Source organism: Elephantulus edwardii, unplaced genomic scaffold (genome assembly GCF_000299155.1).
Source record: "Elephantulus edwardii isolate Elephantulus edwardi_28Jun2011 unplaced genomic scaffold, EleEdw1.0 scaffold00176, whole genome shotgun sequence".
Lineage (NCBI taxonomy): Eukaryota > Metazoa > Chordata > Mammalia > Macroscelidea > Macroscelididae > Elephantulus > Elephantulus edwardii.
Window position 1 is genome coordinate 1,056,876 of NW_006399926.1, and position 60,569 is coordinate 1,117,444.

Genomic DNA, 60,569 nt, shown 5'->3' on the forward strand with positions numbered 1-60,569 from the left:
GTGGAGAAAGCACACGTTCCGAGAGGCTGACTTCCTTGAAGTTTTCGCCTCAATCGGGTGATTTTGTCACGTAGACTCCCTTGGAGTTGGTGTGGCAGGGAAGCCACCTTACAGCGAAGGGAGTCTGGCAATGGGCACATGACTGCAGGATCAATTATACCACATTATGATATAATACATGGTATCACTTAGGAACTTCCAATCTGACCCTTTATTAGTATAGGTCTTTCTTCTTTTTAACTTTTTGTTTATTTGTTTTTTATTGTCACACAGCTTCTTCTCCTCCCTCTCCCTCCAGCAGCCCACCCTGCAATGCACCTCTTTTTCCAGACTGTTGTCATACATACTCGATTTGGACAGTTCTTCCCCTCATCTGTTTTGTTGCAGGGTTCATTATCTATAAACTCTTTCCCCATTCTTTCTCCAACCTAGTATGGTTCATTGTTGTTGTTATGTGCCGTCGAGACACTTGCCACTCATAGCAACCCTATGTACAAGAGACCTCAACGCTTCTCTATCCTGTGCCAACCTCATTGTCTCCAACACAGCTACTCCCATTACCCCAATCACTGAATTGATCCATCACATCAAGGGTCTTCCTCTCTTGCACCATCCCTCCATCCTCCCAAACATGATGTACCTCTCCAAGGACTGGTCCTTCCTTGCAACATGTCCAAAGTATGTCAGACGAAGCTTCAGAATCCTTGCCTCCAAGAAGGAGCCTGGTTTCACCCACTCCGAAACAAACTTGTTTGTTCTCCTAGCAGTCCATGGTATATTCAACTCTCTTCTCCAGCACCACAGCTCAAAGTCATCAATTACCTTTCTATCATCCCTACTCACTGTCCACCTCTCTGACACATAGCACACAATTGCAAAGACTATAGCCTGGATCAGGTGCACCTTAGTGTTCAGCCTGACGTCATTGCTCTTCAGTACTCTAGAGAGGTCCCTGACAGCTGACTTTCCCAATACAATTCCTCTCTTGATTTCCTGGCTGCTGGTACCAAGAGTGTTAACAGTGGAACCAAGTAAACTAAAACTGCTAGCAATCTCGATCTTCACCATCCATAATGATGCTGCCAATTGGCTCAATGGTGAGAATCTTTGTTTTCTTATGTTGAGCTTCAATCCATGTTGAAGACTGCAGTCCTTGATCATCTGCAGCAAGTGCTTCAGGTCCTCCTCAGTTTCAGCAAGCAAGGTTGTGTCATCTGCATAACACAGGTTGTTGATGAAACTTCCACCAATCCTGACGCCACATTCCTCCTCATACAGTCCAGCCTCCCAGGTGATCTGTTCTGCATACGGATTGTAAAGGTATGGAAACAGAATACAACCCGGGTGGACACTCTTCCGGATTTAGAACAACTAAAAACTAGCTTGAGGAAACATCCTCTGGAATAGTTGCATTATTCTTTAAAATACAATGTATGTTTAGGACAATTGTATGATACAGTATCTCAGATAACTAGAAATTACAGATACAGGAATCAAGGTGTGGGAGGAGCACTACCCTTCACATCATCATCAGGTAGCATCTCTGGGATTGCAATGCAGCTTCTTGCCACTAGGCCACCAGAGCTCCCAGTATTTTAAATTCTTAATAGAGTTTAATTCTCAAGGCAGAGCTTTTTCAGTACTTAAGCTAAGCTAAGCTACTGTTTGGTTTTAAGATAATGTCAGAAGCTGTTTTTTCCTTTAAGTGTCAAAATTTCTCAGGATAAGAGATTCAGGGGTTCATCCACACCCACCCCATGACTCCAGAAAGTCTGGCATCCATGAGAATGTAACTCTCTTCTACAGTTTTCTCCTTTTGATCTGAATTCTTCTATAGCATCTTTGATTAAGATATTTAGTAACTGTAGCCAAGAACCATCCAGTTCTTTGATTTCATAGCAAAGAAGGCAGTTATTCATGGAGGTAATTCGTCACACATTTCATGTCTTCCTCCTCCTTTTCCTGACTCCTTCCTGTCTTGCTGCAGGTGCATAGAGACCTTTTTTTTTTTTTTACTTAGATGATGACTTGAAAGATTTTAAAACTCCAGGCACTCCTTAATGAACTAGGAAGTAGAACAGAAACACTAAACTTGTTTTGTGCCAATTAGCTGTCATGTCCCATGAAACCATGACCCTAAAGCCTCCGCACCAAGGAGTCAAATCCCATGAAGTGTTGGGTTGTACGGAAACAGACTTAGAAGCTGCTCTTATTGTTATTATTATTATAGCTACTATACAATTTTTGCAAATTTAACTTTCACAGGTGTACAACTTATTGACAGCAATTACTATAATCAGCTATTGCAATCCAAGCTCTAATCAATGCCATCTTTTTCTCACCATTAACTCCTTTTTTCTTCCTCAGCCCTGTCCCTGCTAACCACTAATTAACTTTGGTTTCTACACATCTGCCTCTTCTTGTATTTTTGCATTAATGAGATCATAACAATATTTAGCTTTTTGTGATTGGTTTATTTCCTTCAGCACAGCATCTTCAAGCTCCATCCATAGAGTTGTTGTTGTTGTTCATTGTTAGCGAGTCAGAATTGACTCATAGTTGACCCTCTGGTGGGTTTTTAGAGGCAGTAAATTGCATGGAAGGAGATTGTGCATCTTTCTCCTGTGAAGCTGCTGGTGGATTTGAGCCACGTGCCTTGGAGTTGGCAGCCACAACTCTTTACCACAAAGCCGTCAGTGTATTGATGTATCAAGACTGAGTTTCTCCTTCTGTCTGAATGGTATTAAGAAGGTTTCTTTCTGTGACCATCTGTGACTCTGCCTGAGGGCTTTTTGTCTGGCTGAGGGAGCATGTTTGTGCTCAGGGCAAGCTAAGAATGCTAGAAAGTTAACACTCTCAGAAGTCACCCTCAACCCAAAACAAGAGTTGACAGAACTCTAGTTTCTTTGCACCTCAGGTAGGATTCTCTGAGACAGCCATAACAGAGATTGCCAGCAGGACTGAGGCCCAGTTTCATCAGCTGCCCTCCTGCTCTACTACCCACCCACCACCATCTACTTGATTCTGATTCATAGCAACACCCCCCTCCCCCAATCAGGTTTTCAAGGCTGTAAAAAGAGGAGACTGCTTCATGGTTTTTTGTTTGTTTGTTTTTTGCAGGACAGCTGATGGATTCAAACCACTGACCTTTTGATTAGCAGCCCAACACAGAACTCACTATGTCACCAGCTTTATTCCTCTGTCACTTTTATTTGGCCTCCTGCTCTTTCCCTTCCCTTTCTCATGTCTTCACACCCCTACCAGTGCTAGCCAGCATTACCTCACAAATAGACTATTACGCTCAGATTCTTGACTTAGGATCTGCTTTGGAGGAACTTACACTGGTCTGTCAGGTAATTATATTGCGGTAGCTTGCATGTTATGGAAGTGAGGCCACTTTAAATACCAACAGGATCAACCAGGTGGGCAGGCTTCAATGAAGTTGCCAGACTGAGACCAAATAGGAAGGAAGATCTGGAGATTCACTTTTGAAAAATCAGCCAGTAAAGATTGTCTGATTCACTTGTTTTGGACCCATCACTCTAGGAGGTGTCAACTGCTGAAGAAGGACATCGTGTTTGGTAGAGCAGAGGGCTAGCAAGGATGAGGAAGACCCTTGGTGAGAGGGTTTGGGCCCAACAGCTGTTAACAATAAACCCTAACGTACTTGCTATAGTGAGCACGATGCAATACAACATTTTTTCTGAGGGTTTTGTGTGTGTGTGTGTGTTTCTACATTTTCATAGGTAATGTTAATTGATACAACAGCATTTTGTTCTGTTACGTATAAGGTCAACATAAGGCAGACTCAACTCAACAACTAGTCACTATCTACTGAAAATGTTGGCAAAGAATATTGAATATACTCTTCCAGAAGGAACAAGGAAATTTTTCTTGAAGAAAGTGCAAACAGGGTGATTCTTAGAGGCAAGAATAAGAAACTTCATCTCCCATACTTTGGGCACATTGTCAGGAGGTGAAAGTCCTTGGAAAAAAGACACCCTGCTTAGAAATGTGAAGGATCTGACATCCAAGCAGATATATGCACACCCATGTTTATTGCAGCTTTGTTCACAATAGCAAAGAGTTGGAAACAACCTAAGTGCCCATCAACAAACGAATGGCTAGAGAAGCTGTGGTATATTCGCACAATGGAATACTATGCTGCATTAAAAAACAAGGAACTCATGCAATATTATTCAAAATGGTTGACTCTGGAGAACATTATGCTGAGTGAAATATCCCAGTCACAAAAGGACAAATATTACATGATGCCACTGTTGGGGAGAGACTGAGTAAGATGGGTTCAATAATGTATACTGCACTGAAACAGAGGAGGGAGAAAACTGTTTAAAAGAGATATATAACTAGGTATTTCTGTCATCACAGGAGACTAGAGCGAGGGCTACATGGTGGAGGGGACCTGGGGGAGGGTTTGTAAAACAATGAAAGAATCTTTTCTTTTACTTTTCCATAATTTTTGGACTCATGTACTTATAACTTGTTAGTCAAATTTGTGCCTTCTAGGTTGCAACACCCCCATGATATATCTTCAAGGATATGAACATGTACGGCCAAGCACAATCAATAAGAGTGCATCTAAATCCCAAAATCAATCTCCATAATAGTCTATGTGTTTCCTACTGCCAAAGGGGCCCTTTAGAGTAGTGAGAGAAGATCTTCACCCTGAAACCCACAGCGTCCCTTTTCAGCAGGAAGTAGCTAAGAGAATACGCCATCCCCTTTTCCTTATGACTCAGGGTGAAGTCTCTCTCAGGGAGGAGTGATAGGGAATGGCAAAGGACACACTGACAAAGAAGATTAATCAGAACTGGCTTTGACAAGCACTGTGGCATTTGGACAAGAACAAACTGGGAGGAGGGTAGAGAGAATAGTGCAACAAGGAATGAATGGAAACCCAAAATCTCTGTAAATGTTTATGAAAATTAATAAAATATAGAAAAAAAAAGAAATGTGAAGGATCAGGGGAAAAGATAAACCTTGAAGAGATGGCTTATGCACACACATGCTTATCGTGGCTTTGTTCCCAATAGCAAGGAGTTGGAAACAATCCAAATGCCCATCAACAAACAAATGGATACAGAAGTTGTGCTATATTCACACAATGGAATACTACGCTGCATTGAAAAACAAGGAACTCATGCAATATTATTAAAAATGGGTGACCCTGGAGGACATTATGCTGAGTGAAATATCTCAGTCACGCAGGGACAAATACTGCATAATGACACTGTTGTAGAATGGGACTGATATCAGGCTTGGGGTAAGACTGAGAAAAATTGGATAAATTATGTATACTGCATTGAAACAGATGAAGGAGAGAATAATTTAAAAGTGATATATGATAGGGTATTGTGGTCCTCACAAGAGTCCAGAAGTAAGGTTGCATAGTGGAGTGTACTCGGGGTTGTGGGAGGGGTGCAGGGGGATTGTATACCAAAGAAAGAATTTTTGTTATGCATGACAACAATTTGGAATGAGAGGTGAATTGCGGAGAGGGTTGAGAGGGAGAGAAGATGGGGAAGAAAATGGGCAACAATGGAAAAAAGAAAACATTTTTTTTTCTTTCTTGTTGTGTGCTACTGTCGAATCGTATCCAACTGTCACAGGAGGAGATTGCCCCTCCACCTCCAGCAGAGTATCTGGTGGATTCGAATCATGCACCTCTGGGATTGCAGTGCAGCTTCTTGCCACTAGGCCACCAAAGCTGACTAAAATAAAACATTTTTTATGTTAAAAAATTATGGTTTTGAGCTGTCAAAACGCAAATTCACTGTCATTAAATCTGTTCTGACTCATGGTGACTCTCATTAGGTTTCCAAGTCTGTAAATGTCAATGGGTGGACACTGATCATTTCCTCCCTCAGAGCTGCTGGTGGATTCAATCTACCAGAGATTCGGGTCTTCTGGGTTAGTGTGTGACTCAGTGTGGACTACAACACCAGAGCTCCCTTGCTCGGCTATAGAAATTCTTTATATATTCTAGGTATTAGACACTAATCTCAGGTGGTTTAGTGGAAAGGAGTTGCACTGTCAACCCAAAGGGACTTGATTCAAACCCACCAGCTGCTTCTCAAGAGAAAGATGAGCAATCTCTTTCCATGTGATTTACTGTCTCTGAAAACCCCCTGGAAGGTAAGCTAGGAGTCGGTTCCTACCTGAAGGCACATAATAACAACACCTGGTGCTGTTAGGTGCCACTGAGTTGAGTACAAGTCATAGTGACTGATGAACAACAGATCTGAACCCCATCCTGTGTCATCCTCATCATTTCTGACACACTTGAGCCCATTGCTGTGATCACTGTATCAACCCGTCTCATTGGGAGTCTTCCTCTCTTTCACCGACCATCCACCTTTCCAAAAATATCCTTCTCCAAGAAATAGCCTCACCTGGCAATATGCCCAAAGTATGAGAGATGAAGCTTTACCATCTTTACCTCCAAAGAGCATTCTGGCTGCACTTTTTCAAAAACTTGTCTGTTTGTTCTTTTGACAGTTCATGGGTCATTCAGTACTCTTCTCCAACACTACTACTCAAAGGCATCAGTTCTTCTGTCATCGTTATTCCTTGTCCAGATCTCAGATGCATAGCAGGTGAATGGAAAGAATGTAGCCTGAATTAGGCATATCTTAGTCTTTAAACCGACTCTTCAATATCTTGGAGAGATTCCTGCCAGCAGATTTGCCCAATATATTACATCTCCTGATCTCCTGAGCGCTGGTACCAAGGGCACTGATTTTTTTATCCAAGTAAGATGAAATAATTGACAACTTCAATCTTTTCTCCATCTATCACAATGTTGCCTATTGGTCCAGTGATGAAGATTTTTATTTTCTTGTTGTAATCCATAGTGAAGGTTACATAGTCCTTGATCTTGTGCAACAAGCATTTCAAGTCCTCCTTATTTTCAGCAAGCAGAATTCTGCATAACACAGGTTGTTGATGAGTCTTCCTCCGATCCTGATGCCACATTTCTCTACATAGAGTCCAGCTTTACAAATTATTTGTTCAGCATACAGATTGAGTAAGTAAGAAGGATACATCCCTGATACACATTTTTTTTCTGATTATACACCATGCACTGTTACCTTGGATAACACTTCTTAGTCTAGGTATAGATTTTGAAAGTGCACAATTAAGCGTTCTGGGGTTCACATTCTTCTCAATGTTAGCTGTCGTTTAATTATGATCCTCCCAGTCAAATGCCTTCGCGTAGTCAACAAAACGCAAATAAACTTTCTTCTGGTATTCTCCGTTTTCAGCCAGGATCCATCTGACATCAGCAATGCTATCCCTCATGCATGGCTACTTCAAGCCCTGCTTGAGCTTTTGGCAGTTCTCTGTCAATATACTGTTCTAAGCAGAGGTCTGAGGGCAACTAAGAAGACAGGTAAGTCCTGCCAGGGAGTACCTGAAGCCTGGAGCAGAATAGGTATATAGTTCCCAAATAATGTGTCCCCTTCTGTGGATTGTCTCTGTTGATAAAGTCCTTTGATGCACATAAATGTTAACATTTTTAGGAAGTCTAGTGTATAGATTTCCTATTTTTTGCTTTTGGTACCAAATTCTTTGTTGTAAATAAACTAGGTTCCATAGCATTACTTCTACATTTTGTTGCAAGAGATTATGGCTATAGTTCTTATAGTTAGATCTTTCATAAGCTTTGAATTAATCTTTTTTTTAATTTGGTGAGAAGTATGAGTCCAACTTCTTTCATTTGCATGTGCAGATCCAGTTGTCCTATTCACCAAAGGCTAGTCTTTGCCCATTCAATGGATTTCACATGTTTGTTGAAAATCAATTAGCCATAGCTCTTTCTCTCACAATTGCTTGCTATGCATCAGAGAGCTGGACAATGGCTAGGGAGGATAGAAGGAGAATTGATGCCTTTGAGTTGTGGTGCTGGAGAAGAGTATAGAATATACTATGGACTGCTAGGAAAACAAACAGGTTCGTCCTACAGAGGGTGAAGCCAGGCTGCTCCTTGGAGTCAAGGATTCTGAAGCTTCATCTGATATACTTTGGACATGTTGCAAGGCGGGATCAGTCCTTGGAGAGAGACATCATGCTTGGGAGGGTGGAGGGACAGAGAAAGTGAGGGAGACCATCAATGAGATGGATTGATATAGTGATTGAGGTAATGAGGGTAGGTGTGTCAGAGACAATAAGGTTGGCAGAGGATAGAGCAGGTTTCAGGCTGTTATACATAAGGTTGCTATGAGTTGCAAGTGACTAGACAGCACGTAACAACAATAAACAACATAGCTCTTTGGTCTGGGCCGCAGAAGCAAGCTGATGAAGCAAAAGTCATCGTTTGGAAAGTGTCACAGTAAGACGCACACACGTGGTGTGGCCTCTGTGGCTCCGAGGCCCACCACCTCCAGAAGGCCACCAGTGGAAATTGTGACGACCCTGCCAAGCACAAGAGAAAGTGCCAAGGCAAAATGCCCACAGTACTGGTCGTGTGAGGCACCTAAAGAGTATCTAGCGCAGACTCAGGCCTGGAGCACGTGAAGGAACAACACCCATACCCAAAAGGGCAGCTATTGCAGCATCCAGTTCATCTTAAGAATGTCAGTGTTTAGGAGCTCTGGTGGCCTAGTGGCAAGAAGCTGCACAGCAATCCCAGAGGTACACAGTTCGAATCCATCAGATGCTCTGCAAGAGAAGGAGGGACAATCTCTTCCTGTACCAGTCAGAGTCGATTTGACAGTACACACCCAACAAAATAATACAAGAAAAATTAGAATGTCAGTGTTTAGTTCTGCAACAAATGTTCTGCTATTGAAAAAAGAAAGTAAATCAATTAGCTATTGTTATATTGGGAGCTCTGGTGATATAGTCCATGGATATTTGCACTGCTAACCCCAAGACCAAGGCATCTCTCCAGCAGTTCGAATCCACCAGTGATTCTGAGAGAGAAAAATGGACAATCTCCTCCCATGAGATTTATAGCCTGAAAGAAACCAGCTGGAGTGTCAGCTATGAGTTGGTTCCAACTCAATGGTAATGATTGAGTGGTAAGAATATAGATTTGTTTCTGGCCTGTCAATTCTATTCCACTGTTCTATGTATCTAGTATGAAACCACTACCAGATTGTTTTGCGTAAGGAGCCCAGGTAGTGCTGGACCTGCAAACTGGAAGGTAAATAATTCAGACCCTTCAGCCACCTGCAAGAGAAAGAGGAGACAGGCAACCCCCATGAGGATTTACAGCCTCAGAATTGACTCAGCCACAATGAGTTTGCTTTGGAAGTTGGTTTTTTGCTTATTGTAACTTTATAGTATGTTTTGAAATGAGCAAATGTTGCCTTTTTTTCCAAGACTGTTTTGACTGTTAAGGTCCCTTTACAATCCCCTATCAATCTGAGGACTGACTTTTCTATTTCTGCAAAGAGAGCTGTTGGAATTATCCTGGGGATTACCATTTGGGTAATTTTGATGTGAGTTTTTAAAATTTTTTTTATTATTATTAAATTTTAATGAATATTTACAGAGATTTTGGGTTTTCATTCATTGTTGTACTATTTTCTCTACCCTCCTCCCCAGTTCGTTCTTCTTTTTTCCCCCCCTTGAAAGTCTGTTTTTTTAAAAGATTTTTTTAAATTATTTTAATTCTTTTTGTGTGAGTGTACCGTCAAGTCAGATCTGACTGGTACAGGAGGAGATTGTCCCTCCTTCCCCGGCAGAGCATCTGGTGGATTCGAACTGTGCACCTCTGGGATTGTAGTTGCAGCTCCTTGCCACTAGGCCACCAGAGTGAAAGTCTGTTTTAATTGTCCAATTGCCACAGTGCTTGTCAAAGCCAGTTCTGATTAATCTCCTTTGTCAGTGTGTCCTTTGCCATTCCCTATCATTCCTCCCTGAGAGAGACTTCACCCTGAGTCATAAGGAAAAGGGGATGGCGTATTCTCTTAGCTACTTCCTGCTGAAAAGGGACGCTGTGGGTTTCAGGGTGAAGATCTTCTCTCACTACTCTAAAGGGCCCCTTTGGCAACAGGAAAAAAGTAGACTATTATGGAGGTTGATTTTGGAATTTAGATGCACTGTTATCAGTTGTGCTTAGCTGTACATGTTCATATCCTTGAAGATGTATCATGGAAGTGTTGCAGCCTAGAAGACACAGATTTAACTAACAAGTTAAAAGTAACATGAGCCAAAAATTAAAAAGCAACAATATTCCAAGTAGAGGTTCGAATAGTGGCACAAATCAAGTTACAGAGGGAAAGTTCTTACAATAAAAGGCCTATTGACTAGCGCTTTGTCTATTATAGTATAAAAGTTAGGAACCACAAGATGTAGAGGCTCAACTATGTCATTTATTGTTCTTAAGTCCTGGAGCAAATTCCATCTGCCACTGGGTTGTTTTACAACTTGGAAGTCCGTATGCAAGGCAGAGGTGAAGTAAGGAACTGCTTATGAGGTTTTCCAACAATTCCAACAACTAAGAAATAGTGAGAAGAGTTGGGACCTAAGAAGGCTTTTAGGACCAAATAGTAGGCTCTTGTGTCCAGGAGAAAATGAATATACTTACCAGTAATGTTAATGCTCACCCACAGCTCTTCTGGGAGGATCTAAATTTTTGAAGCAATTTTGACGTTTTAACAAAGCTTTTAATATACAGCACTAGTCTTTCTCTTGTTGTTTTTTTAAAATTTTATTTTATTATTTTTGTGTGAGTGTACCATCAAATCAGATCTGACTGGTACAGGAGGAGATTGTCCCTCCTTCCCCGGCAGAGCGTCTGGTGGATTCGAACCGTGCGCCTCTGGGATTGTAGTTGCAGCTTCTTGCCACTAGGCCACCAGAGCTCCCCTAGTCTTTCTCTTGTTAAACTTGCTTCTAGATATTTTATTCTTTTGGTTTTTTTTTTTTAAATTATGTACTACTGAGTCAGAACTGACTCATAGCCAACTCTCCAGTAAGTTCTCATAGATAGTAAAGTGCATAGGAGGAAATTACCTTTTTCCCACAGAGCAGCTGGTAGATTTGAACCACCAGAAATCCCAACTGGGTTTAGAAGAGGTTGTGGTACTAGAAACATTATTGCTAATGTCAGATGGATCTTGGCAGAAAACAAAGAGTACCAGTTGAATGTCTGTGTTTCATTGACTATTCAAAGGCATTTGACCATGTGCATCATAACAAATTGTGGCTAACCTCTTCGAAAATGGGAATCCCAGAACACTTGATTGTGCTTATGCAAAACCTATACTTGGATCAGGAAGCAGTCCTTAGAACAGAGCAAGAAACAGTTCATGACTAAAAATCAAGAAAGGAGTGCATCAGGGATGCATCCTGTCTCTGTACCTTTTTCATTAATATGCAGAACAGATCATTTGGGAAGCAAGCAGGGCTTTATGAGGAGAAATGTGACATCAGGATTGGAGGAAGACTCATCAACAACCTATGCAGATGACACACCTTGCTTGCTGAAACTGAGGAGAACCTGAAGCGCTTGCTGCAGAAGGTTAGGGCTGTAGTCTTCAATATGGATTGAAGCTCACCATCAAGAAGACAAAGATTCTCACCACTGGGTCAGTTGTCAGCACCATGGTAGATGGTGAAGATATTGAGGTTGTTAACAATTACAGCTTGCTCGGCTCCACAGTCAGGAAATCAAAAGATGAATTGTATTGGGGAAATCTGCGCTCCCCTCTCCAGAATACTGAACAGCAACAATATCAGTCTAGATACTCAGGTGTGCCTAATCCAGGCCAAAGTTTTCGCAATTACTTGTTATGCATCAGCGAGCTGCACAATAACTAAGGATGACAGAAGAATTGATGCCTTCAAATTGGTGCTGAAGAAAAGTCTTAAACATACCATGGACCAACAAGAAAATAAATAGATATGTCTTGGAGAGGATGAAATCCAGTTTCTCCTTAGAGGCTAGGATTTTGAAGCTCCGTCTTGTATACTTTGGGCACATGGCCAAGAGAGACTGGTTCTTGGTGAAGGACATCATGCTTGGAAGGGTGGAGGGACAGCTCAGGAAAGGAAGATCCCGAGTGAGCTGGATTGTTACAGTGACTGGGGCGATGGGGGTAGGTGTGTCAGAGTCAGTGAGACTGGCTCAGGACAGGGCTTCAGAGCTGCTGCACATAGGGTTGTTGTGGGTCGCAGGTGACTCGATGGCACATAACAACAACCTATGTTTGGATTGACAACGCAGTTCCTTACCACTAAACTACCAGAGCTCCCTCATTCTTTTATAGATTTTATATGAAATTGTTTTCCTAATTTTATTTTCATATTGTCTATGCCTTATTGTTCTTTTTCAAAGTAATATGCTAGAAATACACCATAAATATTTATTATTGAAAGGACAGTATGTTTAGAGTATTCTGTAAAATGCTCCAGCAAAAACAAACACATGAAACAAGAAGGGTAGAATTTCAATAATGGTCATGTTGGGTGGAGGGGACCTTCTGGATATTTGAAAGTTTCCATAATAATTTTGAAAAATAATGTTAATATTGTGTCAGATACAGTAAGATTGGCACAGTTTAGAGCAGGATTTAGGGCTGTTGTACATAGGGTCACTATGAGTTGAAGGCAACACGACAGCATGTAACAACAACAATGCTAATAGCAATATGTAGAGTAGCCCACTGACCTTGAGTGAATTTCAACCCGCGATGAGCCTGAGTCACTAAGTGCAGCTGCTCCATAGAGTTTTCTTCCCGGTAGCCTTTACAGAAGCAGATTGGGAGGCGGAGGGAAGCAGCAGATTGCCAGACCTTTTTTCTGTGAAAGAAACCCACCAAGTGGGTTTGAACCCTTAACTTTAGTTTACTAGTTGAGTGCAAACTATTTGTGCCATCAATGGAGATAATATGCAAAGTATTTCTAAGAATTCATAGCCATATGCATTTATGAGTGAAGATATAGAGCTTAACAGCAAATGGAAAGTTGTGTGGCCATATCTTTCATGGTCCCTTGACAAAAGGCTTTACCCCAAAAAAGAAAAGATGAACTGGTGACTACCTCTCACAACACAGACTGCCCTCCCCAGAGCTTGTGGTAAACACTGATGAACTGCTTTAATAAAATGAACTGCTGTTTATAAAATATTTCTATTGCTTCTATTTCTGAGCCAAAGTGAAAGTGCACTTTCCTGCCCCCTTGTGGTTGTTTAAGGGCATGTGATTCGTACAAACTGATGTGTTGAGGACAAAAAAATTGTTGCTTCTGGACAGGAGCAATTAATTACCGATATAAGACCCTTCAGAACTCTTTTTTTTTTTCCTTTATGGCATGGTGGTCAACACTGAGAAAGTGGCTATTCTATCAGTCTTTGTTCCTGAGTGATTGAGATAGAAGAACCTGCTTGTTGATAATGATGCGAAGGTAGCTTGAATAAGAAAGAAACATTTGCTGTCCTAAGCCACTGAAATTTGTGTTATTTCTTAGCATAGCATAGTTTTGTTTATTATTATCAGTGCAGTGACATATAGAACCATTCATACAGACTCTCTGGTAAAAATCAGGATGATAATTAGAAGGAATATTACACTAATTTGTATTATGCTGTGATTAACTGTCATTGAGTTGACCCCAGAGGCATGTCAAACCAATATACCACGTAACCAAATACTGTCTAGTGTTGCACCATCCGCATGGCAGGTTGTTGATGGTGCTGTTGCAATCCATAGTGTTTTCATTGGCTTATTTTCTATAGATTGTTAGGTTGGTTGGTTTGTTTTTCTCCTAGTCCATCTTAATCTGGGCTTTCCTCTGAAACCTGTTTAGCATAATGGCAATATGCAAGTCACGTCTGATAGGTTCAAGAAGCTAGACTACACAAAGAAGAATGTGGAAGTGTGGTATCAGAACTGGAGGAAGACTTCTCAACAACCTACCTGATGCAAATAATGTAATCTTGCTCGAAGAAAGCGAAGACCTTAAGTACTTACTGAAAAAGATCAAAGACTAAGGCTTTCAAAATGGTTTACATCTCAATATGAAGAAGACAAAAATCCTCACCACTGGACTAGCAGGCCAGTGAGAGATGAGAGAAAGATTAAAGTTGTCAACAATTTCCTTTCATTTGGTTCCACAATCAACACTCATGATGGCAGCAGTCAAGAAATAAAAAGTTAAAAAAAAAGAAATAAAAAGTTATCCTGGAGAAATCTACTAAGGACCTCTTCAAACTGCTAAGAGCAAGGATGTCAGTTTGTAGACTAAGGTGTCATTATCTTTTCAATTGCTTTCTTTTTTTTTTAATTGTTATTTTAATGCGAATTTACAGAAAACATGGTTTTCCTCTCATTCATTGTTGCACATTTTCCTCCCTACCTTTCCCCACAGTTTGCTTTTCTCTTTACAAATACTCTTTCCTTATTCCACAATTTCCTCCCCTTCCCCCAGACCACTTTGCTATGCACCTCTTATTCTGGGCTGTTGCACTAATACCTAATCATACTTTTAGACAGTTATTTCCCTCATCTTTTTAAACGCAGTGTTTATAATTTATCCTCTTTTCTTAGTTCCCCCCAACCCTCATGTCAGTCTTGTTTTATAACAGTGCCATTATGCAGTCTTTGTCCTTTTGTGACTGAGAAATTTCACTCAGCATAATGTTCTCCAGGATCTCCCATTTTGTGAAATATTTTATGAGTTCCTTGTTTTTCAGTGTTGTGTAGTATCCCACTGTGTGAATATATCACAGCTTCTCTATCCATTAGTTTGTTGGGGGACACATGGGTTATTTCCATTTCAACTGCTTTCTATGCATTTTTAAGGTGGGCTGTGTATAAGGAAGACTGAAGAAGAATCAATGGCTTTGGATTGTGGTGTTGGAGAAGAATACTGAATATCTCATAGATTGCTAAAGGAACAAACAATTCTGTCTTGAAAAAAGTACAATCAGGGTGCTCCTTAGAGGCAAAGATGGTGAAACTTCATTGAATATACTTTGGGGATTCTGTCAGGAGGGTCCAGTCCTTGGAAAAAGACATCATGCTCAGAGAGGTAGACAATCATCAAGAGAGAAGCTCTTCAACAAGATTGATTGACATAATGACTACAACAATGGCCCAAGCATATGACAAATTATGAGGATAATACAGAATAGGGCAAGTTTCAGATCTGTTGTTTATAGGGCTGCTATGAGTCTAGATGACTCGATGGCACCACACCATAACAACAACTAACGGTGGTTGGACATCAGATGCATTGGCCAGGAATCAAACCCGGTTCTCTCACATAAATGGCAAGAATTCTACTACAAACTACCAATGTCTCCCAGGTATATTATTGGTAGCTTTACTGGGAATCTCCTATCTGTCAAGCACTGAATGTAGGTTGTCTCAATTAACCTTTACGACAAATGTGAGAGGCAAATATCCTATGGCCCGGATGAGAAAACCAAGCCTTAGGAAAACGCACAATTGTTTTACTTGTGGTATGTTGGTTATTGAAGACGTTGTTCATTCTATAATTTGCTGTCTCATATAAAATCCCACAAAATTAATTCTCCCTAGACATTTTAGCAAGAATTCTTTTAGAAAGCAATTTTACATGTATCAAGTACATTAAAACATTCATGCCCTTTTCCTTACTCATGACTCTAGTCTGGGCTTTTTATAGTTAGTTAGATTTCTTGAATAAAAACCAGATTGCTCAGTTCCACAATCAACACTCTTAGCACTAGCAGTCAGGAAGTCAAAAGATGAATTACATAAGGAAAATCTGATGTCAATTATGCAACAGTGAATGAATTTTTTTTTAAGTGAACTGGGGGGGGTAGGGAGGAAAATGTGCAACAATGAATGAATGGAAATCCAATTTTTCTGTAAACTTTCATTAAAATCACAATTTTTTAAAAAGAAAATATACTGTCAGGGACCTCTCCATGGGGCTAAAGAGCAATGGTGTCAGTCTAAAGACTAAGGTGCATCTGATCCAGGCCATGATCTTCACAATTACTTGCTATGCATCAGAGAGCTGGACAATGATCAAGGATGACAAAAAAAAGAATTGCTATCTTTGAGATGTGGTGCTGGAGAAGAGTATTGAACACAACATGGACTGCCAAGAGAAAAAATAGATCTGTCCTGGAGAGGGTGAAACCTATTCTTTGGAGGCAAGGATTTTGAGACTCTGTCTCACATACTCTGGGCATGTAGCCAGGAGGGACCAGTCTTTGGGGAAGGATAGCATGCTTGGGAGGATCAAGGGAGAGTGCAGAAAAGGAAGATATAAAATAAGATAGATTGACACAATAACCGGAGTAATGAGGGTAGGTTTGTCAGAGACAGTGAGGTAGAGCAGGATTCAGAGCTATTGTGTACAGGGTCGCTATGAATGATCTTAGTCGCCTTAAAGGCACATAACAACAAAAATTAATCAACATTAGAGTTTGTCTCTTGAATTAATTAGTATCGTTCCTTAAGCCAAATGTTAAGAGCGTTTCTAGTACAATTCTTCACTTTCACCTTGGAGACCAAGCATGTAAACTTTAATAATCCAAATCCAGGCACAAATATCAGCCTTGCGGTGAAAGTGTTTGTGTTTAATTTCCTGTCAAATTTATTAACTCTGTGACTTTCCTGCCTTTAATAGTAGTCCATATGAACTTTGCTGAAAGATAGCTCCGACAGGCAACAAACATATTTTGAAGTTTTTTTAGATCCATCATATATTCTGTAGAATCAGGGGATACACCTCAGGGTATGAAGCGCTCCGGGCTGAGACAAACCAGAGCTGTCAGTGTGCCTGCGGCGCCCTCTTGTGACTTTGGGCCGCAACAAGACACTAAATTCTGAATCCATCTCCTGAGAGGCAGTGCACCAAATCGCCAATCTAGTCAGTCCCTCCCGTAACAATCGCCTATCTCCTGCTGGTTCACCCAATACCTGAAGGGGCTTCTACTCTTATTCTGTCTTCTTAGACGGGAGTTTGTCACGGTTGGTAACTCCGAGTCACAGCCAATACAGAAACTCTCCAAGTTATTTTATTGCAGTACATACAGATCAGTTAATGCACCTGGGCGAGGAGCCCCGCTTACTAGTCTCCTTGAGGTGACTGCATCCTTGCTTGCAGTCCCTCGGTCCACAGGTCCTTTCCAGACCCTCCTGGAGGCGCCACCACTTCCCCTCCTCGATGCCCGGCCAGCCGGGATCCCTTAGCTCACAGCCTGGATCAGGAAAGGCGTCTGGAGGGGCTGCTTCTTATGTGGTGAGAGGGGAGGTTTTCAGGAAAAGGGTAGCGAAGTACTCTGGCACGACTCCCAGACTTCGTTGCAAGCGGCTGTGCAGTGGGTTCCTATTTCTCCGCGTAGCAGTAGGTCCCGTAGGCTGCCAGTTGAGGGCTGGGGAAGCCAAAGCTGCGCACCCCAGGATCTGGGAGGCCCCCACAACGCGGCCGCGGCACAGTGATAGGGAAGCGCACGCTGCCGTCCGCCAGCCAGCCCCCGTCGCACTGGTCCAGTCCTGAGAACTTCCAGGCCGCGTAGAGGTGCCCGACCTTGGCCACCGCAGCCCCGTGCTGCTTGCATGCCGCGTGGGCTTCAGACAGTGTCAGTCGCCCGGGAACGAAGAACACGTGGCCTGAGGACAGTAGCCAGTCACCAACCGGCACAGAACAGGGCAGAGAACAGAGGGATTCAGACTCCAGGGTAGTGGAGTTGAGGGACAGGCTGGGGACCAAGCTCAGAGTAGGAGGAGGAGATTTACAGTAGCTTGAAGTAGTTGGGGCAGTGGGAGCCTGAATGACTGGGCCACGTGGGGGGCGGGGCCTTGAGATAATAAGACCGCCCCCTCCCCATCTCTTTGAGCGCTCTACCAACACCTGCTTATTCCCCGCTCCTATTCCCTAGGCTCCGCCCGCCCAGCAGCCCGGCCCACTCGTCCCGCCCCTCCTGTAATGATAGCCCCGCCTACACCCGGTAGGTCACGCCCCGGCCTCGCTCCTCCTCCCCCTCCCCCCCGCCCCTCACCGGCCAGCGCCGAGGAGAAGCAGAAGGCGTCATAGCGGTCTCGCTTCCAGTTGCGAGGTCCGTAGCTGCGGATCCCAGGTCGACCCTGGCCGCCGCAGGGAGTGCGCGCTGTGAGCACAGGGTAGCGCACCGAGCCATCGAGCAGCCAGCCTGCGTTACACCAGTCCAGACCTTCGGTCCATGCTGGCCAGATGTGGCAGGGGACAGAGGAATTATAGGCACCAGTAAGCAAAGTAAAGGCAGGTTTACTGTAGTCAACAAGTTAACATTCCCCCCTCGCCCCACTATATCAAATAACCTGCTTCTGGGTATGTTATCTAACTGTCTGCCTCCCAACACCAAACCACCTTCCTACAGAATCTAAAATTTTACAAACCTTAAGTGCAGTAAAGGTGATTTTACTTGCTCTTTTTAATCTCTACAGAACTGTTTGACGTGTTTTAGATCACATCAAAGATGTGGTGAGATTCTCTTGATTATTGAGTAATCTGCCCCTGTTGGCAGGACCCAGAATGAGACCTTGGAACGAGAGTGAAAGCGGTGCTTGGGGTTCACCACTCACCCTGGTAGAGCTGCGCGTAGGTGGCCAGGCGGCCGTCTTGCTCTTCACAGGCCTGCTTGGCCTCATAGTAATTGAACTGGTACCGGCCCCGGCTGGGCTGGTAGGGAAACACCACACCTGGGAGGTGGCAGAGAGTCTGGGGAGGAGGCAGCCTGCGAGAGGGGCCCTGGAGCCGCGAAGGTGACCGGGAAGTGCTGGGGGAGAAGGCTGGGGAGAACCAAGGCAAGGCACCGGGACTGTCGACGCAAGGGAGGAGCCCGAGGGAGTGGAAGAGCCTCACCCTCCAAGCGCAGGGTCAGCGCCACGCTCTCATCCTCGATGCCATTGATGAGCTCGCAGCGATAGCGGCCCTCGTCCTCCAGGCGCACGCCCGCGATGATGAGGGAGGCGTCCAGCCGATGCCCCCTCCGCATCCTCGCACGCCCCCCCAGGGGCCCATAGCCCCGGGCGTGGAGACCGTTGGTGATGAGGATCAGCGTTTCCCGGAGCTCCCCCGGCTCCACCTTGCTCCAGCGCACCTTGTAGCTGGGAGGCGGGGCGCCCAGGACGCAGGGTAGCGTGGCCGTGGCCCCACGGCGGGAGTGAATGACCTCGTGGATGGGGGGCAGGAGGTAGTGGGGGCCGGGGTGGGGCTCTGAGCAGAGGGGGCCACAGTGGCAGGAACCCCCTGACCCCCACTGCCCCTAGTGCCCATTCCAGCCCCTTCCTCCAGATGCGTTCCATGGGCTCCCCCAGTTCTCTCCTCCATTGCCTGCTCTGCTATTGCTCTCACTGCCTCGGTACTCACAAGGGCTGTCCTTTCCTCTCTCCTGAGTCCCTGGAGCCTCCCCCACAATGATTTCCCAGATTCTGGACTGGACTGGGGGCTTACCTGGGTCCCCCAGGGCTTTATGGAAGATGATGACGGTCCAAGGGAGAAGGAAGCTGCAGAACGCGGGGAGGATGAACCAGCCTGCCATGCTGGGAACTCTGTAAGAGGGATACAAACGGCAGGACTGAGGGGAAGGAAGCGGGATTCTTCAGAGGGGACCCTCCAGGTAGAAGCCATAGGGGCAGAAAAGGGCTGGCTGTCTTGACCTCTTCCATTACTTCCTTCCCTGGGAAGGATGGTCTGTCTCTTTAGGACATGTCTTTACTAGTAAATTGGTCTTTGCTTTTTACCTTAAAAAAAGGGGGAGCTGTCTTTGGTTGAAGGACAGTAACAAAATCCTTTAGGCCTCCTGGGGCCTCTCTTCTCTGAGAAGCAGTCAGTAAGTTCTGATTTAGCACCTCATCTATGGATTCCTTTCACATCACAACTGCTACTTTGCAAGTCTGTCCATCAGGACTTCCAGACTTTCTCCCAACTTCCAGCTCCTGACACTTCAGTTCTCCATCTGATGTGATCATGTCATCCACCTGCTGGTGATAGTGGCTGTCACTGCCCTGACCAAGTCCATCTTCTAACCAGCCTCTCCCACATCCCTGCCCTACACCAGCTCCACCCTCTGTCTGGTAGTCGAGGCAAGGTGGACTTCCAGCACTTCCCAAAAACGTCCACTTTGCCCTGACCTCCTTTTCATAGGCAGCAGACTGGGCCTGGGCCTTGATGCCTCCAGAAATCACTTTCTCAGTCCTCAGTTCGCCACACTGTATGCACTTTGATCTACTTGTCTAGTTTTCCTACTGGACAGCACTTGGGATTACTCGCCTCCAACCCTCCCTTAAAAGTACTTTTATTAGCAGTTAAAATTACAGGATAATATTGAAAGTAATACATAGGTATTTTTTATTAAATATAGTTAAGGCATGGTTTATCTTTCTCTTCATTTAAATTGTCTTCTCCAAGGATAAAATAGAACCATGAAATTTCACAGTAATTATAAAGCACTATTTTAAATGCAATTTTCTATTTTGGTAACCCATCTCCTCTCTCCTTTTTATTGTATCTATTCTTTATCGCTTTACCCTCCCCCTTTAAATTGAACAAGGGACCTCTTGACCTAGTTTTATGCTTTTTCCAAATTTGACTCCTCCACTTACTAATTGCAATGACTTTGAACAAATTACTTTTCTCTCCCTCGGTGTCTTCATTAGTGAAATGTGGGCAATAATAGTGCACCTGCCTCACTGTGTGGTTGTGGAGATTAGACGTGGTAATAGATGTAAAATGCTTCCAACAGTGTTTGATATTTAGTGAGTGTGCTGTACATATGTGTTCGCTCCCAGCGTAGTTTCTAGAACACTGTCTGGTTGATTCCAGCTCTCATAGTACCTCTGTAAGACAGCAGAGCTGTCCCATACTGCTTCTAGGTCTTTAAAGAAGCAGATTGCCACATCTTTCTTCCACAGAGAAGCTGATGGACTTGAATTACTGAGACTTCCAGTATCAGCCTAGTTCTTGACCACTGTGCTACCAGAGCTCCTTTACTAAGTGCTAAGTAAATGTGCACATTTTAATGAATAAATTAACACTGAAGATTTATGAGGAGAGTGTGCAGGAGAGAAAGGACACACTGAAGAGGAATAAGAAAGCTAAGAATCTGAGTTCTACCTTCCCGCAAATGAAAGCCAAAGATGAGCTTGATAGAAGAAATGGAGGTTAGACACATAAAGAACTTCCCAGTGGTTAAAAGTGAAAGTATCTGCAACAGGAGCATGGGCACGAAAACCCCTTATCCTTCACAGTGTAACCTGGTCAGGAAGAATGGTCGTGGGAATTGGGAAAGTGATTCAGAAACCCAAAATTATGATGATAGATAGATAGATAGATAGATAATAGATAGATTGATTTAACATATACTTAAATTTTAATATCTCACGTTGCTCTCAGTTCTTTATATCTAACACAACAACTACTGATGCAATCCCTAAGTCACAGTTCAAATCCACCAGACGCTCTGTGAGAGGATGGACCATTTCCTACCCCACGATTTACTACCTCTGAAAACCTGCTAGAGGGTCAGCTATGGGTCAGTTCCAACTTGGCAGCAAAAGAGAAAAACAATAACAACATATGCCTATCCATGTAAAACCTATATTGAGATCAAGAGACAGTCATGAGAACACAGCAAGGGAACACTGAATAGTTTAAGATCGAGAAATGGGGGTGGAGGGAGGAAAATGTGCAACAATGAATGAATGGAAATCCAAGTTTTCTGTAAACGTTCATTAAAATATAATAAAAAAGAAAATTAAAAAAATAATATCAAGAAAGATATGTGGCAGTGCTGTATCTTTCCCCTAAACCTATTCAATCTGTATGTTGAGCAAATCATTCAAGAAGCTAGACTCTATGAAGAAGAACGTGGCATCAGGATCAGAGGAAGACTCATCAACACCTAGGCTATGCAGACGACACAACTTTGCTTGCAGAAAGTGAGAAGGACTTGAAACATTTGCTGCAGAAGATCAAAATCTACAGTACTGATTACATCCCAATATCAAAAAGAGAAAAATCCTCATCACTGGGTCAGTACATAGGATCATGATGGAGAAAAGACTGAAATTGTCACAATCCCCATCCATGGTGCCAGCAGAAGACTAATTGCTTTGAGAAAGTCTACTGTCAGAGACCTCTCCAAATTACTGAGATGCAATGATGTCAGTTTAAAGGCAAAGGTACACCTGACTCAGGCCATTTTTTTCAGTCATTTTCTATGCATTTGAGAAATAGTGAATAAGGTTGACACAAAAAGAATCAATGCCTTTGAGTTGTGATGCTGGAGGAGAGTACTGAATATCCTATGGACTGCCAAGAGAACAAATAGATTTGTCTTGAAGAAAGTGTGGCCAACACACTCCTTAAAGGCAAGGATGGCAAAGCTTCATCTCACACACTTTGGGCATGTTGACAGGATGGGCTTATCCCCGGGAAAGATGGAGGGCCAATGAAAGAGAGGAGGAAGACCCTCAACAAGATGGATTGACACAGTGACTGCAGCAATGGGCTCAATTATGTCAGAGGTGATGAAGATGGCACAGGACAGGACAAGGTTCAGATCTGTTGTTCACAGGGTCACTGTGAGTCATACTTAACAGCAACCAACCACAGCATATATCTACCATTAATAGCTCTAGGGATCCGGTGGTAAGGAGTTGTACTGCCAACCCAAAAGTAGAAGTTTCAAGTCCACCAGCTGCTCTGCAGAAGATAGGAAATCTCCTCTGTGATTTATAGCTGCTGAAAACTCACTGAAGAGTCAGCCTGAGATAGTTCCAACTTGATGGCACATAACAACAATAATGTTTGAAGACAAACAATGTTTGTCTTCATATACATAGACATATGTTCATATATAACATTATATTCTTCAAAAAATCCTAAGAGCTAAGTACTATTATGAATTCCATTTTATGATAGGTGTACAAATATTAAGACATTTGAATGAAGTCACATACTAGAGAGTTTTTTGACATTTGTATCTAGATCTAATACTGTTTCAAAGCTTTAATTAACTGTTTTGTTTCAAGCTAAATAGCTCACTATTTCTCTATTCCAAATTAGGCACACACCCCAGAAAATTAAATACAGAACTATTGTATGGCTCAGCAATTTTACTTTTAGGTATGTGTCCAAAAGACTTGAAAGCAAGATAGCAATATTAATTGCTGCATCATCTATAATAATTAAAAGGTAGGAACAACCCAAGTGCCCATTGACATAAACGGTAAGTGGTACACATGTGCAAAGGAATATTAAGTCATAAAGATGGATGAAGTCCTGATAGATGCTATGACATGGATAGCATTGTGAAACATTGTGCTGGATGAAATAAATCATACCTCAAAAGACAAATATTCCTTATATAAATACCTAGAATAGGCAAATGCATAGAGATAGTAAGTTTATTAGTGGTTACCAGGAGCTGGAGTTGGGGAATAGTTACTGTTTAAAGAGGTTCTGGTTTCTGTCTGGAATAATAAGAAACCTTTGGAAACAGATAGTGGTGATGGTTGCTCAACATGGTGAATATCATTAGTGCCACTTACAAGTGGTTAAAATGGCAAATAGTTTGTTACATGCATTTTACCCCAATGAAACAAAAAGCAAGTATATGCATATCATCTTCATACCTCTTCATGAAAATGCTAGCGTGCCAACAGCTTCATTGCCTACCTGTTAGAAGTTGGTCTTTTCACAGAGATGAGGAGAACAATGGTTAGCAGCTTTTAGTCCTGCTTGAGGGTGAAGTTCCAGCTGAAGTGTTGCCTAGGCTCCTGAAACCTAGTAGGCGTGGTCTCTCCTTTTGCACCTTAGAAGAAAGTCTTCTTCCATGAGATCCAAGAAGCCAAGAAACTAAGCTCTGTCTGTCACCCCGTCACTCCACTAAGCCAGCTTAAGTAACTGGTGTTCAGTTCTAGAACATTGCATCTAGAAAGCTCCCTGCTGTGAGCCAGGAGAAGATACTGGGCTTGGGATGAACAGACAGTGGGCACCCTTGAAAAGGATGGAATGAAAACCTAGAAGAGTGCTAAAAGTGAGGATCTCTTTCTTTTGAGGCATTCTTGGGTCATAGGAATGGATTGACTGGTGAATGGGAGGGGGTTGGACCTATGAAGATGGAGATTGACTCTGAATGAAACCCATATGCTAAGTTCCAGTTGCCTCCACACTCCCATGTGGGCCTCATCCAAATAGCATCCTATATTCCCACCTCCTACCCCTCCTCCATAGGAACACACTAAGTCCTTACCTCCAGTCTCTGGTACCTGAGTTCAAATTGCCTGTGAGAATAGTCTTTCAAGGTGGGAACCAAATTTCTAAGACCTCCAGCTGCTTCAAGAAACTTGAACCCTTCTGCCCAGCCCCCTGTCTGTCTGTCCGTCTATCCTTTCCTTCTCTGTCCCCACTTGCCAGAAGAACAATTTCCCATTGTCTCTGTCTTTTCTCCTATTGTTGAATAACAGGGGCCCTTTCATTATCCTCTGGGTAATGTCAACGAAATGTCAACAGCTGGGGATGTGGGATGCAGGACCGGCTGGCACACAGCACCGGAAAAAGGGTCTGGGTGGGTGCGGGCTCAGAACAAGATGTAAAATCCCCAAAGAGAAGAGAAGAGAAGGAGGTGAGAGAGAATGGATGTAAGAATGTTAGAATGGGGTCCCCAGTACTCACAAGTTACAGTATTCTGATTTTTTTTCTGAGGCCAGAGGACTGGCTGGGCTTTGTGGAGGGCAGAAAGAGCAGCTGTAGTAGAAAACATGGAAATTATATAGCAAGGAAGATTTTTCTGTCTCTGGGAACATACACACACTCATTGTCATGGGGATGAAATCAACTCATCAATGGTCCTTCAGCTGGTTTCCTGAAGCCGTAAGTCACGTGGGAGGAGATTGTTTCTCTTTCTGCTGCAGAGCAGCTGGGGATTCAAACCACGTGCCACACAACTCCCTACCCAGTAGGCCACCAGAGCAAACCTGGAAACATCTGAAGAGGAGAGGGTGTTAGAAAGTTCTCTTCAACCCAGAGAGATAATCATCCTTAGTTTAAAGATTCTAAAGAAAAAGGAGCTTCTTAACTTCTTGTGGGTTGAAATTCACTCTTTATGGAGTCTTTCTTTTTAGGAACTTCTTTCTTTCTTTTTTTTAATTATTATTATTTTTTTATGTGTGTACCGTCAAATCAGATCTGATAGGTACAGGAGGCAATTGTTCCTCTTTCTTCAGCAGAGCATCTGGTGGATTTGAACTGCGCACCTCTGTGATTGCAGTGCAGCTTCTTGCCACTAGGCCACCAGAGCTCTCCAGGAACTTCTTAAGTCCGAAATGCCACTGGAGTCAAAATTTTAAAAACCATTTTGTTGAGGTATAACTTCCACCCAGTGAAGTGCACAGATATTAAGTGTACAGCTTGGTGAGATTTTACCCCTGGAAACATCACATAATTACTCTCCAGATAAAGATACAGAACATTTCCAACAACCTGAAATAAGCCTATATCTTTTTGTTTACTATCAATGGAAAGTGGGGATTTTCCTACAAATAGTCATTTAGAAACTTCTAGAGCTTCAAATTGTCCCTTAGCCTCCATTCACCTCTACAGAACAGCCCCATGTGCAGTAACTTTGTTGGATTAGAATCATACGCTGGAACTGGAGGGGACCTTGGACACTTTGATTCCTCATGTACCAAAAGAGGAGCAAAGAAGGTGGAAGGTGAGTTGCCCGAGATTTCACAGGAAACAGTCATTGAGTCAAGTCTAGAACTTTCTGCTTTCTACACTAATTCCTCTTTTGCTCCTCTCCATCCTTTTCTAAGTCAGAGAAGCCCAGAGTCTTCACTTTGTCTCTGCCTGATAACACGGAGTCCATTGCAACACCTCTCTTCAGAGATCCAATTCACTTTCTTTCCCCTCTTTACTCCATCCCTGTTTCTAGGCCCTTTCTACTGCCTCTAAGACTGTCTTTCTCCTGAGAGAAGACAAATAGGACCCTGTCTTCCCAGACAGGACGCCCTGATCCAGTGCATCTCATTGGCCTCTGCCCAACCAAAACAAACAGCCTCCCGACAGAGCAAGGGGCGGAGTATAAATGCCTCCAAATCCCTGGTCGCTGCCATCAGGCCCACTTGATACTGCTCAGTTCTCCCTAAATCACTTCTGAACTGTGCTTTAGAATTTTCTGATACGTAAATCCCAGAGAGACTAGACCAGTCACAGAGGAATACCTAGCACTATGTGATAAATGCAAAAAAGAAATCTTGAAAGACATATTGAGAAAGGATCAGACAGTATAAACAAAGTAAAAAGAGCCTAAATCGGGAGCCCTGGTAGTCTAGTGCTAAAGAGCTGTGCTGCCAACCCAAAGGCCTGCAGTTCAAATCCCTCTGTAACTGTGTTGTAATTAGAATTATACACTGTCAGAACCAGAGCAAACCTCAGATGCTCAGAGTCATCATGAATTGGAATCAACAGCAGTAACATGGAGAATGGAAGGATGCCCCCGCTATCGCCCATGTGCCACTTGGAGTGCTGACTGTGCTTCATCTTGGGTTGCCCTGTCCAGGCAAGAAGTTCTATGTAGAACCTAGGTCCCTGTTCTTCACTCCGACAGGTCTCAATGCCTCTTCTCCAAGCCCTACTTGCTTCTATTCTCATGGCTTGGGTCTGATTTTAGTTTGCACAGACATTCCCAGGTTTGCACTAGTCAAACTCATCCCATACGTAAGAAGATTTTCAAATATTACTCAACTATACTCAAATCAGATTTTGAATAAAAATCAAGCCTTATTCTTTCACTTAGGAGAAAGAAATATCACAACATCATTATACCTGTTTTATGTATAAGGAAACTGATGTCCAGGGGTCATAGTAACTAGTCCAAGGTCATACAGTTATTTAGCAATCCAGATATTATCTCTAAACTTGGAAAAAGTTGAAACAAAGATTGCTGAATTATATTTCTGGATGGTGAAGAGATTGAGATTGTTAACAACTTTAGTTTGCTTGGCTCCACACTCAAAACTCTTGGCACCAGCAGCCAGGAAATTAAAAGACATACTGAGATGAGAAAGTCTGTTTTTAGGGACCTCTCCAAAGTACTGAAGAGTAATGGTGTCACTCTGGAGATTAAGGTACATCCGATACAGGCCATGGTCTTTGCAACCACTTGCTATGCATCAGAGAGCTGGACAATGACTAGGGAGGATAGAAGGAGAATTGATGCTTTTGAGCTGTGGTGCTGGAGAAGAGTATTGAATATACCATGGACTGCTAAGAAAAAGAACAAGTTCAACCTAGAGAAGGCTAAACCAGGCTGCTCCTTGGAGGCAAGGATTCTGACACTTCATCTAACATACTTTGGATATGTTAGAAGGAGGGACTCAGTCCTTGGAGAAGGACGTCAAGCTTGGGAGGGTGGAGGGACAGTGCAGGAGAGGAAGACCCTCTATGAGATAGATAGATTGATTCAGTGCCTGGGGTAAAATGGGGGTAGGTGTGTTGGAGACAGTGAGGTTGGCACAGGATAGAGCAGGGTTTAGGGCTCTTGTACATAGGGTCGCTATGAGTCGCAAGCTGCCATCACTCAACAGCACATAACAACAATAACAACATCATGCTACAGCATTTTCTAATAAGACTCCCTGAGCATCGTTCAACTCAACTGAGGAATGTAACTTGGTCACGACAGTGTATTTGATGAATAGTCTACAGCGGACAAAAGTGCAGAGATTTATAGTCTTTCTTGACTTTCTCAAGACTGAATTTTTGTTCCGCTTTGAATTTTTTGTTGAAACAATGTGTTTTCAGTAATGGAAGGCGTTCTTTTAAAGAAAACACAAACTCTTTTGAGGAAATGTGGATTTTGATACTAATTTGTGGAACAGGTGGTGCTGGGTTGGTGGCATGCAGCGTGCTTCCTCGGATTTAGACAGTTAAGCAGCCCCCGCCAGATGGCGACACACGCTAAAAGGAGGAGGTTACTTTCCATCTTCTTTTCAGCTGGAAGGGTTTTCAACGCCTGAGCTTTCAGAAGCAGACCACTAGATTTTCCTTTTCAGGTGCCTTTGAGTAGATTCAAACTTCAAGTTTTTGGTTAGCAATTGAGCATGTTAACTCTTCGGGCCACCTAGTTTTTGTTGCTAGATACCTTCGAGTTGACTACGACGCATAGAGGTCCTATGAACGATGTATCTGAACCCTGCCCGATCCTGTGCCAAGCTCATCTCTAATGTACTTGAGCCCATCATTACAATCACTGCCAAAATCCGTCTCATTGAGGGTTTTCCCTTCCTTCGTTGACCCTCCACTTTTCTGAGCATTATGTCCTTTTCCAAGGACCAGCCCCAGCTAACAACATGACCAAAGTATATGAGACAAAGTTTCACTACCTTTCATTATAAGGAGCATCCTGGATACACTCTCTCCAAGGTATATATATTTATTCACTCTCTTGGCAGTCCATAGGATATTTAGTATCCCGCTTTAGCACTACAACTCAAAAGTATATATTCTTCTGTTGTCCTTATTTACTTTCCAACATTCATAGCAAGTAATTGAAAAGGCCACCTTAGTCTTCAAACTGGTATCTTTGTTCTTCAACACCTTGGAGAGGGCCCTGAATGTAGACTTTCCCCAGTACAACACATCTTTTGATTTCCTCACTGCTGGTACCAAGGATGTTGATTGTGGATCCAAGTAATGTGATTTCTAGCTTTTCTCTGTCTGTCATGATGTTGCCTATTGGCCCCATGGTGAAAATATTGTTTTCTTCCTCTACTCCCTTTTTTTTTCTTGTTGTGTACTGTTGAATCAGATCTGACTGGCACAGAGGGAGATTGCCTCTCCTCCTTCAGCAGAGCATCTGGTAGATTCAAACCACGTGCCTTTGGGATTGCAGTGCAGCTTCTTACCAGTAGACTACCAGAGCTCCTGGGTTGTTTTTTTTCGCTTTTGTTTTTGCTTTTGTGGGTCTTTTTTTTGGGGGGGGGTGTTTGTGTTTGGATTTGTTTGCTTTTAAATTTTGTTTTCTTGATGTTGAGATATAAACCATATCAAAGACTGTATGCCCTGATTTTTGCAGCAAGTGATCCAAGTTCTTTTTGCTTTCCACAAGGAAAGTGGTGTCATCTACATAATGCAGGCTGTGATGAGTCTTTTTCCAATCCTGAGGCCACATTATTCTTCATCCAGTACAGCTTCTCAAATTCATTTTTTGGCATAGAGATTAAACAGATATGGAGAAATGATACAAGCTTTTAAACAGGTATGGAGAAATGATGCAGACCTTTCTTAATTTAAATTATGCTGTATTCCCTTACTCTGTCTGGATAACATTTTTCCAATCTAGATCTAAATATCTATTGAGCAAAGTTAAGTGTTCCACAATTTTTTATAATCCATATAGTCAAATGTCGGTAAGAAGCTCCAGTTTAGATATAAAACTGGTTAACATTCTCAGACAATAAACTCTAACCATCCTGTGGTTAACTTCTCTAGTGGACAATAAAACTATATTTTTATCTAGGGTGAAAAATACAGCTGGACTCTCTATGTGTTGCAAGTCACAGAGGGTTAGTAAAAGACAAAGGGATTGAACAGCTTTCTTACCTGGTATATACAACCACTTACTGGTTGTCCTCAGTTTTGACTCATGGTAACCCCATGTGCATTAGAATACAACTGTGGGCTATTGTTTGAATGGCTGATATTTTGGAAGTAGATCACCAGGCCTTTGCTACAAAGCATCTCTCAATGGACTTGAATCACCAGCCTTTCAGTTGCAGGTGAATAGTTTAACCATTCTCATCACCCAGGGTTTCCTAGCACTAACTCCTCACTAAAAAATGTCTACTGATTGAATAAATAAAACGGACACTTTACTCCACGTTTTGCAACCTTAAAAAAAGAGGCACAAAGATACAAGGTTCGAATCCACCAGATGCTCTGCCGGAGGAGGGACAGTTTCCTCCTGTACCAGTCAGATCTGATTTGATGGGACGTGCACCAAAAACAATTAAAAAAACAACAACAACCAGGCAATATTTCTTAGTAGTTAAGTTTATACGCTCTGGAATTTTAGTATCTTGTGATAAAACTCAGTATTGTGACTCAAAGATTGACTTTGGTTTTCTGTCCTTTCAGTTTAGGGGATGTGCACAAAGTAAAATCTTGTTAAGGATTATTAAAAATGGCTAGAAGAGTACATCAACAGAGAACTGACAGAAATTTAGGCTGAATTTAGAAGAAGCAATTGTACCAAGTATATCATTGCTGATGTCAGATGGATCTTGGCTGACAGCAGAATACTTTGCTTGAGGTTTTTTTTGGGGGGGGTTAATTATTTTTATATTTTTATTATTTGTGTGTGTGTGTGTGTACCGTCAAATCAGATTTGACTGGTACAGGAGGAGATGGTTCCTTCTTCTCCAAGGAATAGTCTCTCCTAACAACATGTCCAAAGTATGTGAAGCGAAGCCTCATTTCTTTTGCCCCAGAGAACATTCTGGCTGCACCCTCTTCAACATACATTTGTTTGTTCTTTTGGCCATCCATGGGATGGTCAGTGCTCTTCTATTCTCCAATGCCACACTCAAAAGCATATCTTTTTCTTCTGACATTCACTGTTCAGCTCTCAGATGCATAGCAATCGGTGGGGGAAATTATGGCCTAAATTAGACACAGCTTAGTCCTCAAATTGACATCATTGTTGTTGTTATTGTTGTTGTTCAGTGCTATTGAGTAGAGTATGACTCATAGCGACCCTATGAACAAAAGATCTGAACCCTGTTCTATCCTGTGCCATCCTCACACTTCCTGACACACAAGAGTCCATTGCAGCAGTCACCATGTCAATCCACCTGGTTGAGGGTCATCCTCTCCCTCTCTGACCCTCCACCCTTCCCAGAATCATGTCACTCTCCAGGGAATAGTCTCTCCTAGCAATATGCCCATAGTATGTGAGGCAAAGCCTCAACATTCTTGCCTTCAAAGAGCACTCTGGCTGCACCCTCTCCAAGACACATCTGTTTGTTCTCTTGGTCATCTATGGCATGTTTAGTGCTCTTCTCCAAAACCACAGCTCAAAGGTGTCAGTTCTTTTTCCATCATCTTTATTAATTGTCCAGCTCTCAGATGTATAGGAAGTAATCAGAAAGACCATAGCCCAAATCAGACAAACCATAGTCCTCAAAGTGAAATCACTACTCCTCAATAATTTGGAGAGGTCCTTAACTGCTGACTGCTAGTACTAAGGGTGTAAATTGTGGATCCAAACAAGCGGAAATTGTTGACAGTTTCAATCTCTTTTCCTCCATTATATTGTTGTCTTTCGGTTCAGTGGTAAGAATCTTTGTTTTCTTGATATTGAGATGCAATCCATACCAAAGGCTGCATTCCTTGATCTTCTCAACATGTCCTCCTAACTTTCAGCAAGCAAGGTTGTGTCACCTGTATAACGTAGATTATTGATGCGTCTCGCTCCACTCCTGATGCCACATTTTTCTTCATAGAGTCCAGCTTCTCGAATAATTTGCTCAGCATACAGATTAAATAGGTGTGGAGAGAGAATACAACTCTGATGTACCCCCTTCTTAAATTTTACACCGTAATATATGTGGCTGCTGGAGAGCCAGTAGCCGGGATGATGGTGCTCACCAGTTTGTCGAGGTCTCTGGTCGCAATCCAAGCCACGTCAGGTGAAAAATTTCCGCAGAAGAATTCTGCTAGTGGGAATAAAAAGCATTCAAAAGATGTAAAGGAGTTGGATGACCAAAGTACTGTTGAATCACATAGTACTCGGGAGCACAGTGTAGTCCTGAGAACCCCTAAAACCAGAAAAAAACAAAAGCAGAACTGAGGGCTTATTGTCAGAGAAGATCAAACCACCTGCTGGTGGAGAAACTTCTGAGGCCAAATCAAACTCTTCTTCCATGTCTGAGTTCCAGGATCGCATTGGAAGAGTAACAAGGCAAAGGCAGATTTTCGTTCCATGCACCCCAGTGTTCAAGAAAAAGCCAAAACCAGCTTCAGTAAGTGAGTCTTGTACTGACCAAGTCATCTATGAAGCAGAATATCATGCTTCAGCTTTTCTCCCTTTGTGCCTTCCACTGTTAACAGCAACAAGAACCAGAAGAAGGGAGGCTAAATTCTTCACACATCCAAGCCAAGGATCACATGCAGAAGAAACTTCTGATGCTGAGTCATCATACTCAGACACTTCTACACTTTCAGGAATTGCATTTGGGAGAAAAACCAGGAGTATGTACAGGAAATTACAGGCACAAATGGAGGAGAACGATTTTAAGAGTATACCGAGAAATAAAAAGAGTTATAAAGAAGCAAAGGGAGGAATAAGTAAAGGAAAAGGAATTAATTATAGAAGTCCTCCACTGGAAAGTCTCTCTGAGTTTCAGGACTCTAGGCCACAGCAGTTAGTTTCTCAAAAGCATTCAACCCCAGAAGATAATAAAACCACATGAGAATACTCAAATCCCAGCTATGAAAATGTATTGAAAGCATTAGCTCAAACATTTTCAGTTGTGGAATTGGACAGATAGAATGAAGAGCAAGAGAGCAACATAAAAACAAGTGACTTGACAGAGTCTGATGAAGACACAGTTCTATGTGTCAATGAAGAAATTGACAGTAACAAAAATGTAAGTTTTGAATGTGATACCAAAGTATGGCAATCTGAACACATCTCTCAGGTTAAAAGTGATTCTGTCTTACTGGCTCTCAGCAGTCATGAAAGCCAGCAGTCTGAAAACAGTGAGAATGAAGAAGACTCAATACGTTTTGTTGGAAACAGCGAACAAAAAGAACCACTAAATGGAGACTTAAGAAGTAAGTCCCCTAACACTGCATTGTTTGTAATTGACACAACTCCTGGACTGACCGCTGATAAAAATTTTTACTTGGAAGAGGAAGACAAAAGTTAGTGAGGCTGTTGCTGAGGAAGAAAGAGAAGAGGAATGAAAAAAGTGAACTCTCAGACCATGACAGAGAAGCAGACAGTGAGATTAGTGATGAAGATGACTTAACCAAATAACACAAAGTCTAAATTTCTGAAGTTGACAAACAGCAGCATTGACCCTGGTCTGAGTGTTAAGGAGCTGAGAGGTTTATATATTCATTTCAAAGGAGAAAACAAAAAACGTGCTTCTGAAGAAAACTGTCACTACACCTGATTTTGGGAAAAAACTACAGCATCCCACCATATAGAGAATCAAAGTTTCTGCTTCAGTAAAATGAAGAGTAAAAAGACAGAAAACAGCAGGCAATGGCTGATTTGGTATGAAAGTGCCAGAACTGATTGATGAACTGAAAAATTATCTGAAAGCACTGAAGATGAGAGCTAGCGTGGACCTCAAACGGTTTTGTAAGAAAAATTATAGAGATGGTTTCCCCAGGTACTTCCAGATTGGAACCATTGTTGACAATCCAACTGGCTTTTACCATTCAAGAATTTTGGTTATTAAAGAAAATTGAGTTAAGAGATTAAAAAAAATTAAACCATGCAGTGTTTCCCAGCTCTATTCACACAACAGCCTCCTGGTCCAGGTATGTTTCACATGAATACAATCAAGTTCTATGGAGTTCCCATTCCTCTTAATGTGAGCCACAACTTGTTATGATTCACACAATCAAATGTCTTTGCAGCATCAATAAAGCAAAAATAGACATTTATTTGGTATTCTTTATTTTCAGCCAGGATCCATCTGACTTTAGCAATGATATTCCCTGGTGCCATGGCTTCTTCTAAATCCTGCTTGAACTTCTGTCAGTTTTTTATTATTTTGTGTGTGTGTGTATCATCGAATCAGATCTGACTGGTACAAGCAATTGCCCCTCCTTCTCCAGCAGAGCATCTGGTGGATTTGAACTGCATCCAGCCATTTTTTAATGATCTTCAGCAGCAGTATCTTTCTCGTATGAAGCCATGTTCTTTTCAATTACGTGTTATGCATGTAAGAGTCAGACAGTGAATAATGATGATAGAAGAACTGATGTCTGAGTTGTGGTGTTGGAGAGGAGTACAAAATATTCCACACACTCCAGGAAAACAAACAAATATGTCTTGGAGAAAGTGTAGCCCGGATGTTCCTTAGAAGGAAGGAAGGTGAAACTTCATGTCACATACTCTGGGCATGTTGTTAGATGGGGCTGGTCCTTGGAAAAGGATATAATGCTCAGGAAAGTGGAGAGTCAGCAAAGGAGGGGAAGCTCCTCAATGAGAGGGATTGACACAGTGACTGTAAAAATAAGTTATACTATGGAAGAGATAATGTGGATAGTACAAGATAGGGCAGGGTTTAGACACCATTCATAGAGTCAACCTAAAGGCATCTAACAACAATAATAGCAAGAGGTTACACTACATTTTAGCCACTGAGTGCTTTTTATGAGCTAGGCAAGATGGATTCTGATTGCTTTCATTATTATTGTAGCTATCATGGTGTTGGTTGTTATCCTCATTGTCAGATGATGACACTGAAGCAAAAGTTGCCTTTTGTTACTTGGCTAGTATGTAAAAGCAAGACGTGCACAAGAGAATAGAACCAATCAAAACAGAGGTACTGATGGATTTGAAGGGGTCATATGAAAAAACACAAAAGTAAAATAATGACCCACCTACTGATTTTTATTTCTTTAAAACAAAGTAAGGCATGCACAAAGAAGGGACGGAGGAAAATTCTGTTACGATGGAAAAAGGTAATTGTTGTTGCTGTGTAACCAATAAATTTTTCCTTCCTTCCATCTTCTGTCTTATCTCTCCATGGACCAATTAAACCATTGTTAAAGTCCTTTTATTGTCTTCAGCAAGGTTTTTAAGAATTTTTTAACCCATTTTTTAAATTAATTTTAATGAAAGTTTACAGAGACTTTGGATTTCCATTCATTCATTGTTACACTTTTCTCCCTGCCCAACCTTCCCGCCCTAGTTCTCTTGTCTCTTTGAAAAGTAAAAGAAAAATTCTTTCATTGTTATACAATTCCTGCCCCCCACCCAAGTCCACTCCACTATGCAGCCTTCTTCCTGGACTCCTTTCATGACAATAATATCTAATTATATATTCCTTTTAAACAGTTGTCTCCCTCATCTGTTTCAATGCAGTATACTTAATTTATCCAATCTTTCTCAGTCTCCCCCCAACCCCGATATCATTCTTATTTTACAACAGTAGCATTATGCAGTATTTGTCCTTTTGTGACTGAGATACTTCACTCAGCAAAATGTCCTACAGGGCCACCCATTTTGAATAATATTTCATGAGTTCTTTGGTTTTCAATGAAATGTAGTATTACATTGTGTGAATATACCACAGCTTCTCTATTCATTCATTTGTTGATGAGCACTTAGGTTGTTTTCAATTCTTTGCTATTGTGAACAAAGCCATGATAAACATGACTGTGCACATATCTGCTTGAGTGGTGGTTATAGTTTCTTTGGGGTATATTCCCAGTAGTGAAATTGCTGGGTCAAATGGTATTTTTACTTGCAACTTTTTGAGAAAGCCTTCTATAGTGGTTGCACCATTTTACACTTCTACCAACAGTGAATAAGGGTTCCAGTTTCTCCACAACCTCACCAGCCTTTGTTGTTTGCTGTTCTGTTAAATTTTGCTAATCTTACTGTGGTGAGATGAGATTTCATAGTTGTTTTGATTTGCATATCTCTTAGAGCTAGGGATTTTGAACATTTCTTCATGTCTATTTGCCATCTGAATGTCTTTGATGGAATGTCTGTTCATATCCTGTGCCCATTTTTCAATTGGTTTGTTTATCTTGTGGTGCTCGAGTATTTTATAAATTCTAGACATAAGTCCCTTTTCTGACATGGCATTACTAAATACTTTTCCCCAGTCTGTGGCTTCCCTTTTTATCCTGTTGGAGAAGTTTTTGGATGTGCCTAGGGATTTGATTCTTAGAAGGTCCCATTCATCTATTTAATCCTTTCCTGGTTGTAGATTTTTCAGGATGCTTGGAAGATTGTTTGTTGTGGATTAGGACTTCTAGAGTTCTCCCAAGCTTTTCTTTAATGAAGTTTATAGTCCTTGGTTTTAGTTCTAGGTCCATGATCCACCTTGAGTTGGTTTTTGTGTGTGGAGTGAGGTGTGGATCTTGCTTGAGTTTTCCAATTTTGCCAACACCATTTGTTTAAAAGGCTGTCATTCCCCACTTAACTGATTTCATCTCTTTGTCAAAAATCAATTGACCATAGGTAGATGGGCTGATTTCTGGATTCTCAATTCTATTGCATTGATCTATGTGTTTGTTATTGTACCAGTACCATGCTGTCTTGACCACCACGGCAGTGTAGTAGGATTTGAAATCAGGGAGTGAGATGCCTCCTACCTTGTTTCTCTTTTTAAGGAGTGCTTTGCTTTTTTGAGGCTTATTTCCATTCCAAATGAAACTGGAGATTGCCTTTTCCATCTTGTTGAAGAATGGGATTGGTATTTGTATTGGGATTGCATTGAATGTGTAAATTGCCTTTGGTAGTATTACCATTTTCACAATGTAATTCATCACATTAACAAAGCAAAGAACAAGAACCACATGATCCTATCAATTGATGCAGAAAAGGCCTTTGACAAAATCCAATGCCCTTTCCTTATTAAAATGCTCAATAAAATAGGATTAGAGAGGAATTTTCAACATAGTAAAAAGTATATATGCAAACACGAGAGCCAACATTGTTCTCAATGGAGAGTGACTAATGGCATTCCCTTTAAGAACAGAAACTAGGCAAGGATGGCCACTTTCACCTCTCTTATTCAATATTGTATTGGAAGTCTTAGTGATAGCAATCAGACAAGAGAAGGAAATAAGAGGTATCCAAATTGGCAAAGAGGAGGTAAAATGATATCTCTATGCAGATGATATGATAATATACTTAGAAAACCCTGAAGACTCAGCAAGAAAACTACTGGACATAGTTGACAAATTTAGCAAAGTGGCAGGATACAAGAGCAACATACAAAAATCAGCTGGATTTCTCTACAGTGACAAAGAAGAATACAGAGCTGGAGCTAAGAAAAACAATACCCTTCACAATAGCTAATCACAATATGAAATACTTGGGAGTAACTCTAACTAGAAACACAAAGGATCTAGTCAAAGAAAATTACAAAACATTACTATAAGAAACAAAAAGAGACCTTGAGAAGTGGAAGAATAGTCCTTGCTCATGGATAGGAAGACTCAATATTGTGAAAATGGTTTTTAAGAATCTTAAAGAATGTGAATAAACAGAAACACACACCATACATATTCTACTTAATTGATATTGTGTTATACACACTGGTCTCTCTCTTGCTTTTGTTTTCAACATCCAGAAAACAAAAATTCTCACCCCTGGGTCAATAAGCAACATCATGACAAATGGCGAAAAGTTTGAAATTGCTAACTATTCAACTTTACTTCAATAACCTTGGTACCAGCAGTCAGAAAAATGTGTTGTCTTGGGAAAGTGTGTAGGCAGGAACCCCTTCAAAGTTCTAAAGATCAATGATGTCACTTTAAAGACTACGGTGTGTATGATTCAAGTCATGGGCTTTCCAATCACCAGTTATTCGTGTGAAATCTGGACAATGAATAAGGATAACAGAAGAAGAATTGATGCCTTTGAGTTGTGGTGTTAGAGAAAAGTATTAAATATCCCATGGACTGCCAAAAGAACAAACAGATATCTTGAGAAAGTGCAACCAGAGTGCTCCTTAGGGGCAGAGATGGTGAGGCTTCATTTTACATACTTTGGGCATATTGTTAGCAGGAGCTATTCCTTGGAAAGGGACATCAGACTTGGAAAGGCAGAGGACCAGTGAGTTAGGGCACCTAACAACAGTATCTTGTGAGTACCTGCCCTATCAGTCATAATAAAAATGCTCCTTCTATTCCTATGTCTACATGTTATTTAATTTCTATAATGAGGTATCTTCCAGTGGACATCTAAGTTGCTAGAGGTTAAGACTACTAGTTAGCTCTAGGGGATTAAAAAAAATTCGAAAAGTTGAAAAGCTTAAATGCCAAAATGAAATGATCAAAGTACTAGAATAAATACTAAGACAATTTGTTTTTAGTATTTGAGGTCTTGTTACTTGGAACCTTCTACAAGAAAACAGATCTTTAAACAATGTAACATAGCAGTGGCCAGTGTCCTCAAGGAGTAAGTGGGCTTTATAAAGTGGCATGGCCTCTGGAGAAAGGACTACCTTGGAAAAAATATTGCTCCAAACAGATTTTCTTACATTTTGGAAAATGATTTTGTATTGCCCTTTGAATCGAACCACATGATTCTTGTTTTACTTGGGGAAGGAATAGGATGCTGTTGTCATTGTTGTTGTTACTGATGCTGCTGTAGCTGTTGAAATTCCTTTTCTTTTTGCTGGACTGTGTGGGCAAGGGGTGGGGTGGGGAAGGAGTGGAAACACTCTTACCTTTGTATGGGACTCAGTGTTGTGAGCTGGGCTGAAAGCTACTTTTGCATTCAGTGTGAGGTGGTGTTTACAGATAACTTCGACAACAGTGGAAGTATACTCCGTGGTGTCTGGTCTATTTAAATCTTCGTTATGTTTCTGAAATGTTTATTTAATGTTGATAAATATTAATTATTCTTCAGTCTTGAGCCACGGTAGTCTTTTTTTTCTATTTCTTTTTTTATTAAATTTTATTAGTTTTAATGAACATTTACAGAGATTTTGGGTTTTCATTCATTCATTGTTGCACTGTTTTCTCCACCCTCATCCCCAGTTCGTTCTTCTTTCCCCCCCCATGTCTGTTTTAATTGTCCAATTGCCACAGTGCTTGTCAAAGCCAGTTCTGATTAATCTCCTTTGTCAGTGTGTCCCTTGCCATTGCCTATCACTCCTCCTTGAGAGAGACTTCACCCTGATTCATAAGGAAAAGGGGATGGTGTATTCTCTTAGCTACTTCCTGCTGAAAAGGGACGCTGTGGGTTTCAGGGTGAAGGTCTTCTCTCACTACTCTAAAGGGCCTCTTTGGCAGTAGGAAACACATAGACTATTATGGAGATTGATTTTGGAATTTAGATGCACTGTTATCTATTGTGCTTAGCCGTACATGTTCATATCCTTGAAGATGTATCATGGAAGTGTTGCAGCCTAGAAGATACAAATTTAACTAACAAGCTAAAAGTGTATGAGTCAAAAATTGAAAAGCAATAATATTCTGAGTAGAGGTTCTAATAGTGGCACAAATCAAGTTACAGAGGTAAGGTGGTTCCATTGCCATCCTTACTCTAACTTAATTCTTTTTTTTAAATTTAAATTTGTTATTAATTTCAGTGAAAATTTACAGAGGCTTTGGATTTCCATTCATTCATTGTTGTAGATTTGTCCCCTCCCAAGGCTCCCCCCACCACCAGACATTACCCTCTTGGAAAGGAAAAAGAAAAGATTCTTTCATTATTTTACAAACCCTCCCCCAGGTCCACTCCACCATGTAGCCATTGCTCTAGACTCCTGTCATGACTGAAATACCTAATCACATATCTCTTTTAAACAGTTTTCTCCCTTCTCTGTTTCAGAGCAGCATACATTATTGAACCCATCTTACTCAGTATCTCCCCAACCCCAAGGACAGTCCCATTCTACAACAGTGGCACCATGCAATATTTGTCCCTTTGTGACTGGGACATTTCATTCAGCATAATGTTCTCCACAGTCAACCATTTTGAGTAATATTGCATGATTCTTTAAAAACAACCCTGAGATATCATCTCACCCCAGCCAGAATAGCAAAATTTAATAGAACAACAAGCAACAAATGCTGGCGAAGTTGTGGATAAACTGGAATCCTTATTCACTGTTGGTGGGAGTGTAAAATGGTGCAACCACTATGGAAGATGGTGTGGCACTTTCTCAAAAAGTTGCAAATAGAGATACCATTTGTCCCAGCAATTCCACTACTGGGAATACATCCCAAAGAGACCATAACTGACATCCAAGCAGATATATGCACACCTATGTTTATCGTGGCTTTGCTCACAATAGCAAGGAGTTGGAAACAACCTAAGTGCCCATCAACAAATGAATGGATAGAGAAGCTGTGGTATAGTCACACAATGGAATACTATGCTGCATTGAAAAACGAGGAACTCATGCAATATTATTCAAAGTGGGTGACCCTGGAGGACATTATGCTGAGTGAAGTATCTCAGTCACAAAAGGAAAAATACTGCATGGTGCCACTATTGTAAAACAGGACTGACATTGGGGTTGGGGGGGAGACTGAAAAAGATGGGTTCAATAACGTATACTGCATTGAAACAGATGAGGGAGAAAACTGTTTAAAAGGAATATGTGATTAGGTATTTTTGTCATGACTGGAGTCCAGAACAAAGGCTGCATAGTGGAGTGGACCTGGGGAAGGGTTTGTAAAACAATGAAAGAATTTTTCTTTTACTTTTCCAAGAGGGTAGTGTACTAAGGGGGAGGGTTGGGAGGGGAGAAAAGGGCAACAATGAATGAATGGGGGGGGTAATTGGACAATGAATAAAGAATGTCAATTAACAAAAAGAAATTGATTCTTTAAGGTCTACTTGAGCAATGGATAGAGTATATTGAGCTTTCATGTCGCTCAGATGAAAACTGTCATCCTATTGGCATAAGCAAGTGTTCTAGCTATTTCTAGGTAATAAAAAGTCAGCTGTAATATCAACATACGTTTAAAAATCACTCTTTAGTTTTTGAGACCTGACCAAAAGAACTCCCCACTGTGTCTTTTAAATTATTTACAAGGGAAAATAAGAAAATCTACATAATGGAAAGAGTTAAGGGTTTCTCCCCCCACATTCAAGTAAAGAACAATAAAGAACAGAGACTCTTTTCTAAAATGTTTAACTGCAGAATATTGTGTTAACCACCTGTGAAATGTCTATTAAGCAATTGCTTCTATATTTTAATACTCAAGTTAGTCTGGCACTAATGAAAACCCGAATGCATGAAAAAATTGTTTTTACAATTGGAAGACGGTTTTTATTGCTATTTTTCCTGATCACCCAATGATTGTCTACATTGTAAAGTTTAGACAATTTAATAATCATAAAATCATTAAAAATTTTAATCCCATTTAATTGCACCACATAGAGAAAAGAACTTTTAACTTTTTTGTTGTCTGTATCCTTCCAAACTTTCAAGACCTTTATATACATATTACGTGGGTCTTTTTAAAGTATCATTTAAATGGTAACAGGCAACAAAGCAGTGCTAGCAGATGGGGCCAGAAGGTGGCTTTAGCCGCACTGATCACTGCTGTGGAATTCCGTGCGCGGCCCCCAACCGGTGCGCTGTTGCGAGGATCACCAGGAGTCTGAGGCTGAGGATCCTTAGCGATCCAGTCGCTGAGCGGAGTCCTCACACTTCGAGGGAGGAGATTCTTCAGTCTCTGAGAACCCTTCAGATTCTAGTCTCTTCTGTTCTGTTCTATTTCAGAGGGAAGGAGTCCCAGTTTCTCTGCTCTCCTTGCTGAGTCAGAACTGACTCAGAGCTGACCTTCCAGAGGGTTTTCAGAGGACGTTGTTTGCAGGGGAGGAGACTGCTCATCTTTCTCCCGCAGAGCCACTGGTAGATCAGAACCCCAGAGAGACGCTCCCTTTGGATCGGTAACGCAACTCCTACGACTAGGGCACCAGCTTCCTGTTTTCTCAAAGTATTTCTCTTTCTCAAAGCCAAGGAGAAGAACGAGGCTGATGTATCTTGCTGGTTTTCTTTCCAGCTGGGTCCTCTCACCCACCTCTACACCTGCTGGTCTATTTCAGAAAATTCCCCACAGCCTTTTTATGGAATTTTAGGAAAATATTTCATTTTAAAATTAGCTGAAAAGGAAACCCACATTGGTGTGTGCTCCCTTCAGACCAATATTCCTCTATAACAACACTACACTTGATGTTAGCCAAAAGGCCAAGAAGCAATCCTTTATAATCACAATTCAGGAAATGACAGCAAGAACTTCAAAGGAAAGTACTGTTGCTGTTATGGTCCCCTGTTTCTCTGCCACCCATCCACCCACATCACAAACAGCACTTAAACACCCTAAGGCTTGCTTGTAAGTCCTTCTAAAGAGTGGATGCTGAGGGCAAAGAAAGGCAAAAATAAGAACTAGAGCAACAGGGATGGCTCAGTGACCAGTCTTGCCCAGATTGGAGAGAATGATGGCACGAATGGGTGGTGTCAAAGAGAAAAGAAATATCTGTTAGATTGCATCAGAGGCAAATAGCCATAATGCTGAGATCAGAGGCGTCTCATCCACTCCCTTTTTCCTGGCTCTGTCTGACTCTAAGTTTCCTTAGCTGTAAATAACCAGTTGCCAAGAAGTTAGCTCTGACTCATGACCACCCCATGTGGATCAGAGTAGATTTGTGTTCCAGAGGATTCCCGATGGCTGATGCTTCAGAAGTAGATCACCAGGCCTTTCTATCAAAGCTTCTCTTATATTGTTAGGTGCCTTCGAGTTGCCTCTGACATAGTGATCCAGTCTGCAATAGATCAGACCCTCCTTGATCCTGTACCATCCCCACAATCTCTGCTGTGGTCAAGCCCATTGTTGCAGCCACTCTTTTTGGAGGGGTTTCCTCTTTTTCACAGACGCTCTGCTTTTTTGAGCATGATATCCTTCAGGGATGGCCCAGATAACATAGTCAAAATATGTGAGATTAAGTCCACCATCCTTACTTCTAAGGAGTGTTCTGACATTGTTTCTCCTAAGACAGATTTAAATGCTCTTTCTGCAGTCCATGGTATGTTTAATATTCTTCATTAACACAACAATTCAAAAGCATGCATATGAACCAACTGAAAAATACTGACGTGGGTCAGGAACACCTTAATCATTAGAGTGATATCCTTGCTCCCTAGCACTTTAAAAAGGTCTTGGCAGCAGATTTGTCCAGTGCAATACATAAGTTGACTTCTTGACTGGTGCATCCTGTAGTAAGCTGGCTTCTCTAGAGATGTAAAACCAATGATGTTGGGGGAGGATATATTTATTTCAAGTTAATAGCTCACATGTTTGTAGATGCTAGTTCCAGGTATGCAAATCAGACCTCAAGAAGGAGGCATCTAGGGAACTAGAGTCTAGGTTGTCAACAAAGAGGCAAGTTCTCAGGCTGTTGTCTTTGGAGGATACCAGCTCCAGAAGCTGACATGTTCAAAGGCTGTTCTTGGGAAACAGATCACAGATGACTGACTTTGGAGACTTCTGGCTGCTGGCTTCAGAGGCTGACATATCCAAAGCTTGAAGTCATCAAGTACAGCATGCCACTGGTTTAAGTCCATAGTCAGATAGTCAGAGGCAGTTTTCACAAAAAGCTCTCTAGCCTTTTGCCAGAGTCCAAACAAATACTAGGCAGGGCACAGCCCTGAGGAGACATAGCTGTAATCAGATAACGTTAATCATATCTTTAGAGACTAACTTTTAATTCTACCTTATTAACATCATGGAAGCTAACATTTGAACAGGTAGAAATGTTTATACTCATAAAGTTAAGGAAAGATTTGCCCACAGAATCAATCTCAGAGGATTAACAACAATGGAAAGGGAGAAAGGAGTAATAAAAAAATTATTAAAATCAAACAAAAAAAAGGTCTATACTGAGAAACTGTTGTACTAAGGATTTTGATCACACCAATATATAATATTAACCATAATAGATATTGACTGTGGATTCAAGTAAAATGAAATAATTTATCATTTCCATCTTTTCTGTATTTGTGAGGATTTTTGTTTTATGTTGAGGTGGCATCCATCCTGAAGACTAGTCTTTGATCTTCATCAGTACATGCCTGAAGCCGTCTTCACTGTCAGTAAGCAATGTTGTGACATCTGCATATTATAGATGGTTATTGATGGTTCCTTCAATCCTGATGCTACATTCTTTATCTGATCCATCTCTTTGTTGTTATTGTTTTTAGGTGCTGTCAAGTTGAGTACAACTCAGGAATCTTATGAACCAAAGATCTTAACCCAGTCCTGACCTGTGGATCCTCACACTTCCTGACACACAAGATCCCACTTCAGCAATCGCTGTGTAAATTCACCTAGTTGAGGGTCTCATTCTCCTTCCTCAACCCTCCAAACTTCCCAACATCATGTCCCTCTCCAAGGAATACCACCTCCTAGCAACATGCCAAAAGTATGTGAGGCAAAGCCTCATCATTCTTGCCTCCAAAGAGCAAGCACTCTGGCTGCACCAACTCCAAGACATACCTGTTTGTTCTCTTAGCCGTCCATGGGATGTTCAGTGCTCTTGTCCAACATCACAGCTCAAAGGCGTCAATTCTTTTTCTGTCATCCTTATTCATTGTCCAGGTCTCAGATGCATAGCTAGCAATTGAAAAGACTATAGCCTGAATCAGACACACCTTAGTCCTCAAACTGACATCACTACTCCTCAAAAATTTTAATAGATTGATCAAGCAGTGCAGAGAGCTCATAGCCTTAGACCAGACTTAAAAGATTTAGAGTCACACAGTTTCAGGGTGGTCTGCAGAAGTACCACATAGGAATTCAGAGCTAGAAATGGCCTTTGTGATTATCCCACACAGGAGTTTCCAAATATTTTTTATTATCACATTTTAATATATACAAATGTTATAAATGATATGTTGTTGTTATGTGCCATTGAGTTGCCTGTGACTCATAGCGACCCTATGTACAACAGCCTTAAATCCTGCTCTATCCTGTGCCAATCTTATTGTCTCTGACACACCTACCCCCAATATGCACTCACTAAACCAATCCATCTCATTGAGGGTCTTCCTCTTCTACATGGTTTTCATCCACCCTCCAAAGCATGATGTCCCTCTCCAAGAACTGATTCCTCCTTGCAACATGTTTAAAGTAGGTCAGATGGAGTTTCAGAATCCTTGCCACCAAGGAGCAAACTGGTTTCACCCTCTCTAAGATGTACCTCTTTGCTCTTTTAACAGTCCATGGTATATTCAATACTCATCTCCAACACCACATCTCAAAGACATCAATTCTATCATCCCTAGTCAATGTCCTCATGAATAGCAAGTAATGGCAAAGCTATGGCCTGGATGAGGTGCACCATAGTCTCCATACTGACACCATTGTTCTTCAGTACTTTAGAGAGGTCTCTGACAGCAGACTTCCTCAGTGCAACTCATATTTTAATTTCCTGGCTTCTGGTACCAAGAGTGTCAAGCTGTTAACAGTCAATCTCTTCACCATCGTCATGATGCTGCCATTGGTCCAGTGGTGAGAATCTTTGTTTTCTTGATGTTGAACTTCAATCCATATTGGAGGCTACAGCACTTGACCTTTTGAAGCAAGTGCTTCAGGTCCTCCTCAGTTTCAACAAACAAGGTTGTATCATTTGCGTAACACAGATTGTTGATGAGTCTTCCTCCAATCCTGATGCCACATTTATCCTCAATCTTGATGCCACATTTATCCTCATAGAGCCCAGCCTCCCAGATAATCTGTTCTGCATATAAATTGAAAAGGCATGGAGTTAGGACACGTCCCTGGTATACACTCTTCCCAATTTTGATTCATGCAGTGTTCATCCCTGCTCTGTTCTAATAATGACTGCTTCCTGGTCCAAGTATAGGTTTCGCATAAGCATGATCAAGGATTTTTCCTCAGAATCGTCTGAGATAAGAAGCCTTCCCTAACACTAGTACCTGGTATTTGGACTTCTTGTTATGTGCCGTTGAGTCGCTTGCGATTCATAGCGACCCTATGTACAACAGCCCTAAACTTCGCTCTGTCCTGTGCCAATCATACTGTCTCCGACACGCCCATCCCGATTACCCCAGTCACTGACTCAACCTCATAGAGGGCAAACTCCTAAACTCGAGAGATACTGGCTGCGGCATAAGAAACTGGCAGCAGCTTGAGGTTTTTGGAATCACAGAAGTCCAGAAGTTTGAGTTAGAACCTATCATATCAAGGGCTGGATAGCTGGAGATAAGTGTTGAATGGAGTAGGTGGGAATAGAAGGAAATGCTGGTGGAGCAGGGAAATGGGTGGGTCAAGTCACACATGTCAAGGGTGGCCACAACACTGAATCTATGGGTTATTTCTACAGTTGGGGAAGTATCTTTCATCTGCTCTTTTCCATAAAATGCTTGTCTGTCAGATACTGTTCTAAATCAGAGCATTCAAATTAAGACTGATTGGGAGGAAGGATTGGCCATCCACTTCCAAAATAGTAGGCCCTTAAAAACCCTATGTACAATAAAGCACACTTAGGCTAGCAGACATGGTAACTGAGGTGGAACCCTCAAGTATGGAAACACAAAGGAGGAGAAACAGTTTTAAGCAGACACTAGTGATTGGAACATGGAATGTGAGAACCATGAATGTAGGAAAATTAGATATTGTTAAGAAAGAAATGGAACACAAATGTTAACATACTACTTATTAGCAAAATGAGATGGACTGGCATTGGGCATTTTGAGTCAGATGATAATATGATCTACTATGTTGGAGATGAAAAGGTGAGGAAAAATGGGTTGCATTCATAGTTAAAAAAGTCATTTCTATATATGTCTTGAAATACAATATTGTGGCTGAGTGACAGAATAATATCCATACGCATACAAGGAAGTCCAATGAATACCACTATGATTCAAACATATGCACCAACAACCAGAGCCAAAGAAGAGGAAATAGAAGATTTCTACCAATCTTTGCAGTTAGAGATTGATCAAACATGCAATCAAGATGAATTGATAATAATGGGTGACTGGAATGCAAAAGATGGGAACAGAGAAGAAAGATCACTTGTTGGAAAACATGAACTTGGTGACAGAAATGAAGCTGGAGGTAGAATGGTAGAATCTTGCACAATCAATGATTTATTTATTGCAAATTAAATGTATTCAACTAAAAAGAAAACAGAAGTGGCAGAGGATGTCGGGCTAGAAGAGACTGGAGGATGGTGAGAATTTAAATGCTACATACTATTTTCAGCACAATAAAACCAACTTTGCAAAATGAACTAGCCCAATACTCTAATTTTACAAATTAGCAAGAAGAAACTCTTGGGCATGAAGTGACTTGTTCAAGGTCATGCAATTAATGGCAGAGTAGGACAAGGAATCTGTTCACAGAATGTTCCTCTATTGAATTCAGCCTGAAGAGTACCTTGAAAAATCTTACACTTTTAATGAAAACGTCTAAAACTCAGTATCCAAAACTGTTATTTATTGTCCAAAGTAGCCTACTTTAATAGTAAAATTAATTTTATTGGAAAAGTTTTATGGGGATATGACACAGTGAGCCATCATATATTATTAACCCTGTAAAATGGAGATTTTTTTTTCTTGGTGCAAAACAGGAATAACCTCGATGAGATGGATTGATTCAGTGACTGGGGAAATGGGGGTAGATCTATCAGAGACAATAAGATTGGCACAGACAGAGCAGGGTTTAGGGCTGTTATCCATCAAGTCACTGTGAGTCGCAGGCAACTCGATGGTACATAACAACAGTGACAAAAAAGCTGTGCTGCTCCTCGGGAGAAGGATGGACAACTCCCATATGAAACTGTCTCTGAAAACCCACCAGAGGGTCAGCTATGGGTTGGTTTTGACTCCACGGTACACCACAATAAGGGAGCACTAAGTGAATGAGATTACTGATTTGGGGAGAGAAGAGAAAGTATGTTCGTATGTGTGGGTGTATATATTTATAGAGAAAGAGAGAAAAGGGAGGGACAGCAGGCTCTGGTATAGCCTGCAGAGAGTTGAGAAGTAATTAGAAAATCTACAACATTCTGGTGGTTTGAATCTACTCTGTAGGATAAAAATGGGCAATCTTCTGTAACAGCCTCAGAAATCCAATGGAGGGACGGCTATGAATCGGTTCCAATTCAACAGCATTGATAAGTTAATCTACCTATCTATATATTCTGCAAAGTGTGACATGCAGGAATGCTTTGACTTGAGGACAATCATCTATCTATGTAGTCTGTAAAGCTAACATATAGGAAGTCGATGCTGTAAAGGACTTTATGGTTAGCTTATACAATTTTTTTTTATTTTCATGGTTATAACGTATACAAAATACGTGTGTGTATATGTTTGTATTTTCCCCCCCTTGAGCACAGTTTGGGAAGAGTGCCTTAATGAAACCAAGGGATAGCTTGTGAGGTGGGCATAGATGTACCTCCTCTTCCTAGATTCTTGTTCAATAGATCTTGTTCAATAGATCTTGTTCAATAGATCTTCATACCTACAAGGTGAAGTCCACAACAGCTCAGCCTGCCTTCGTGCACCGCCTCTCATGTCCCAAACTACACCCATCTCCTCTATTTTCATTCAAGGTTCCATCCAACTTCTCTGGCTAGACTTAGAATTGTGCTCTCAGAATTCAGAGTTCCTGTCTTATTCATCTTTTTATCACCAGTACCTTTTATCACAAAGTCCCGACACATCGTGGTTACCTCAAAAGTGTTTGATGAGTCTATTAAAATAAGAAACTTTTCTTGCAGGCTGAGATTAATCTCAAAATCAGTGCAGAAATGCTACCACCTTCTTTGAATCCATGAAATCTCTCAGACCATTCTCAAGGTTTACTCTTTCCTTACATTTGTGCCTAGGACTTGCTCTGGGTAGGACCCAAAAATGATCTCCGGGCCGCCGAAAATCTGGAAAGACTGAACTCTCTCGGTTGCGAACAACTTGCAGAACGGAGCAAACAGAACGCAACCCAAAGCTCTGGAAAAGGGTCTAGACCCTGGTTTCTATGGCAACTAAAACGCGCGTCCCCAGCGACGACCGGCTCATTGATTGGCTCAGACGTCTCTATGGTTTCGGCAGCCTAGACGGGCCAAAGCCGCACTTCCGGAAAAATGGCGGCACACAGGCTCGATCAGGCACATGGTTCCACCGAGGGCACCGCGCAGTGACGGTAAGGGGCACCAGAGCCTTGGTATGCTAATGATATTAGCTCCGGCTCAGAAGGGAATGGGAGGTGGGGAGTGCAGTCTTACTCAAGCGAGACTGCACCAGAGGGCTGGAATTTAGATCTCAGGAGGAATCGGGCCTTGAAAAAGAGCAACGTACTAGGTCACCCTTCCAGAAAACGCAGCTTGATTGGAGAGGAAGCGGTGATTCTAAGTGTGCTTGTTGCCTTTTAAAATACTGTGGCTTCCAGTCGCCTGAGACCTTGTCTCATCTGCCCAGTTATTCCGTTATAGCGGTTCCTACCTATGTATAAAACTCAGCAAATGTGACTAAACACATTATCGCTTTCTGGCGCTGTACAACCTCAAACCTCACTGCCAAGAGTCGATTACGTCTTACAGCTACCCTCAGTCTATTTCCGAGACTGTATATCTTTACCAGAGGAGACTGGCCATCTGCTCTCTGGAGCCCCTGGTGAATTCGGAGGGCTACTTTCAGTGCGCTAGGATTGGAGAATAAGATCCTCTGGCAGATGAAATCGACTGGACAGCAATGAGGTTGAAGAGTGTTTTGAGATGGCTTCTGGGGGGGTATAGTTTTACTGCGATGTGGGGTAGGTGTAATACATTTTATGGCATCAAGCTTAAAAAGCTTGAAGAGATTAAAAATGTAATGATAAGAACAATTCTGACGTGTCTGAGTTTCTGGCCCTGTTTGCTAGCTCCAGTGAAACCTGCCAAAGCTGGAACTCAGTTTTCTCAGATCTCAGCAAGTTAGCTGCCAGTGAAAACATACACTTAGTGGGAAATATTTGAGGTTGGTTGTGGTGTTTTTTTCTTTCCCAGGTTTCACTGTATTTTATGTGCTCAAGTAAATAAATATGTCAGTATCTTGTCTTCATATATAATTAATTTATGGCTAGTTACATCTAATAGAGTTGCTTGGAGGGTTAAATGAATTAATCCACATGAAGCGATTAATAACAGGTCAGCTGTCATTGAGGGTGAATGGGCAATAAGTGTTAGAGGTGATTATCTTATCATTATTGAAATTCAGTAGAACCATTCCAATCTAGTTCAAATCCAGCAGACGCTCCTCAAGAAAAAGATGGGCAGTCTCCTCCCATAACGATTTACAGCCTTGGAAACCCATTGGAGGTCCCTATGAAAAATCTGCCTGGTACAATTCATGGGGACCTCACGGGTGCCAAAGTAGAATGGTACCCCACTGGTTTTCAATGGCTTATCTTGTAGGTCACCAGACCTTTCTTCTGAAGTGACTGTGTACACCCAGACCACCAACTTTTCAGTTGAAAGTCTGATATTTCACTATTTGTGCATCCCAGAGACTTCATTATGTATTTGGTTCTCAAAAGTTATTTTCCTAAGCTGGACAGTTCCAAAAGAAGAGCTCTAAAAGACAGAGTTAGAGTAGGAGTAGATGTACAGCAAGTCCTATTATAACTTAAATTAAGCACCTCAACACTTTTGTTTGGGTAGTAATATATTTTGGGAAATGTTACTGTGTTGTGGTAAAGAGGGCAGACTGCAAATAGATTGCCTGTGTTGAATTCTGTACACATTAGCTGGTTATTAGCAAAACACCTATATTGTCTTTGGTGTTGTGTGCCGCTGAGTCCGTGTTGGAACTGACTCATAGCTGACCCTCCAGTGGGTTTCCAGAGGCCGTAAATAACACAGAAGATTGCCCATCCTTCTGTGGAGCAGCCGGTGGTTTCATACTGCATGATTTTGGGATTGCAGGGCTGCTTCTTACCACTAGGCCAGCAGAGCTCTTTTTAAGTCTTTGTTTTATCCTTTATGCAGTAGGACTACTAGTAGCTGGGAAGATTAAGCATGTGGTATTTATCTATTTAGGCATTATGAGATATTACATCTATTTAGGTACTGTTATTCTTATCATCAGTCCTATTTGACTTCTTGATTTACTGATACTGGCATCACTGTGGTCAGACAAGGAATTTTCTGAAGACCAGGCCACCTCCTGTTGCTCTCCCCATGGCTCAGGAAAGAATTCTTATAAAAGCAATCAGAGTGGAGGTGATCGGATGATTTGGATACTTTCTTTTTTCTCATAACAGTGAATTCTCCAGTGAAGGCCTAAGGACAGTGCCTTTTCCTCACCATGAGTGCTTCCCCAGAGCTCAAGGGTCGTGGGATGAAGTTTGCTGAGGAACAGCTGCTAAAGCATGGATGGACTCAAGGTGATCCCCACTGGGCCTGTCCACATCCCCCTAAACCTCAGCCCAGGGGAGAGGACAACCTCAAGCATCTTGGGATTGTTCTCATATAGACCATTCAGTTAAAAAGAAGAAAAATTAGTTTAAAATAAAGTTTGCAGAAAACCTATCTTAACTTTTCCAGAAAAGGAAGAATGGAAAAAATTTGACAGTGGGTAGTGAGAAGGAAGAGCTTGAGAGGACTGAGGGAGCTGATGCCAATTGAATCTCAGTCTGTTTTAACCTAAGCGAGCATTCTAAATAAAGCATATTTGCTGTAAAAAAATAGACTGAAGGAGGGAGGGAGGAGGACACATGACTTGTGATCTGAAAGGGTTATTTCAGGGTTAGACAAAGGTAGAGGGACTGCATGGATGGTGCTAAAAGGAATAGAACTGGTTTCTGGGAGAAATGGAGTATGGAGTCTGGCCCAGTGCTGTGTATATAGGATGGCAGGTGTTAAGGGTCCCTTGAGAGGGCTTGTAGCAGGCAGTAGGATGAGCCAAGGCATTCATTATCATCACTGTCTGCAGGCAAAGGCTTGGGCCGGAAGGAGAATGGTATCACCCAGGCCATCAGGGTGACAATGAAGCAGGATACTCACGGGGTAAGGCCGGGCCACCACCAGAGGGAGGTCAGCATGGAAGGAGAGGACGTCCCTGAGGGCAGGCGATCAGAGCTCACTGTTCTTCCTCTCACAGGTAGGACATGACCCAGCCAAGGAGTTCACAAACCACTGGTGGAATGAGCTCTTCAACAAAACTGCAGCCAGTCTGGTAGTGGAAACTGGGCAGGTATGAGCTCTGATAAATAGGCCCAGGAAACATGAGGACCTGGGACACATGGGGGTAAGGAAGACATGGTATGTCACCCACTCACTGATACTTTCCTACAGGATGGAGTACAGATAAGGCACGTCACTAAGGAGACTACACGTCGTGATCGTCTCAAGCCCAATTTGTTGTATCAGAAGTTTGTGAAGGTATTAGAGGCTAGGGGTGAGAGGGCTGTCCTTTTCCCTTTTCTTGGTTTCCCTTGGAGCCTAAACAATTGCATTGTAAGCCCTTCCTATTCTCAGAACTTCCCTGAGATAGTGGGATCTGTGACTACCTTATTCCTCACTTAGACTTCTGCAGCTCTCAGCAAGAATTGGAATCTTCAGGATCCACAGATTTCTAACATTTGCTGAAGGAGTAGCAAGCCGTAGGGAGTGGGAACTGGGGCATAATCCCTCTAGCAAGGAACTGCCAGAGCTGGGTTGGGAGTCTTTAATTCAGTGGATTTAGATGCCAGAGGAAACCTGAGTGATATTTGCTGAGGCCAGAAGGGGAAAAATGACTTGCAGAAAAAGCTGGTTAGTAATGGCAGATAGGACTAGAGCCTAGGTCTTCAGACTCCCTTTCAAGAAAGAATTCTTTAATGATTATGTGTTACATGCCAAGGGCTTTAAATTTTACCTGTAAAAGTCTTCCTCATTTCTTGACATCTACTACCTTAGTTCCTGCCATCATCTCCACTTGGCCTAATTTAACAGCCTCCTAACCAAATTGTTCACCTCTGGCCTCCCTCCTCAAACCAAACAGTTCCTTGTCCTCAAAGTAGCCCAACTATTCTACACAAACTTACTGTCACTGGCTCCCCTTTGACTTAGGGTGCCGAGTCCTGACTCATCCGTATGGCTTATCTTGCCTTTCACACCTCTTCCCTGCCTTCTGACCAACCTCGTCTCTTAATACATTTCGATGCGAGACATCTGGCCACATCTCTCCACGACCTCTACATTGAAGCCAGATAGAATCCATTTCTTTCACCTTCGTGCTTTCCACATGCTATTCTGTGACATTCTTCTCTCCCTTAGCCTATTAACTTTTTCTTGTCTCTAGAGCTCTGCTACACATAATTCCAGGACCCTTTACCTGAACCTGAAATTTGAGTTCAGTGCCCCTATTGCAGCACCATAGGCTCTTCCACCATAATTGCCTTTGTGCTGCCACATTCTTCTCCCTGACCACAGATGTTTTATTTGGGTTGGACCCATCTCATTCTAATTTGTATCCATAACCTGTTGGCCCATAGTGAGTTCTTAGAAAGTACTCATAAAATGAAGGCTTACGTGTTCATAGGTACTGGAGTTGTGAAAGTGCACTCTATCAGTTACTACCATCATGAGATGATTAGTTGGGGATACTTAATTCTACTGGGAAACCTTAATTACCCAACACCCCTCCCTTGAGGGTAAGAGGCCACTATCGCCTTCCAGAACTGTACCCTCTTCCAGCAACTTGCTTTCTGCCCAAGTAGGAGTGTCCAGTAAGGGATTCTCCTGTATGGGTCAGCAGACTTGGGGGCTAGCAGATTTGTACCTGACTGAATTCTTGGTGGGAGGCTTCTGTGAGGGAACAGGATAGTAGGGGTATTAAGTGGACCTTGTCCTCTCCTGTGTTCCCTTCTAGACTGCCACACTGACTTCTGGTGGGGAGAAACCAGACAAGGACTTGGAGAATTGCAGTGATGACAACACTCCGGGGCCCAAGTCCCCAAAGATGTAAGACTTCCATTTTAGCACTGGGAGCTTGTGGGAGGAGACACCCTCAGACCTCAAGAGAAAGGACCATGTCTATAGCTTGACATGGGTGTTGGGGGAAGGAGGAACTCTCTTGTATTAATCTTTTTATTCCTAGCACTTGGGAACGTGCCAAGTACTAAGCAACACTGTGCTGAAGCAATGTTTTAGAAAAGTTAAGCCTTTTCTCCAGATCTGTTACTCTTGCTCTGTCTTCACAGTCTGACTGATGAGATGTTGCTCCAAGCCTGCGAGGGACGAACAGCACACAAGTAAGTGATTGTCACCTTGTCTGAGTCCCATCTCATTTATCTGCCCAAGCTCACCTTGAAAGGTGGTCTACCACCATATCTCCTTGGTTGTTTTCACTCCAGAGAAATCCTTCCTGTCTACCAACCTCTTGCCTGACTGAAGATGAAGCATGACCCACCTATCTCAACTTTCCTGCATTTCCAAGAACTAAGGCCATTTCCTCTGATATCCTTGTTCTGAATTGGGCCTTGTTTTTCAGGGCTGCTCGTCATGGGATCACAATGAAGGCCAAGCTTGCTCGTCTGGAGGCCCAGGAACAGGCTTTCCTGGCTCAGCTCAAAGGCCAGGACCCTGCGACTCCTCAACCAGAGCCTGACACCAAGCCTCCAAAAAAAATGAAAAAGAAAGAGGAGGAAGATGCTCTAGCAGCAGAAAGGAATGGAGAAGAACACTCAGAACAGACTGACCAGAGTCTTAGGAAAAGCAAGAAGAAGAAGAAAAAGAAGGAAGAACACCAAGAAGATAAGGTCTCATATGAGAGGGAGGAAACTGTAGAGAATGAGGAAGAGATTGCTGAGACCAGTGGGCTTGGAGAATTGAAGAGCAGAGAACAAACTAGTCAGCCCCTCAGGAAAAGAAAGAAGAAGAGGCAGCAGCTGACCTTGGATAAAGGAGAAGGATGTAAGGAGGCTGAAGAGGGTGTCAAGACCAAGGACGTGGAGAACAGAGAATACCTATGTAGTGGAGGCAAGAAGAGGCGGCAACGTGTGGAGGAGCAGCAGCATTTGAACACAGATGAAGAAGGTGAGGAGACTGCTGTAGCTAGTAGGACCAGGGAAGCAGCAAGCAGCAGAGCATGCAGTGATCCGGACAGCAGGAGAAATAAGAAAAGGCAGCGGTGTCAAGAGAAGCAGGTGGAGGTAAGGGATAAAGATGACAAGATTGCAGGAAGCAGGACTGGTGAAGTAGAGAGCAGAACACACACTGGTGCATGCAGCAGGGAGAAGAGGAAGCAGCGGCATTCAGAGGAGGAAGAAGCCAGCGTCAACACAGGTCAGAGAACCAAAAAGAAGAAACACGAGAGAGACTAAAGGCCAGGTCAAAGTGGGGTCCAGCTGATTCCTTTTTAGGAATTAGAGCCGTAGAAACATGAGTCAGTTCGGGTCTTCTGTATTACTTTCAGTGGATTACCTATCTGTTGAGATGAGTGCTAGAGCCATGCTTCGGTTGAGATAAAAGATGCTGGGCTCTTTGCATCTTCAAGATCATGAACTCCGGTAGGAGACAGGCAGCAAAAGACAAAACCAAAGTATTACAATGAAATGTGCAAAGGGCTGGGGTTAGAAAACCAGAAAGAAGGAATATACTTGGAATTTCTCAGGCTGAAAGAACTAAAGAACAAATTCAAGTTTTGAATTGCAATAGTGAAGGATTCTGTGGGCAAAGTCTTAAATGATGCAGGAAGCATCAAAAGAAGATGGAAGGAATACAGTCATTGGTCCAAAAGGACTACACTGAACCTTTTCAGGAAATATTATATAATCAAGAACCAATGGTAATGAAGGTGGATGTTCAAGTTGCACCAAAGGCACTGGCAAAAATTAAGGCCCCAGGAATAGATGAATACTAGTTGAGGTGTTTCAACAGATGGAGGAACTCCTAGAGAATTCCCTGTCAATCTATCTTTCCTATTATTTCTCTGAGAAATGTCACCATATCCTCAGTGTCCTCAGGCTCTCACCGCCCACTACCCCATTTCTAGAGAGGAGGAAAACAGACACCCTTTGAAGGGGTATCCCTGCCTCAGTTCTGGCTGAATGCCAACACAGAGGCTTTCTATTTTGTCTGATCCCTTTATTTTTAAAAAAGAGGCTATAAAATAGAAGACTAATTTAAATGTGTATTCTTTCAATAAAAACATACAGCTCAGTCCACAGAGCACCAGTTTATAACACTGTATACTAAATAACCGGATACAGGCATACCCCACTTTATTGTGTTCCACAGATAAGGCATTTTTACTTTACAAATTGAAGGTCTGTGGCAAATCTTCAACAGTACCATTTCTTTAACAGCATGTGTTTGCTTTGCATCTTGGTGTCACATTCTGTGAGTCTCACAATGCAATTTTCATGTTACTACATACTTAACAGACTAGACAGACATAGCTTCTGTATGAACTGGAAAAGAGAAAAAAAACTTGTATAGTCCATTTTATTGTGATGTTCACTTTATGCAGTGATCTGGAACCTAACCCACAATATCTCTGAGTTATGTCTGTAAATACCAGCTTGGGCTCTTAGCATGTATCAGACTATCTATCCTGACCTCCATTCCCAGCCGGAGTCTCCAGGGCAGGTCCTGAATACAATGGAATTTTCCTTGGAAGCCTTTGAAGAAAATCCTTCCAATTGTAGAAAATATCCTAATTGTAGAAAATCCTTCAGTGCTGTTAAGTGAAAAGAGAAAGCTTTGGATTGAATCTCATCCAATTCTGTCTGCATCCCAAATGTGTAAGAATCACTTATGTGTAAAGAGCACACCTCAATTGCAAGCCTATGTTAGCATCTAACTGCCTCCAAACGCCTGTTTTCTCTCAGATGTTACTGTATCTTTGGTTCCCGCCACTCATTAATCTTCATTGCAGGAAGTGTTCCCATGACACGACAGTTTTGGGAAAAGGAGGCACTAAGTCTGTTGGGAAGAATCCCCACACCCCTTCCCTCACTGCAGACGGTAGACACACTCAGTGTCAGGGTAAGGGGGTAGGTTCAGCTGATACTTCTTTTCCAGAGCAGGTGGTACAAAACGGCCCCCCAGGTAGTGGTAGCGACCAGTAAACTGTGTTGCAGACTTTTTGGGTGCTGTCAGAGAAATCAGCAAGTCTGGCTGGAGCCCTTCAGAGTTTCCCTTCTCCACATCCCATCCTGAAAAGAAAACGGTATTGAGGAAGGACACATATGACCATAGATTTCTAGTTAACCGTGTCATAAAAGTATTAAGCCCCTGGGTCTTTAAAGGAATTCTTGTCCCAGGAGCTCCAGTTCCTTCATGGGCCCACTGTATACAGGGAACTCCTGAATTCTGCTATCCAGCCTCAGTAAGGGATCCATAAAGCTATGCCCTGCCCCTCCACATTCAAACTACTTCAGACTTGGTCTTTCAGTAAATTTAGGATTCTTGGTTTTTGCCTGAAAACGGGCAGAACCTCTATATCCCCCGGCCAATCTCCTTGAGCCCAGTACCTGAGGGAATGTCAACACTTGCAATGGGTACAGTGACTCCTTTTAGAACTTTCAGGATACTCTGGAATGGCTCCCGAACATCACCCTTGAAGCTGAAGCCAAAGATGGCATCGACAACCAGCTCATACAGCTCATCAATCAGCATGGGCTGTTAGGAAACGGGAAAGCTGTCAGAGCCAGCAGCTGCACAAAGAGACCTGAACGGGAGAGGATTGTGTGCTACACTCGGAGTGTACATCATTCAGAGTATTCTGAGGCCTAATACAAGCACGTGGTGGTGGCTCACTGATGGGCCAAGCTGAGACCAGAGTATCTGTTCTGAGAACCAGCCTATGTACTGGGGAGGCTAGAGTAGGGGGCACCCCAAGACTGGGAGTTGCGAGAGCAGGATTCTGGTCTCCGCCATCTTATTCTGGGACTTCTTTTATCCATACTTTAGGATCTCTGTAAAATGTGTTTCTTTAAAAAAAGACCAGTTTTCAAGTTCCTCACCCCTAAGTCCACATGTCTGCAGAAATGGGTTAAGATAAAGCATTCCCTCTAGCTCCTGAGATGGGGTTAACTGTATCTATGAGAAAGGAACTGACTCCAGAGGTAAGAAGTGACCAGGGGAAAGAAAGCTTTCCAGAAGGTATTGGGGGAACTGGGGACATATAGAGGGAAGGGCCTTTATATATTTAAATAATTTCCTCAGACACTATCCCTGCCCTCTAAGAGGTATAGTCTAGAGGGGAAGATATATATAACCAGTCTGGGAGGAGGGAAGGGCAGTGGATACTCTGAAGGTGAGGTATTAAGCGTCCTACCTCTAAAGGCATTTCACTCAGGAAAGGAATGTCCATTTTCTGACACTGGGTCACCAGAGCAGTGAAGAGTGGCTTGTTAGGCCTTTTGGGGTAGTAGATGGTTGGCTGGTAGCCCTAGGAGGTAAGGAAAAGGAAGGATATTCAATCCCAGATCTTAGGATCCCCATGACCCATCCTACAGCCCTTCCCGGCATACTTACAAAGAGTTTGAGGTGTCGAGCACAAACCAGGCCATCTCCCCCATTATTCCCAGGACCACAGATGACCAGGACAGTTGGGGGGCTCCTGGACATGGACGTAGATGGGTATGCCTGAGGGCAAAATCAAAGAGGATTCAGAAAGGCTTCAACTCAACCCACTGCCATCAAGTCAGAACCAACACATCGCGGACCCTCCCGCGGGTTTTCGAGGCCGTAAATCACACGGGAGGAGGTAGTCCTCCCACGAAGTTGTCGGTGGATTCGAACCGCCAGATTCGTGGTCCCTGGGTTAGTGGGGTTAACTCCCGAAGGGGCGGCAAGTTACAGCCTAAGCTGGGCCCTGTTGTCCCTCCCCTCTGTGACTGTGTCCGAGGCTTTCCCTTGCTCTTCCACCGGGCGGGGGCGGCGCCACCAACCTTGGCAATGGCTGTGGCACAGCTCAGGCCAGCTAACTCCATGAGTTGGTCCACGCTGAACTGGTACTCGTTAAACAGCTCCTGGTCCACCGCCTGGGCCTCCTCCTGGCTGAGAGAAACCCGTCCCCGCCCCTCAGGTGCAGGTTCGCACAGCTGGAGCAGCCATGCCGCCCCCGACCCGAGAAGGACAGTCCACTAAGGTCCCGCGCGCCCGGCAGGAACCCCGCCTACCTCAGATACTTCACCGCTACGTGCGCCATTGTCCGAGGTTCACCGTGGCCCCCCGAGTGCGGCCGCTGCTGCCCCCACCAGGTGGGACCTAAGCGGCAGGTGCCCGCCCGGCCGATGACACGCGGCAGGCGCGAGCCAGCAACCAGCAGCCCGAGGCCCAGCAGCGCCCGCAGCCCGGACATGCAGCCGCACAGCCAGCCCGGCTGGCGCCCCACCGCACATGCGCGCGGCCTCGCCCCGCCCCGGGAAAGGCGCAGCCGGCGCGCGGCGTCCCCGGAAGCGAGGGCGCCTGTCACCGTGCTGGCTTCTCAGCGAAGTGTCTCCTGCCTTGTGTTGACAAATAAAGCATTCACCTACCAACTTACATTACCAAATTATTTCAGTACAACCTGGAATGTGAAATGTGAAAAATGAATATAAAACCATCTAAACAGGGCTTGGGACATCCCAAACCAAACCCATAGCAATGAGTTCTGATTCATAATAACCTTATAAGATAAAGGTACAACTGCCCCTTAAGGTTTCCAAGGCTGTAAATTTTTACGGGAACAGAGTGTCACATCTTTCTCCCACAGTGTTCGGTGGTTTGGAACCACCGGGTTTGAACTGTAGGCCTTTTGGTTGACAGCCATACACTTTCCCTGGCACATAAACCAAAACCAAATCCATTGCAGTAAAACTGATTCTGACTCATGATGATCCTCTGTCAGGTTTCTGTGGCTGCAAATCTTTCTCCCATGAAGAAGATGGTGGATTTGAACTTCCAACTTTCAGTTAATAGCCCAACATATAAGCCACTGAGCCAATGTTGATTTTGCTTATTGTCATCAGGATGGCGTTAAGTTGTAAATCATACGGACAGAGATTACCTATCTGGTCTCACACAGAGAAGCTGGTGGATTCATACCGTCCTGTGGGCTGGCAGCCAACTTCTTATAACCAAGCTGCCAGAGCTCCCTTCTGTGTCAATGTTGTTATATGCTGTTATATGAGTGAGCTAGAACTCATACATAGCTGACCCTCCAGTAGGTTTTCGGAGGCTATAAATCACATGGGAGGAGACTGCCCACTGTTCTCTTATGGAACAGGTGGTGGACTAAAAACGTGTGCCTCTGAGTTGGCAGCGGAACTCCTTACCACCAGGCCACCAATAGAGCTCAATAAATTACTCTATTGTGAAAATAAAAGATAAAAACAATGGAGAAAAAAAACTATAAATGAAATAAAAATTTCCTCTATTCCTATTTACACTAAGTATTTTGTGCAACTTAGAATTCCTCTTGAAATCAGTTCAATATCACTCTATAACTCCCTAATACCTTTCCACCTTCCTCTATTTACCAGGATAGCATGCTATACACCCAAATCATACTTAATACTTAATTACAAGAGACCCATGGGTGGTGCAAAAGGTTTAATCTCAGCTATTAACTGCAAGGTTGGTGGTTCAGCCTATCCAGTACACTATAGAAGAAATGTCTGTTGATCTATTTCTGCATTGAAAATCCTATGGAGTATATTATTCCGTCACACTTGAGGACTTATCAACTGAAATCTGCCAGACTTAAATAAATAGACTACTAAGATAACTAGGTAGATAGCTACTGTGGAGTTGCCTCCAACTCATGACAACTCTGTGTAAGCAGAACTAAGTATTGCCTGTTGTTGTTGTTACGTGCTGTAAAGTCGCTTGTGACTCATAGCGACCCTGTGTACAACAGCCCTAAATCCTGCTCTATCCTGTGCCAATCGCATTGCCTCTG

General features: G+C 42.5%; 3 protein-coding genes and 1 pseudogene across 3 annotated transcripts; 2 read left to right on the forward strand and 2 right to left on the reverse strand.

The window, feature by feature from the left end:
- Positions 1-17,298: 17,298 nt before the first annotated feature.
- On the reverse strand, positions 17,299-19,492 carry HAPLN2 (hyaluronan and proteoglycan link protein 2). The gene is made up of 5 exons (XM_006895905.1): positions 19,405-19,492; positions 18,814-19,167; positions 18,534-18,650; positions 17,972-18,154; positions 17,299-17,582 (listed from the first exon to the last, which is right to left on the reverse strand). Exons 1-5 carry the CDS (start codon positions 19,490-19,492, stop codon positions 17,299-17,301), a joined length of 1,026 nt encoding a protein of 341 aa, XP_006895967.1.
- A 12,745-nt stretch (positions 19,493-32,237) lies between these two features.
- Positions 32,238-33,441, forward strand: LOC102852959 (annotated as a pseudogene).
- Positions 33,442-50,999: 17,558 nt separating this feature from the next.
- On the forward strand, positions 51,000-54,999 carry GPATCH4 (G patch domain containing 4). Its single transcript, XM_006895751.1, has 7 exons — positions 51,000-51,078; positions 51,627-51,700; positions 51,795-51,887; positions 51,989-52,075; positions 53,547-53,638; positions 53,878-53,928; positions 54,168-54,999. Exons 1-7 carry the CDS (start codon positions 51,000-51,002, stop codon positions 54,997-54,999), a joined length of 1,308 nt encoding a protein of 435 aa, XP_006895813.1.
- A 1,524-nt stretch (positions 55,000-56,523) lies between these two features.
- APOA1BP (apolipoprotein A-I binding protein) lies at positions 56,524-58,995 on the reverse strand. The gene is made up of 6 exons (XM_006895752.1): positions 58,807-58,995; positions 58,576-58,684; positions 58,160-58,270; positions 57,960-58,073; positions 57,154-57,301; positions 56,524-56,835 (listed from the first exon to the last, which is right to left on the reverse strand). Exons 1-6 carry the CDS (start codon positions 58,986-58,988, stop codon positions 56,633-56,635), a joined length of 867 nt encoding a protein of 288 aa, XP_006895814.1. The 5' UTR covers positions 58,989-58,995; the 3' UTR covers positions 56,524-56,632.
- Positions 58,996-60,569: the final 1,574 nt, after the last annotated feature.

What these genes read in the sequence shown, in the direction of transcription:
- GPATCH4 (XM_006895751.1), top strand. Translation starts at nt 51,000, where the DNA reads ATGAGTGCTTCCCCAGAGCTCAAGGGTCGTGGGATGAAGTTTGCTGAG. An exon ending in TGAAGCAGGATACTCACGGG is followed by an intron (nt 51,701 to 51,794) that starts GTAAGGCCGGGC and finishes TTCCTCTCACAG; the next exon opens with GTAGGACATGACCCAGCCAA. An exon ending in TGGTAGTGGAAACTGGGCAG is followed by an intron (nt 51,888 to 51,988) that starts GTATGAGCTCTG and finishes ACTTTCCTACAG; the next exon opens with GATGGAGTACAGATAAGGCA.
- HAPLN2 (XM_006895905.1), bottom strand. Translation starts at nt 19,492, where the DNA reads ATGGCAGGCTGGTTCATCCTCCCCGCGTTCTGCAGCTTCCTTCTCCCT. An exon ending in TAAAGCCCTGGGGGACCCAG is followed by an intron (nt 19,168 to 19,404) that starts GTAAGCCCCCAG and finishes CCCTCTGCTCAG; the next exon opens with AGCCCCACCCCGGCCCCCAC. An exon ending in CTACGCGCAGCTCTACCAGG is followed by an intron (nt 18,155 to 18,533) that starts GTGAGTGGTGAA and finishes ACATCTGGCCAG; the next exon opens with CATGGACCGAAGGTCTGGAC.
- APOA1BP (XM_006895752.1), bottom strand. Translation starts at nt 58,988, where the DNA reads ATGTCCGGGCTGCGGGCGCTGCTGGGCCTCGGGCTGCTGGTTGCTGGC. An exon ending in GTAGCGGTGAAGTATCTGAG is followed by an intron (nt 58,685 to 58,806) that starts GTAGGCGGGGTT and finishes GGTTTCTCTCAG; the next exon opens with CCAGGAGGAGGCCCAGGCGG. An exon ending in GTGCCACAGCCATTGCCAAG is followed by an intron (nt 58,271 to 58,575) that starts GTTGGTGGCGCC and finishes TTTTGCCCTCAG; the next exon opens with GCATACCCATCTACGTCCAT.